Source organism: Lathamus discolor, chromosome Z (genome assembly GCF_037157495.1).
Source record: "Lathamus discolor isolate bLatDis1 chromosome Z, bLatDis1.hap1, whole genome shotgun sequence".
Lineage (NCBI taxonomy): Eukaryota > Metazoa > Chordata > Aves > Psittaciformes > Psittacidae > Lathamus > Lathamus discolor.
The window spans coordinates 15,293,391-15,365,479 of record NC_088909.1 but is presented as its reverse complement, the minus strand read 5'-3'; the positions used below and the strand labels follow the sequence as shown (position 1 = coordinate 15,365,479).

The 72,089-nt window shown below is 39.0% G+C and overlaps 2 long non-coding RNA genes across 8 annotated transcripts in view; both read left to right on the top strand.

Moving 5' to 3' along the window:
- The first annotated feature begins 19,014 nt into the window (after positions 1–19,014).
- Positions 19,015–41,376, top strand: LOC136004548 (uncharacterized). 2 transcript variants are annotated; one of them, XR_010608531.1, is made up of 3 exons: positions 19,015–19,112; positions 31,872–32,009; positions 41,295–41,376. It is a non-coding gene; the product is annotated as an uncharacterized LOC136004548 (long non-coding RNA). The 2 variants fall into 2 exon arrangements; XR_010608532.1 differs by lacking the exon at positions 19,015–19,112 and adding an exon at positions 31,531–31,603.
- Positions 41,377–57,527: 16,151 nt separating this feature from the next.
- LOC136005221 (uncharacterized) overlaps positions 57,528–72,089 on the top strand; it is a 17,475-nt gene continuing 2,913 nt past the window's right edge. The window contains exons 1-5 of one of the 6 annotated variants that reach the window (XR_010608724.1): positions 57,528–57,786; positions 58,220–58,259; positions 67,562–67,653; positions 69,581–69,764; positions 71,188–72,089. The exon at positions 71,188–72,089 is cut by the window's right edge and continues 567 nt beyond it. This is a non-coding gene — a long non-coding RNA (uncharacterized LOC136005221). Of the gene's footprint in view, positions 57,787–58,139; positions 58,260–64,841; positions 64,993–67,561; positions 67,654–69,580; positions 69,765–71,187 lie in introns of those variants that run through there. The other 5 variants (XR_010608728.1, XR_010608725.1, XR_010608726.1 and 2 more) reach the window with 5 other exon arrangements.

Genomic DNA, 72,089 nt, shown 5'->3' with positions numbered 1-72,089 from the left:
GGCTCAGTGTCCAGCTGGAGACCAGTAACGAGTGGTGTCCCTCAGGGATCGGTATTGGGACCAGTCTTGTTCAACATCTTTGTTGGTGACATGCGCAGTTTGAATGAGTGCGCCCTCAGCAAGTTTGCCGATGACACCAAGCTGTGTGGTTCAGTTGATATGCTGGAGGGAAGGAATGTCATCCAGAGGGACCTTGAGAAGCTTGTAATGTGGGCAGATGCCAACCTTATGAAGTTTAGCCATGCCAAGTGCAAGGTCCTGCACCTGGGTGGGAGCAATCCCAGGCACAGCTACAGGTTGGGCAGAGAAGAGATTGAGAGCAGCCCTGCGGAGAAGGACTTGGGGGTGTTGGTGGATGAGAAACTTAACATGAGCCGGCTTCAGTGTGCGCTTGAAGCCCAGAAAGCCAACCGTATCCTGGGCTGCATCAAGAGGCCCAGCAGGTTGAAGGAGGGATCCTGCCCCTCTACTCTGCTCTTGTGAGACCTCACCTGGAGTATTGTGTGCAGTTCTGGTGTCCTCAAAATAAAAAGGACATGGAACTGCTGGAACAAGTCCAGAGGAGAGACCTGAAGATGATCAGGGGACTGGAGCACCTCCCGTATGAAGACAGGCTGAGGAAGTTGGGGCTGTTCAGCCTGGAGAAGAGAAGGCTGTGGGGAGACCTCATAGCAGCCTTCCAGTATCTGAAGGGGGCCTATAGGGATGCTGGGGAGGCACTCTTCGCTAGGGACTGTAGCGATAGGACAAAGGGTAATGGGTTCAAACTGAAACAGGGGAAGTTTAGATTGGATATAAGGAGGAAGTTCTTTCCTGTTAGGGTGGTGAGGCACTGGAATCGGTTGCCCAGGTAGGTTGTGAATGCTCCATCCCTGGTGGTGTTTAAAGCCAGGTTGGACAGAGCCTTGAGTGAGATGTTTTAGTGTGAGGTGTCCCTGCCCATGGCAGGGGGGTTGGAACTAGATGATCTTGAGGTCCTTTCCAACCCTAACTATTCTATTATTCTATTTGAATAAAAAAGATCAAGAAAGTGGAACTTAAAAAAGACTCACTGTCCCCCTTCCCATCATTCCAAAAGAATGAACAGAGAAAGGAGTTAGGCAGTCCAAGGGTCTTGCTGTTTATGACCTAGATGTGGAGGATGCCTGAACATGCAGCACTGCATGACCCAAGATCTAGTGTATGCCTAGCTCCTTGCAACATTCTTCCTTTCCAAACTGTTATTGTCCTGGATCATTCATGCCTTTTCTTTATAACTTTTGATTCAACTCCCCTCAGTGAAGACAGAGTTAACTCTTACTCTAAATTTTTCTAAATAGATTTTTGAAGACTTAGGATTTTTGAGATAGCTAGAATAGTCCATCTGACTTCTCTACTCTTTATTCTCTGTGGTGCTTCTTCAAGTCTCTCATGCTTAAGAGAAGAAATATCTTTACTGAGGGCTTTTTTTAATGACAGAAGTTGTTAAGTACAGTATGTGTATGTTCTTTAATTTTTTTATTGCCTGGTTATAAATCTAGACTGAATGGTGAATAAAGCCCCTCAGAAGTTTGTATGGCTCTGTAAATTAAAATTGAAATTTATTTCAAGGCATGGAGACTGCAATAATGGACATCAGTTTCATGTTTGAAAAGAGTTTACATCTGTTAGTAAATTTAAATGATGAGTTAAATGGTTTTTAAATGATAGAGTTTGAGGACATATCCTTTACATAATTACTTATATGCTTTTTATAGCTTCAGGATTTATGTTGGTAATCACGTTTCTACCTGATAGTCTGCATGCTGTAATCCTACCTTCCTGATGGCTTTCACCTTGTTGAAGGGGGCATTCATTTGATCTCCCTTTAATTGGTAAAGATAATGTTAGTAACTCCAGTAACTGAACTAGTTTGAATGATAGCTAACATCTATAAGCAATGGGTGTTTTGTAGAAACAACTTACTGACTTTCAATTTCTATTTGGAAAGTAGTAGTTTTAATAAAATACTAAGCAATAATTGTGCTAGATTTCATAATATATAATTTTTAGACTTAATAATAGTTCCTTAAACAATAGGGCATTATTTCCTAATATGAAAGTATAGTACCTAATTAAATGACACTAGATGGACACAACATCTTTTTTCCTTACACCCATTAAAATCCTTGTATAATGCAAATATATGAATGATGTTTGTGTTGTATGGATGCAAATGACCCAGCTCACTCTTTGAAAGTGTTGTATGGCCCTAGAAAATTCTGCAGCCAACCCAATCACTGTTTCTGCGTATTGTCTTATTCCAAGAAGCACACAACCACTTGGCTTTAGGTATATAAAGCTGTTTTTATTTTTACGTGGTCGCCTGAGTGAGCCCCATGCTCAGAAGTGTGGATTGCTCTTCACCTAGCCTGACTGCAAGATATGATAATTGGACTTCAGGGAGCGATGCTGAGAGAGGTGCAGAGTATCCTCCTAGCCTTGCTGGATTTTTTTCTTAGCAGTGGGCAGGCAGTGCTGCTTTTCATGGCTGAGTGACAGTCTTGTTAGAAAGTCTTAAAGGAGCCACAAAAGTGAGCTCTTCCAGCTAATAGCTTTGAAAAGCAGTTCAGATAATGGGTATTATACACAATTTCCAAGTCTGGGTTTTTTTTTCCTCCCTAAACCAAGAAGGGTGCAATATATTTTAAGAATCAGAGAAACCTTTTATTTCTTAGGGTAGCTCCCATTCAATGTTTGAAATAGCAAGATGGGCTCTCACAGGTGACCCCTGGCAATCCAAGCTGCCCTTCTGTTGGTGCCTAGTCCCTTCAGAGTAGGGTGCCAGATCAGCATGTGTACCCATGCCTCTGGCACCTTTCTTAGCAGCTTGGTGCATTACTGAATCAGCATGATCACTGAATTGTGACTGAATCAGTGTGGCATACGGCAGCACCACCTTTCACACTCCTGGAAGATATTTGAATTTTCCAGAAATTTGTATATTTATCTGCTCTGACACAAATACACTTTTAATATCTATCTCAGCCTTTATAAAAGGTTTCTTCTTTCAGGTACCAAATGTGTATCTTGCTTGCTACTCTAAATTATGCTTTCTGTTTGATTGTTGTGTGTTTTGTGCTGTACAAAGCATGGTTCTTTATTACTTTTACATTCAGTCTTTGTCCCATGTTTGATGGGACAAATGTACTTATTGTATATATATGTATATAATATGTATATTTACAATTATATGCATGTCACTAGTGGCATATTAAAAAGATGGGGGGAAAGTGGACTGACTATCCTCTAATCAACCCTGGTCAGTTATTTAAATATTTTCCATTAAGGTGAGCTGATTCTGGGCAAATTTGCTCTACATTTTTTTCCTTCCAAGTAGCCCTGCTGTTAGGTTTGGAAAGTCCTACACTGTAAAGTTGGCACCCTGGAAAAATAAAGACAAAAACCACAAGAAGAAGTTCAAAAGAAATACAGACTAAGAATGAAGTTTTCAAGCTACGTTCCAAGGCAAGGACTTTTCATCTTTATAGCTTTGAATTGTGAATCAAGGCAGTAAAAGTTACTACTAGGTTAAAGTTTAAATGGCATAGAAAAGGTAGAAAAAAAGATTAAACATATTCTGTCTGGACAGTGGAACAAAGACTTTGAATCCTTATCTATGCACCTGTCTATTGAGTATCTAAGTTCCAGGAGTCCCACAGAGGACATGCAATGAGCACTCTTATTGTTCGTATTAAGAACTGAAGTAATTGAAAGGAAAAGTAAGGTAAGGAGAATCAGAAATCAGATGTGACTGCCTGTATGGTTAAAAAATAATTTAAAGGGAAAGTGACTATCAAGCAGTTCATATTATGGAAATCTGACCATTGAAGGTAGAATAAAAAAATTCTATTATTCTTTGAAAGAATTTTTCCTCTCTAAGTAAGACTTAAATATCATTTGAAAACCAGTAATTTTCACAAAGTGCCTTACTAGCCACTAGTAAAGGAGCAATTCAAATGCATGAGTTTTTATTCTTTGAATTTATTTCTGATGGTGGTATCTGAGCCATAGGGAATTTTTATTTTGTTTTTATTTTTCCTGTAGAGGTGTCTGCTTTGTAAGTTTTTTTTTAAGTTTGAAAATTGTACAGGTCTAAGTAAGCATGATAAAATTACCTGCTCTGTTTACTTTGGTTTCCTGTCCATCTAATTCAAAACTGATGTGACATACTTATGTGGCTGAGAGGGTAACAATAATTAATAATAATAATAATAATAATAATAATAATAATAATAATAATAGTTTGAAGTTCTGAGTTAGTAAATTGTTATACTTCCCCAAACCTGGCCTTTGGGGTTTTTTGAGCTGTCCTTTCAGCTCATTAAATTGGTAACTCTGCAGTGTATTATATGGAAGATGGGTTACTAGCTTATACATGTTAAAGAAATATACAAAATTTTCTTAATTAGATAAAGGATGAAATCAGATTTGCTTTAAATTGTAGTTCATGCAGATTCTCAATTAGCACTATAGCTTCCCTTTCATTATGTTGTTTAATATGGTGGGGGAAGGAGTAGTAATTACTTTCTCATGAAAAAAAACCCAACCAAAACTTACCAAAGAGAGAGGAAAATGCTCTTAAAAAATAGATTTGTATGCAAAGCTTATGTGTAATACAGATAGTTATGCTCAGCAGAAGATCAGCAGCTTGCAAAATTAGCTATTGTCATGGCACTTGCTGTGATTTATGAGATATCCAGGAATATATTTTCAAAGATTGATATGAGTATCACAGGTTGTACCATTTTCAGATGGTAATATTTTATTCATGTTAAATATCTCCACTGCACAAGGCAAGTTTGCATCCAGCTTTCATATGTCTATCACAGAGGTATTTCCTTTTTGATTTGAGACCCATTCTGAAGCTGAATTCTGGCTTTACCATCCATATTACTTACTGAAGTTCTCAAACTGAATCCAAAGGAATTTGCAGCATCACTTCTCTGGGACTAGTGAGTATAGTGGATGTTTGCTGCAACATTAGGACAGGTTTTTAAACTCAAGGTAGGTTTTATTAGTCAAGCAGAAGAGGTCTTTACTGTCTACGCTGACATTATTTGCATGTCTGACCCAAAGTGCTGTCTGTCCATGCAATGGACACTTCTTACTCCAGCATGCTGATGCTTTGCTTTGCTTCACACTCTGGACAAGCTATTCTCACGTACTTGCTTCATTTCCTGTACTTAACAGTAGTGTCTTACCATTAGTTTTTGGGTTTATCTTCAAGTACCTTATCAATTCATTGTTCTTTACACTTCTACATAATGATCTGATGCGGAGTGCAAACATTCCAATTTGCCTCTTGTTAGAATAAAACCTTGTTACGTGTTTAGGAATTTAAACATGAATCACTATTGATGAGATGATTGCATGAAGAAATGTTGTACAGCAGGTGTACTGGATTTGCTGCACATACTCAGACCAACTGGACAAAAATGTATCTGAGCATGTCTGGCATTTCCTGGGATTTCTTGGATACCTGGAAAACTTGGCTGGATCTAGATACACGACAAATTCCAGTTACATGATAGCCTGTTTTATGAGGTCAACACTCTTCTGACAATCTACTTTCCCAGCCAAGCAATTAGTCTGTTTCATTTTAGACCTCTGTGCAAAACTGAATAGGTGGACAAAACACACGTTTTCAAAAGCAGCACATAACGTCTCTGTGTGGTATGCTTTGACACTTACTGGGTAGCATCCCATCTGTAGGTTGTTCATATGAGATTGGTTGGTTATTTTTTCCTTGAGTGTGAACTATTATTCAGTGTGATAGACATTAGCACTTATACAAGCGTGTCAGGTTAGTTACCCCATTGTAAAGCTTGTATATTCATGCTCTACAGTTTATTAGTCAGTGGATTGCAGGTCAGCATCAGTGCACTGACAGTGCACATGGCATTACAAATTCCTCCAGATCAGCTGTGAGCACACAGCAAGTTACCATCTCACAAGGGGTAGACTTATGTGCGACGAGCCTTTTGCTTGGTATCCAGGTTGTGTTTCATCTTATCTGCTCACTTGCACTGTGTGCTGTAAGGTGCCAGTCCAGTTGCATAATGGTAGGCAGCTCACTTAAGATGTCACCTTTTGAAAAAACTATCATACTTATTCATCTTGCTCTGTCAGAATCCTCATTAGACCGAGAAATGTGTTCAAAAGCCACATACTCTTTCTTACAGTTGCTGCAGCTTGGTCAGTGGAGTCATGCTGGTGTTCAGCTGCTGGAAGTGGGTTTGTTTGGGGTTATGGTGGTTTGCAGGGAGCTGAGAAAGCACCTGGGGCCCCAGGGTAGTAATACCATAAGAACATCAAGGGACAATTAACGATCTGGAAGCATTAATAGTGAGAAGAAGATAAGAAGAAGCTGTTGCAAAAAGCTGTAGGCTGTCTGACAGATGCACAGGCTGAAGATTGCAGTTACATGATCCTTGTGAAGTTTTCCTCTTAAAAATTCTTAAAATGATATTGATCTACTGAAGTGACTTGATGCCAGTTCAGTGTTTTGCATCATGTTACTACAGTGATTTTTATGTGGCGCTGAATATCCTAAAATGTGCAATAAAAGCTTTTTAGAATTAATTTCTGTCTGAATTGCTCTCTTAAAGTAATTCAAATGTATGTTTTTGTATAACATCATGTATAAACCTACATCGCGGTAAATGTTTTTAATGTGGTACAAGAATCACAGCACTCTGTTACGTTAGATGTTTATTTGTAATCATAATATTACAACCTCTTGGTTTTCCATTCTAGTAAGATGCATAACATGATTACAGAGAAATCAAACAAAAATGTATTTTTATAGGGTATTTTTAAGTAAGCTATACAAGCCTGTGACAGAAATGTGGATTTCCATTAAAAACAAGCTTCAGAAGAAGCAAAACTGTTATATGAAAATTATTGATATAAGAGAATTCTGTATAAGTATTCATTTTTGTTTGGAGAGGGTTTTTTTAGGATCAAAATATCTCCTATGATCTTTTTGTCTCAAGATTTCAACATAGGGCTATTTATAAACAATGCAGCTGAATTGATAAATTTCACTGTTAATGTATTTTGCATAAATAGTATATAGAAACTAAAGATGAAGTCTGAATAGGTATTTTACCCATCCAGTTGAAATTTCTTTCCTGTATTATATCCTACATGCTTTTCTCCTATAACCTTGCCAGATTTTTAAAGATGAACATAGTACTCTGAGATGTCCCTTAGGATAAATGTCCTGTACAAAGCATTTAGATGATGTTCAAGACAAAATTGAAATATAGTCTGCTTATAAACAGTGCCAACAATAGTGTTTGGAGCCAGTGTGTAGCTAGAGTGCTGACTTTGGATGATATGTGAAACTAAACTCTTCAACATGTGTAATAACTATAGATTTGAGGCCTCCTCACAGTCCTGGCTTGTTAGTCAGCTTGTGAAATTATATTCTTATCAAAATTCTTTATGAAATTCAGTTGGGATAAAATACTAATCTCTTATTGTCCTAAACATTTCATGTTACTAAAAAGCTGCTGTGTTTCAGCTCCTAAGGACTTGCATTGCATTAGGTTATTAGATTATTATGTTGTGTGCTAGCCAATATTTTCAGATGAAAAACATTTGTTTGTGTCTTCTGCGTTGCTTCATCCAGTCTGAAATTATGAACTCTACAGTATTTTGAAACTTGAGACTTGATGTTGGGTTGCATGAGAATGTCTTTTAAACAGAGGTGGATGATATGTTAGCCATAATTAAGCAAGTAAGTGGAGGTTACACTTGTTTGTGGTATATAGTATGCCACCTCCTGCTTTAAGAAAGAGTGTGTATGCCTTGTCTTTTTAGCCTGAATTTCTTTCACAAAGTAAATTGGAGCTAGCAGATTAGGTTGTTGTCCTCTAGTGACTTTAATATGTCTCCTGAGCAGAGTAGTTTTGCCCTATGTACCATAATGAACATAGTGATAATTAACCACTGGAACATCTTGCCCCAGTAGGTTCTCAGTCACTTGAAGTCTTGATTTAAGCAGTCTAATTTTCTTGAGAGATATGTTCTAAGATCTAAGATCCAGAGATCTCAATGGAGGTGTTACTGAGTGAAAGTTTACATCCTTTTTCATCCAAGACCTCAGAATAAATAGTCATGCTGCTCTTTTTTAGCTTTAAAAAACACATGTATAGCTGTATCAAGATACCGTCACATAGACTAATCTGTTGCATTCAGATATCATGGCAGTGACGTGGGTTTTTTTTAAATGGTGCTGTAAAACAAATTCTTTGCAAGTTAGCAATCAGAAGCTCCATCAGGCTCGTCAGTTGTCTTGCAGTACTCCTGTTTCCAGTGGTCTCCTTACTTCCTTTAAAATTGTCCCTGCCTCTTTTTTCACAATGATGAGCTTTTCTGCAGATAAAAAATTTCTCTCTTGCTTCTTTATAGCATAGCTTAGACTCGGTAAAAAACGTTCCATTATTTATTAGTCTTTATTTGCCATCTTGTCGAGAGCTGCATTTTTATGACTTGGCAAGCCATTTCCTGATTCTGAATAATATTGCTGTTCTAGAGGCATAGTGTGTAGGATCAGCTTCATACATGGTCAGATGTGCCATCTTTCTAAATCTTCTTCTTTTACATGTGCAGAGGATTCTGGCGTGACGTATTCTGTGTAGCTGCATCATCAAAACAGAGCAGGTACCTGTGGCCTCTTCTAGAGATACTGCTATGGGTAGAAATACTGGCACAGCATATGGTCTTGTTCCAGATACATAGAGAAGCAGGTGTAGGTAAAGCTTTCAGCTCTCATAACAAGAAATTTATCACTGAAAGTGCCGTTTATTTATATCACCAATTAACATCATATCTATGTACAAAATTCACTCCATAATACATGGTTAGAATTTAGTAGTCTGCAAAATAACTGGTGACAGGAGCATACCTGAGTGGATTTATTGAGGTTAAATTGTGCCATGGAAGTGAAGGGTTATTTGAAAACAAATAAAATTATATTACAGGAAAGGAAGAGTTGCAGGAAATTAATTGCCCATATAAAGTAGAGATTTGTAATTTGTTTGTGGGGAACCCCATGTAAAACAGGGTTGTGGGGTTTTGTTGTGGGGATTTAGCATCTGTTTTAGGGCATGTACACAAAATTTGAGGTTGCTGGTCTTTTCCTTTTATGATGCAAGTGAAGAATACTGTGCTCTGTCCTATTATTGTGCTTGAATTGGAATCGATGCCACCATGGAAGCACTGTGGTTCTTTTTTGCATTCAGTGCCTGTGCAGTTCTGAAGCAGCCTGCAGTCTCTCTATTGTAGTTTGCTAGTGCAACACTTGGGGCCCAATTTTGAATGGCTTATGCATTAAAGAGACATATTCATTATTTTTTTTTTAGTGTTTAGTGTTGTTCTATGAGGCTATCTGTAAATTTTGTTGAGTTTAGTATTACATTTTTAAAGAAAACACTTTTAATCTCATAGCTGATACCTATGTCCTGCGCTTGCACCTGATCAGGTCTTGTAGAATGTGTGTGCCTCTATGTGGTTCACAAAACAAATTACATACTGTCATGTCTGTCTCTTGTTTTCTGGAATTTGACTAAGGCTTACAACTTCAAAGGTGAGGCTGGGCTTCACTTTAGTGTTCTGAGAGGGCAACTAAACTATTGTGGCTGGTGTTGCAGTGGAAGACTTGTGAAGCTCATCCTTTGTTTTAATCTTCAAGTACCTCAGGAGTCATCCATAAAGGATATCCCAGTGGGGGAGTGGAAGTCTTGTGGACAGCTGGTGGAGGGGGCAGAGTAAAAATTCTGGAAAAATCTGAAGATATCCTTTCAGGATTTCCACTTTTGTTCCCTTTAGCTAAAACAAGTCTTTGAAAATGGTGCCGTGGAAGTGGGTAAATGAAAGAGAACTATATGGGGCTAAGAAACGGTGATGTTCTTTGGGGAGTTCAAGGCATTTATATAGTTTGAGAAAGAGAGTGGGGAGCTCAGCATTTGATAAAATCTACTGGAGCCATCTAATTTGTTGGCAATAAAAAAGGAAAAATGGAAAAAATTTAGGTTATTCCCTTGTTTAATTTGCTAGATTGGCACTAATTCTACAGTTCACTTACTGTACTAGTTAATTTCAATATCCACTCTGCATTCTTGATTTCAACAGGAGACAAGGTGGATGCTGAGGGCAAAAGGGTGCTGGATTGGAGGGGGTTTGAGTGCAGCTTCACAGCAAATTTTTCATACTCTTTTCACAGCTGTACCTGAATACAACTCATGTAATTCATTTTTTTTCCCATGAGGTTTTTAATTGTGGAATTGTTTTGCCACTCTAGTGAAGCTTCACAGAAGTAATTTTTCTGACAAATTTTATAAAACTAAGTGGAGATCCTCAAACAGAAAAGCTAAACTTACAGGCACCAACACGAATAATAGAAAGTCTTTTCTGACAGGTTCTAATTTCAAAGTTACTGCTTGCTGCAAGGTTACTCAAATTTACAGCAGGGCAGAAAGCAAGTGCTCTAGAGATACTGTCAGTCTGTAGCCCCCGTTTTTCATTCACGCACTTTTCATCTTGCACTTTGCAAGATGAAATACTGTTTTGCTTTAAAATCTTTCCCTTACTCCATAGCCAGCTTTTTAAGGAGGAATCACAAACCAACTCCCATTTCTGGTGTTGACTTATTTTAAAAGGCATTGATTAAACTCTCAAAACAGTTGCACGAGACACATTTCCTGCTGAAATATTAACGGAAGCTTCTGTTTCTGAAATGCTGTCAGGATGAGCCCCCTAAAAATGCACCATATATGTCTCTGTGCAAGCAAACAATGTGCAGAGGAGTGTTTCAATATTTTGAATAGTCTTTTGAGCAAAAACTAGTTCAGTTAAGTACCTCAGCTCTCTTCTGTGGGAACGTTTGTTTTACACAATAGAATTCCCTCTTACAGTTGTCTCTTTTCAGAGAGGTTCATTTAATATTTGTCCATGGTACCACCAACTGCAGTGCTCGTTGAATGGTCAAGAAGGAAAAGGGCCTGTTCTAAGCAGATTACAATCTAAGGACAGACAGCTAGACAGATAATATAAATGAGAATGTATAACAAATGCAGAAGAAGAAAGGGTTTGGTGGTGTGAGGGGGAGGAGAGACACTTCAGCATGTTGAAATCATATTTTAGTCACTCTGAGGAGTAACAACAGGTTGCATTATGGCAGGTCTTTTATTTAATGCTGGTGGATTTTTTTAGTTATGTGACTGCTATAAAATGTATTTATATGTTTGTGCATCAGAAACTGCATATTTTCTATATAATATGTTCGTTGTCTTTCATATTGAAAGAAGGTGGGTTTATTTCAAAACTCTAAATCTCACACCAGTCTAAAACCTGCACAAATGGCATTTATAGCAGTGACTTGCTTGACAAGGGTTCTTTGTGAAGGTGCAAATGTGCAGCAGTCTCCCTGCTGTACAGTTAAACTTCCTGTGCATAAATCATTTTGGTAGATTGGGCCAGTGGAGGATTGCTTATAGTGCATTGTGTGTGATTTAATATTATGCTATATGCAATGCTGGAACTTAATTCCAAATCCCCCAAATGGTGTAATGCGTATGAAAGATTGAGTCCAGCCTGTGTTTTGCCACCCAGAAGGTTAGCAATAGGAATATTAAAGTGCTTACGACTACTTAAACAATTAAAAAAATTCGTTTTTTTTTTTTTTTTTTAATTCTTTTCAATATTGGCACTGTAAGTTGAGTGAACTGCTGACCAGGACCAGACTTCACTGCTGTTGTGGGGAAGCGGGTGGGCTGGTGTCAGTGCTTCCCTTTTCATTTAGTCTCTTTCCAGGAAAGTGGTTGTAGACTTGTAGTAAACCAATTTATAAAGGACATGTGTTACCCATACAGAGAACAGAAGTAACAAGAAAAAATCAATGAAGATTTTGTTAAATTAAAATTCAGCAAAATTATGCACTTGACATTGAGTAATTTAGTTGGTGTTTTTTTTTTTTTTTCAAATATTTTTTAAATCAAAAGATTCATTCAAAGGAGAGCTGGCATTCAAAAATATTTATATTCTTAAGGAATCAGGCTGGAACTGCGTAATTTCTCTCAGATTGAACCAATTTTGTGGTCTTAACTGAAACTGGTACTGAAGTTGCTGAAAGATTTTCCTTTTTCTATCCTCTCAGCACATGAGGTGATTTTTCTGGGATGTACCAAAACAGATGAATTTTAGTTGTCTGGGACATCAGACTTTATACATCTTTAATTACAAGAAATGAGCTCTGTGGTTTCAGTGTATCATCTGAGTCTGCATGAGAATTAGATCAAAATGTTAAAAATGCAACATTTTGGACTGTTGCTGATGTAAATTTTTTGTAGTTACGCATGCTTCAAAAATTGCTGTGTGATTTACAGTAGTCATAAATGGTTTCAAAGAGGCTTATAAACAAATTTATAATCCTTTCAACTAGTGATAAGAAGGTGAATTGACTGTCAGCTTTAGTAAGGCAGACTTATTCCTCTTAATAATGGCCTTGCTCCTGAGTTGGCTGAGTGCAGGGGCATCTGATTTCTCTGCTGCTTTTCCAGATGAGCAGCAACCCGCCCCTGGGAGAAGAGGGTGCTGCTGACGATGTATGGAAGCATTGAGCAGGATGTGTTGGCAACACTGTTGGGGAGTCTTGACAAGAGGCAGCGAAACTTCATGTCCTGTGCCGAGGATCCCTCGGACCAAGATTTTCATCAGCTGATGGACTTGGTTCTTTTTGTTTTATTTTTTTTTCCCCCTGCTTTTTCTTAGGGCTCCCATTTCTTCAAACTAATTGAATTAGAAACCATAACTTTGATGATTTGTAGTGCTTTTTTTCCATTTACATTGTGAGCTAGAGAGCCTTAGAATAGAGGTTAATCTCATTCAGGGAATGTTTCCAGAGATAACTGGCACAGGCTGGTAAATGTCCTCTCCCCTCCAGCATACACCATGTCACCTTTTTTCTTGAAGACAGGAAAATGTCAAATGGATCATAGAGAAAAAACAAGGCCTTACCTTTCATCTCCTGTCAGGTTACAGTACAGAGTTGCTTCCCAGTGAATTTCTGTACTGCTTAGTCCTGTGATAGAGGTGTTGGAGGAGACCATGTCAGCTGACTGTTTGGCAAATGTGAAAGAACTCTCATAGGAAGGTGAGGCTTTGTGCCCAAGAACTTTTACTTTACTGTTCTTGACACAAGCATTTAACCTTTAGGAAATAAACATTGATGGCAAGATTTGTTCATTTTTAGTCAGACTGAATAAATTTTTTTCACTTGCACACCTTTTAGCCTCTATTTTCTTGGTGAGATTTAGTGGACTAATGACGCAAAAGAAAAAATAAGTTTCTAAAATAGATACTCATATCTTTTATTTTATATTTTTTCTCCCCTCCACCCCCTCTTTTTTTCTTTTATTTCTTTTCCTCTTTGCTCAGTTTCCGTAAGTTTTGTTTTTTTTTTTTCTGTTCAGGAAAAAAGTTACAAGAATGGACTTCTATTATTATTTTCCTAAATTTTATAACTGACTCGCTGCTCTGTTTAATGCGCTTTTCAACATATCAGCAAATCACCTTTTGACAATAGTAGGCACAAGTCATTATTTCAAGTCTTCCTCTTTTTAAACATATCAAAATAAAACACCTGAAATGTTTCACTCTTTCAGCCAGGTGGAAAATGTTGCACATTTTTATTCTAATTAAGCTGTTTAATACCCTAAGGATGGTATAGAGAAATGTGGAACTTGAGAAATAAGGTTAAGCTGCACATACTCAGGAAAACTGCCTCTTTTAAAGAGCACTTCTAAGAATCAAGCACAATGATTCAGCAAAAGCTCTCTGTTCTGTGCCTGTGTGTGTGTGAATTTGCACTTGATTATTAGATTTTTGTTATTGTGAAATAATATATAACATGTTTTCAGCAAGACTTTTATATTGGTGATATTTACAGTGATCTTACAGGCTTTATGAAATAGTCCTTCTTTAGCATATCAGATTTCTGTAGCACACGGCAGATGCTATATGAGGTATGCTGGAGGAAGAGGGCAGAAATCTTTGACTTAGTGCAGCAGTGTAGTCTGAGAGTTTTCATTAAGAAAATGCTTGTTTTAAACTGTGCACTGTACTCTTAAGGATGGCTTTGTGTGTAGCGATGTATTTTGGGATATACATTTTAAGGACAGCATTTGATTATCATACCCTCCTTTAGTCACCTTTTTTCCTCCCTCCCAGCTCAGGTGTCGTGGATCTGTGATGTGCCAGCAGCATACCCTGCTGCATTGCATGGAGACTTAGGTTAAAGCAGAGCTGCATCTGATCCTATATGAGCTATTTTCTTGCATTAATGTGGCTTCTTTTTCCTTTTATAAATGGTTTAGTAGGACTTCTAATGTCTATTTCATCCATTTATTGTAAGTATTTATCACAAATGTGATGAAATCCTGGGCAGGTATGTATCACAAGAAACTGAAAACTTCTATGGAAAAGTAAAGCAAGCTTTGAACTGCAGCAATGTATAAAACATGCATACAAATATGTTATTTATACTGTCTGTACTGTTGTAAACAAGTAGTGAGGAGTGCCTTGCTCTGTAATTCTACAGCCTAAACAGCCAGTTAACTCTGCAGAGCTTTTTAGTTCCTAAACTGCAACTGAGAACCTGTAATACAAACAGAGATATTCCCAAGGGACTGTACGTATTTCAGTTGAAAGGTGTCCTGTGAAAGAAGCAGCTGTTCTCCTCTAATGAAGGCCCCTGGCTTTTGCCATTGTGATCTTAATATATCTAGCCAAATTGGCCATGGAAGCGCATAGTTAGGTACAGACTCAGTAGAAATCCTTCCTCTGTGCCACACTAGGCCTCCTGGGATCTGGGCAGCTGACCCTGCACTGTGGGAATATTATGCTGTTCATGAACTTCGGTATGAATTTAATTCAGAAAGGGAAACGTGGCCTATAAAGTTATGAGAAAGTTTTGGGCTAGCTGCAGTTCACAGAAGTTATAATTGGGAGAGTACAGCTGTGAGGAGAGTACAAGTGGATTTTCTGAATCATGCTAGGGCTATGAATCTGTAAAATCCTCATCAGGACCACCATGCAATGTTTAGGTAATTCTTAAACACCTCTAACAGATGCTCTTCAGGTTTGGGTTTAGGTATTTTTTTTTTTTGTTGTAGGGTTTTTTTTTTTTTTTTTTTTTGTTATAGTTTTGTTTTTTGTTTGTTTGGTTGGTTTGTCTTTTTTTATAGTATGCCACACAGTATTTGGGAGGTCATAGTTCATTTACTGAAAGCCAGGTCAGTCCTGATTCCTGTAATCTCACCTGATGAGTGGCAGGCTCATCTTTTCACAGACCTATAGACCATTGAATTCTTTTCTAACAAGAAAAATAATGTGTGTCCTGGACAGCATACACTCTCAGCTTGCAGTTTGTTTAGTACAATCAAAACTGGGTTAGATTTCATTCTTCCTTCCTTAAAACAGACCTTTATTCAGGTGCTTGAAATCAAGCTAATCTAAGGATAGTATGGTAAATTCCAGCACAAGCTAACAATTTAAACAAATTAAAAAAAAAAAAAAATCACAAAAATCACTAGGTCAAATTGAGAAAGAAAGAATTTTCAATAAGTTGAATTCAATCGTATTTGAAGCCCACATGACGCTTCAGCTGTGTTGCTTCTAAGAAGTTCTGAAACCTGCACCCCTCCCTATAAAATAAGCAGGTTTATTTTTTTTTTTTCTTGTTAGAAAACACGTGTGCATCTTTGTTTCATTTTTTCTTCCTTGTAAATGGACATTTTGTAAACTTCAACCTGAGGGTACGGCACCTCCCCAAAAGGACTGTGTGAAGGTTAGTCGTAATGAGTAAAATATGCAAATTCAAATTAAAAATATTTTCTTAATCGAGGATGCATAAATTATTCCCAGTGGGCACCTAAGTGACAATAAATTTCACATGCCTGAGAATTAACATGCCCCACTTATATAGCTTTGCTGTTCCATTTTAAAAAAATGCATTATTCATTTAAGTGGCTTCCACTGTATTTAGTTTCTGAAAAAGAGATCCAACTATTATTTGAAGGCCTACATATATAAGCAACCTATGGAAAAATTGTGTGTGCTTACGTACAAAACTTGCCTATAAAAGCAGAAAAATAAAATCATCCAGAAAATGTAGACCAGTTCAGCTAATCGCTGTGATTGGCTGCAACAATGTCAGCATTTCTGATACCTAATTTTATGATTCTATGATTCTATTCTATGATTCTATGATTCTATGATTCTAATTTTATAGTATTCAGAAGCCTTCTGTTTATGTCTGAATTTTTTGAGTTGTGGCTGTGTCCCTGCTTAACCCACATCGTTTCCAGGCAATATGGTGCACTAGCATATTTTTTCCTGACTTCCTTTCAGGATTGTTTGACTGTCCTCTGACCTGCTTTGTGGCTGCTTCTGCAGGCAGTGCTTCTCTGTCCACCCCATGCAGGGTGTGAGAGCGTAAGAAAGAAGCTAAAGCTGAAATGTGAATTTTCAGGGGGGACCAAGGAGTGTTTGAGCTGGGAACAGGCAGAAGGGAGTGAAGATCTGTGGGGATGGTGTGTTGAGGTCTTGGCTGCCCCCACATAGCTGTCTTTCTATAATCTTTAACAATCAGTATGTTCACATGAGCAGCAGTTACTTAAAAGTGGGGGCTAGTTTGTCTGCACACATTTTCCTTCTTAACTAAGCAGGTTTGAATGTGCAAGGGTTTCTGCAAGCTCTTACTGAATGTACACTGAGCACTTTGTATCTAATATTTTGGGTTTTTTTAAGCCCTTGGAGATGTTTGTAATCCTAAGCATGCCATACATGCTCAGGTTCTCTCCATGTAAACCATTTACAGTGGGATTTCAAAAGTGCTCAGCCTAACCTTGCTTCCTTAGAAATCAATTGTTAAGGTCCTCATGACTTCAGTGGGAGTAGTTACGCCAACACAGAGTGCTTTGAAAATGCCTCCCAAAACTGTAAATGAGAATATACATTTGAGAATGTTACAACCTAATTTTTACACTGAGCTTGTGATAGTAGCAACTTGAGTGCCCTAGATTTAGTGCCGTATCTACTTGATTATGTCACTTCACCACCTTGTCTGAATTTGGCACTGTAATTCATATTTACAAGGGATTTATTCTTTTTTATCTCTTTGGTCCTTGTGTGTTTGCTGTAGTGGTCATATCAGGTCCAGGCCTGCACTTGTACCCACACAGACATTTAAGAAGCTCTTTATCCTGGCTATTTCAGTATGCTTAAGAGTGACGGTTTTTATTTCTGCACCCCCAGCTGTAAATGATTGTGGACTAAATGGAGGTATTATTTGGATTTCCATGTGGTGGGGTTTTTTTCAGGAGGCTTGTGAGGTTTTTGTGTTTGAAACATCTGAATAAATATTTAAGTGGTCCTTTATAAGTCTTGGCATCTTGCTCGATTATGACCCTAATGTTACAAACACTAAACTGTGACAGATTTTAAAAAACATTTAAATGACTGAGTCTGGAGGTAACAGCTTTATTACTGCATGATAACTTGACCCATATTTCCTAACATGATTTCCCTACTGTAACTTGTTCATGTAAGTCTAATGATATCAGTTGACCTTGACAGCTAGACCTAAAAGCTTGCGGTTATCCTGGGCATTTTTAGGATCTTTCAGGTTTTTCTTATTTAGTTTTTTCAGTATTTTCCAGAAATAGCTTTTAAATAAAGGATACCAAAAATTCTACCAAGAAAGTATAACTAATCCTAGTAACAAGAATTTTTGCAATTCTTTGGAATCTTGGGATTGAGTATATTTTACATATAGTTGCACATGGATACTTCTCTCTAGCATAAATACTTAATACCTGTGTGGCTGAGAAATAGTGCTACTTACACAGCCACATGAAAAAAATAATTATCAAATACTTTTGTCAATTACGATTATTCTTATCCGCCAGCTCTGCCTTTAAATGATCCATTTTTTTTTTTTTTTATCTTTTCAAGTGCCATACTAGTAAATATTTTTCCACTTTCCTCAAGTGGAATTTCCAACTTTGGCTGGCTGCATAGGGTCAATTTTAGTGGTAATGTTGAGTTTAAAGTCAGTTATTTTAAAATTCACTCGGTTAAAAACATGAGGCTTCTGCATTATAATGTAAAGGGGACACTACCAGTTTTCCAGTGGGCATGTAGCTTTAAACTCTGAGATCACATCTTAAAATTTGCTTAGAGCCCTTTAAGAGCAAACCTGAAAACCACCTCATTACTATGCATAGAAAAACTACTTTAATCACTTTGAGACTTCTAAAATGTATTTGTTAAAATCTTTCTCTCATTCTGAGGCTGATATCATTTGACTAAGGGCACTGAGGGAGCCTGACTTGAGAGGTATTGGGACATGAAAATATTGGAAATTCTTATAAGCAGTGTTTAAAATAGCTTTTCTGTAAATGATTTGGTTCACACAGAAAATGTGATCTTCTGGTGCTGTGGTTTGGCAAGCACTCTTGATGAATATGAAATTCACAGGTGATTTCACCTTATATGAGTAACATGACCATATTTAATTTGTTGTAACAACTTTTCTAGCATCATGAATTCTTCTCTTCTTGTGTTTGCCAATAGTATAGGCAAGAGAGAGATGGAGCTGCTGAAGAGAGTCCAGCAAAGGGACATAAATATCTTTAAGGGATTGGAGCATCTCTTCTGTTCAGCCTGAAGAAGGGAAGGCTTGGGAATCTTATCAATGTACCTTCAAAAACCTCAAGCAAGGGTGCAAAGAAATCAGAATGAGGATCTTTTTGCTCGTCCCCAGTCACGGGACAAGAGGCAATGTCCTGCTTTTGCTCTTTGTTCTGTACTCATCAGCAGAAAGCTTAGGTCCAGAGTCTTTTGTCCTTGTTATACAGGCTTAAACAGTCCTTCATGCAGGATCTCCAACGCTCTTTAACCTTCTCCTGCACCTATTGTGAATCTTGCATCAGGATTCCTGGGCTCCAGTGGCAGAAATCCACTGCTGGCTTTGCTTGGCTGAATGGGATGAGCTGGATGGAGTTCAGTCTCTGCTTCCCAAGGTTTGTATCTGCTTTCCACTATCCCAGCCTCATTCCTGGGAAGAGCTAAACTACACAGGCTGTGTGCATTCCGTGGCAATCTGTTTCAAGACCTTTCCTATGAAACCAAGCTCTCCTGAACATAAGGAGAACCTTCACAAATTCCTTAGTATGGACAAACTCATTAGAGCAAAGGTGTGACGTTGGGGTGAATATAAATACCTATATTTGTGCCAGTTGTTGTAAGCATCGTTGAAGGATATAATACATTGTTTTGGGGTTTCGTATATTTTTTTTTCTTGTTGAGCTTATTAAAAAACAAACAAAAAAACAAGTAGGGATTTTTTCTTGTAATACTTTTTGGGTTTTGTTCAGTCTTGATGTTTTGTTTACTTACATTTTGTCATGATATTAGAGGTATTTCAAGTAAGAAAGAGGCCCTGTAATTGGTATTGAGAAGGCAGGACGGAGCCCTGTGTTACATGTATCAGTAAGTTGTTGTCTAGGAAATCTGGTTTTATACTATTTGTTAGGAGGCAATGATGACTGTGCAAATTTTGAATGCCTTGATTTTCTGCTACTGAGAAGCAATAACAGTCACAAAGAATAAAGTTAATTCATGAAATCAGTTTTAAAATGCTGTTTTTGTTGGAGATAGAGTTTGAAACTAAAGATAGGTGATGTAAAAGACAATTCTTCTTCCACTGGAATACTCTATACTTTCAACATTTAAGAAATAGCCTGAAAGAGGAAGAAGTATTTTGCTTATCAGAGACTCTAATAATTCTTTTATGTAACACTTGTTCAGTCAGATAAATTGATTTCTAGATTTTGGGCTGGAAGCTAATAAAGATATCTTTCAAATATTAGAATTAGCATAGAAGACTTGGAAAAAAAATCATGATGAGAAATTCTCTAAGCTGAATGCCAACTGAAATTGGCAATTGTATCTAGCTGGAACACTGGTATGATATATCTGATGCTAAGATATTTATTTTCCCTTAGCTTCCTGGCAAAGTGATTTGGATGTTCTTGATTTTTTTAATAGTAAAAAAAAAAAAAAAAAAAAAAATCTATTAGTTTACCTCATAGAGTGAAACAAGCAATAACTGGGATAAAAGAAACCGGTGGTTGGTAAATATTTGCTGTTGTTTGACTAGAAAAGCATACAGAGGTTTTGGGTATTTTATGGGGTATAGGGGGGTGCAGGTATTTCTGTGGGGCTTGCTGGGGGGTTTTTTTTGAGTGGTTTTTTTTGTGTGTTTGTGTTTGTTTTGAAAGCAAGTATTTAACATAATTAAATATCCTTTATTTTCAGGTGCATTTAATAACCGGCACAGAATTCTGTGGGTATTGAGAAGGGTTACCGATAGGCTGGATATTAAGCTTTTGAAATGTTAATACAGTTCTTGAAAATATTTTTATAGATGTTAATATTGAAACAGCATTGGAAAATAAGGGAATATTTCAACATAACTAGCTCTTGTAGTTTGATCACCTGATCCGGTATTTTTGAATCCTTGCCCTTGCTGGGCTGGAATATGAAATTAAGCATTCAGATCTGGAAACCCCAGTCCCTGGAGAGTTTTGCTCTTTTGGAAAAGGCAACTCTGTCAGCATAAAGGCATTTCTGGAAGGCATTTCAATGAAGATACGAAACTGTAGAGGGCACATAGAAAGAGGGAGAGCAGGGAAGAGATAAGGAAAAGAATGGGTGAAAAAATGTTAGAAAAACACTGGGCCAACCCCATTATTTTGCGTTAACTTGGGACAAGTAACCCTACGGTGTGAAGCCTTATTAAAAAAAAAACCACCAAAAAACACCCCCAAGCCAATAAAAAATGATTAATGTATTACTATTAAAATGAAGATGACATCTGCTGACTTGCACTGGTTTTGTGTGCAAACCTGTTTTTAATCATTCTGTTTCTGTGTGATTCTAGTAGTTTGAGAAAGCTTTAATATAGACTAGAAATATCTTCTACTTGAAATTGATTAAATTGCGTTTCACTGCTTTTGTGTGGTCTTGTGGAATGTATTTTTGCATTTAGAATTGGTTATTTTTATCTGTTACATAGTATAAGTTGTTGATGTAACTTCAGTGTGTGCTGGATTAGCTTCTACTGTTAACATTCCTTTTTATTTCCAGTCGCTGGAATTATTGCAGCTGATTTTGCCCCAGGCACAGTTCCCTGGGGAGTTGGTACCTGGGGTTCTGTTGATATCCCTGTCACTGGCAAGGTAAGGAGAGGTTGACTTGCATGCACTATGAGTAGCAGGCTAGAAATAAATCATTTTAATACGCTTTCTGAAGATAAAAAATTAGGAGGGGCAGTGGGTGTCTTGCTGATTATTTATGTGCATGCCAGTAGTGACTGGGAACCATGACCATGGTTCTTGAAATAATATTCTTTCTTACTGATGTGTTCAGAAATGAGTCTTTCTTAAACACTGAAGGAACTAACCTATTTCAAAGAGAGTATTTTCTGTATGCTAAATCAAAATTTTTTTTCCTTGGAAAAAAGCTCCCCTAAATGAATATCTGTAAAAAAAAGTCTACCATAGAAGTATGAAATTTTAGTCTTTCTTCCATTCAACAAGTTTCTTGTGTGGTACCTCAAGGCCGATTCATAAAAAACCTTGTGTGCCATGTGTTGTCTTTGTTGTCTATTGCGATGCCTGCTCTGATGATACTGGACCAATAAAATAACTTGATTTTCAGAAATGCTTATTAATTTTTTTTCATAGTAGTGTGGAAGGAGTTATACAGCTGAACGATATTTTTTGAATTAGTCATTTGACATGAGTGTCTTTCAAAAGAAGCCAGCACTGAGAGTGAACTCTTTTTAAAAAGACTCAATTTTGACACGTCTATGCTTAGTGTCTGAATAGTAGTGAAATGAATTCTTTCCTTGCAACAATGCCATATTTAGCACACTAATAAAAGAGGGGGAGGAAAGTGGATCTTTGATAAGCTAATTATTTTTGGAACTTGCATCAGAGTTTAGTAAATCAGCATGCTGCATCTGCAGTGTTAACCAAACTAATCTAAAATACTTGCCTCCCTGTGGAGGTATAGAAATGTCATAGTCCATGGAGACTTGCACTGCATTTATGCAGGTCTGCCTTTTCTGTCATAGATTCGAGAGACCTTTCTAGAGAAGAACTATATTACTTTAAACAACCTTAATATGGGGTTTAAAGAGATTAATGAATATCAGCCTTGTACTAAATAAATCTTTATCACTTGCTTTACCTACTACAGTAATTGCCTCAGTGCTGTGGAACCCATTCAGTCTGCCAGCTTGCCATTAATCTCAAATACATTTTTGACAAAAGAATCTACCTTACCTTTATTTTGTGTGTGTGTGTGTGTATATGTGAGCTCTGGCACTTAATCAGGTCATCAAAATACTATACATGAATCTGTTTAGTTGCATAAATGTTAGATGTTTGAGGAGTATTGACCTCATGTAAGAGATTTATAATTAAAAAGGGCTTCTGAATCTGTTTATTACAAATATGTACACATTCCTGTCACTAAATAAAATGTGTTCACAAATATATAAGGGCCAAGACTGCAGTATGTGATGCTTATGTAAACAAAAAGTATGGGTGTCTTGCCCATCCTCCCTGTCCCTCCTGTCTAAGTTGCAGTAGTTTGGGTCATATCGTGAATAGCTATGTGTGCATTCGTGTGTGTATTTTTACATATTACAGCTTCAAAACTGGTTTATTTTTACAGCCATTATAAAAACCCCCTCTTTTAATATGGCTATCAAGTTGTTATAATTTAGAAACAGGCTGTCATGGTATGTAATTAATGCACATATTTTACATGTTTCATAATGCAAAAAAGTTCAATTTTTGCTTAGCCACAGTGTTACAATGAAATTAATTATGTATTCTGATGTGAATTTAAACTGAAAATTGTCTGCCTTTAAGCTATTACTTTTTTAGTTGTTTACTTATTTACTTAGTATTTCTGGAGTATATTCAGACTCTTGAGAAATAATTTTCTGTTTTCTAAGCTCAACAGCTAAACATGCAAACAGAAGCTAGTTTTTTTTGGAATAATCAGTAAAGATAAATTGTATAAATGGATTAGGTTCCCGCTTAAAGGTTAGAATTTGGTATTTAGGAAGAATACAATCCTGGGTATGGGAGGAGCTTAGCGGATTTACTCAGATAGTTCATATCTGTGCGGATAATTGTGTGGCAAAAGAGAAGGTAAGAACAACATGAACAGCAAAGATTGAGGACATAGACTGGGTCAATGTGAAGTTTCACATGGGGCACAAATTAGTGGTAGAGTTTTACATAATCAGCCTTAAATTAGGTCCTGTGTTGGAATCCTTTCCAGTAGATAGGATTCAGACAAGAGCGCGATGTAACTCATTAACTTCATCAAGGGAGATGGTTAGCAGCTGACTTTAAGCTGTTTAATCTCAAAGGCTAGGGAGGAAGATGACCAAGATCTAAAATGTTTTGCCAGCCATAAAACTCCCCATGGACTGAAATATCTGCTGTAAATGATGCTGTACTAAGAAGTGAATGTTGGTCATTGAGAATGGTGTTTTTTTTTGTACTTTTTTTTTTTTTTTTTTTTTTTTTTTAAATGAAGCTATTCAACTTACGTTTTCAAAATGGAGGGCTTGGGTCCTGTGGGTGCTGGCTTTCATATTCTGAATGGTGTCCATTACTAGCAGATGCTGTTGCTGTGTGTATCATGGGGACAATGTCTCTGTGGGGTAGTGAGGAGGTAGGCACTGTCAATGGGGTTTGATGTAGCGTGACTGGGAAAAGCTCTAAGCATGCTGTGCTTACATCATGGTATATAGACTATGAACTCAAGTTCTGAAATCAGTGTAAGTAAACTCCTTGCATGGCTTAGACCTGATCTTCCTGACACCACTCTTGGAGTCAGGACACCTGGGTTCTGCATGCGTTTCTGTGTTTGACCTGTTGTACAGGCATGTTTCTGTGTATCTCTGTGCAGCAGTTCCCACAGCACATTGCTGCCTTTCTTTAAGCACATTGATGTAGATCTTGAAAGCTTTACACAGAAACATATAGTATTATTGTTGCTAAACACTAGAGGATACCCCTAACTTCTGTTCCTTTTCCATGTTACACACCAAATTTCTTAAAATCTTTAAGGAAAATAAATTTTTTTTGTAAAAGTAGTTTCAGCGAATCCATAAGCCTAGCTTATTCTGGAATTTCAAGTGACTTGAGACTGGATAATAGAGGCTGACCTGTACATTTATTTAAACTGTTTTTGATTAAGGGGTAGTTCTGTTCAACAGAAAAACCACAAGTGAGAATTTGCCCTTTACATTTAGATTATTATTTTTACGCTATGTTTCTTGACCTTTCAGTGCTGTGTTTGGTGCTTGTGGTTGCTAAGCACTTTTTAGCTCTTTCTTTAAAAATCAGTCACAAGGCATTGATGGGTTTGAGGTCTGAGACTGTGTTTGGGAGCTGGCAGAGGGCTTGGGTTTTGTGGTGGTTTTTGTTTGGTTATTTTCTTTCTTTTTTTCACGCCCTCCATCCCCATTTGCAGCAGTCCTCATGTATCTCTTGCTGCTCAGCTGCTAAGACCATGACCTAGCTGATGCTCTAATACTTCTTCCTTTTTCTCCTTTGACCCACTGTTTTCAGAGTTTCCTTGGAGTCCTGCATGTGAACCACATGGACTGCAGGTTGATGCCTCTAAGTGTAGCTGCTGGTTCTGACCTTGCTCTGCAGCTGACCTTGCAAGGTTTGCTTTCACAGTAATGTTTGTATTTTATTCACTTTCAGACTTGAAGACTGTGATGCTAGGAAAGTGTTTATCCTGGGAGCTTTTGTTCAGGTGTTATTAATAACTGCAATAAACAAATGGATTTACAGCAAAGCAGAAATGCTATATGCATATACAATATATACCTCCTCTGATCTGCAAATCTACTCTTCAACATGATTCCAGAATTATAGCTATTTATTTCAACAGTTTCTCCCAAATATTCACAGCACATTGCAGGACAGAAACTTTTCTGCACAGAAGGGGCTCTTTTTTTATAGACTGTTTTCAATTTCTAACATATGAATGTCTGTAAGATAACTAAGAATAGCTAAAGGAGTTTGGCCAAAACTTTTGAACTCTTTACCAAAGGGTTAGTGTGATTTGGTACCTAATTAATAATGTGTTTAGTTCTGAGCTTCCTCTGAAACCTTCTGCAGAAGAGTCTATCAGTCGCACTTGACTTGTAAAGCTGATGCAGAACAGAGACAAGGGCAGAAAATTCTCTAGCTTTACTGAATGAAGACGTTAGAAATAATAGGGTGGAAAATAATTATCTTTCCAGAGTTCAGCCCAAGAAAAAAATTATTGGGAAGAATGCTGGATACAGAAGCTGGGATGAAAATGGCAGTCAAACCAGAGGCATGATGGAAAACCCTACATTGAGCCTTGCACACTACCAGCATTTAATTGTGCTATTTTGGGAGAGATTTTTCAGTCTTTCAACTCCAAAATATCTATAAACTCTTTCAGGTGTCCTACCGCTCTTCAGTCTTTGTCTGCCTGTTTTTTTCTTGCTTGTTTTCAGAAAGGTGATGAGCGTTTGTTTAGCTAGCAGCTGACACACTACAGAGACTTTGCTAGACCTGCTGGTGTAGGTCACAAGTTCCAGGAGGCATCAAAGGCTGAGCTCCCTAATTTAGGGTCCCAGGATGAGCTAGACCAGAGGAGTCTGCAGTAAACTGAAAATTTTCCAAAGGCTCTGTTCCGAGTGAGAAGGCCAAGTTGTGTTGCAAGTCAGGGCCACTTCAAGATCTACACCAACATAAAATCTTCTCTACGTGTGTCCTGGGTTCAGCAGTAGCAGTTATTTTTCTCCTTCTTAGTAGCTGGTGCAGTGCTGTGTTTTGATTTTTTGGCCTGGGAACAGTGTTGATAAGGCTGATGTTTTCAGTTGCTGCTCAAATATTTGGTCTGGCCAAGGACTTTCTGAGCCTCATGCTCTGCCAGGGAGGAGGGAAAGCTGGGAGGAAGCAGAGACAGGACACCTGACCCAAACTGACCAAAGAGGTATTCCATACCACAGCACGTCATGCCCAGGATGTAACTGAGGGTTACCCGGAAGGGCTAGTGCACTGCGGGGTTGGACGAGGTATCAGGCGGTGCTCGGCTGGGGGGAGTGGGGCGAGTTGTTGGTCGGCTGGTGTTGAGGTGTTGTATTCTTTCCTCTTGTTATTTCCTTTATCATTATTATTATTGGTGGTAGCAGCAGTGGTTTGTGTTATACCTTAGTTACTAAACTGTTCTTATCTCAACCCGTGGGAGTTGTATTCTTTTTGATTCTCCTCTCCATCCCTCCAGGAGCAGGGGGAGGGCAAGAAGCGGGGTGGGAGGAGTGAGTGAACGAGGTTTGTGGTTGGGTTTAAACCACGACAACGTGAGTAATTGACATTGACAGGCTTTTAAGGCTTCAAAACTTTTCTCTCTGAGAAGGAAGGACGATCAAAATAATTCTGACCAGCCTTTCTTAAGAACACTTGCAGATTGAACAGGTGTTATTTTTTCTCCTTTGCCATCTATGCATGGTTACTATTACTTTAGTTAATGATGCAGATCTAGTAATTAAGAAGCCATTTCTGGATTTTTAGGAATTTCATATCTGTCTTCACAGTTTTATGACAGGCTCAGAAATACTGGGCACTGACACTTCTCTGCATAGCTTCTGTTTTTTGGGGTGTACCAGTAGTCACTTCTTGGATGCTAAGAGAATTTATGCTAGCTACCTGAAAACTTAGATGGTGTTGCTCTATGTAACAGTTCTCACTTACCTTGCTTCTAAACTATGGTTTATAACTGCTCAAGCTGGATGTTTTCTGTAGATGCATTTACTATTCAAAGTCTAGTTTTCTAGGATTCCAGTGACTGCTGATCATTATCTGCCCGTTCATGTTTCTTCAAGAAGTTTCTCCTTTTTCTGAAGGATGTTCTATGGTTCTAATAGTTACATCAACAAAATTTTCCTTTTGATAATTGTATTTTTATCTTATACAGTGTCTGTTATCTGGTTTTGTTGGTGTAGGGTGAGCAGTACTATGACAGCAGAACTAATAGCCCTCCCACACAGAGACTAAGCTGGTTAAAGGTACATGCTTACAAGTGGTTACCATCAGTGTCCCTGTCCTTTGGTGCTTCAGGGTAATTGTTAGGTTATTGTGTCCCATTCACCCTTGTACATCCCTATATGATTTGAGGGTTTTTTATTACTACATAGACTGGTTTCCAAATATAAAATGTTCTAGTAGCCTACTAGTAAGCAGGTAAAATTTACTTAAACGGTAAATGTGCTTTGGTTAAACTCTTCAATGGTTTTAGGAAAACCTTTTGAGGAATGCTTTGCTCTTGCATACCAAGTGACAAAATTTCCTAATACAAAATCTCCGCAATACAAGATCTTGTTCTATTACTTTATAACCTCAAAACATTACAGTACCAGAGAGGGGCGTTCATTCAGAGAGGTACTGTTTTGTCATTTTTGAAGTTCAAATGCTTTTTTTTTTTTTTTTCTGTGTGTGTGTGTGTATCACACAATGCTGATCAGATTTTGTGAAAAACCTGAAAATGACCATATGTGTTGAGTAAATAATGTTATTTTGTGTACTTGAAATGCTGCTTTTTTTGAGCCCTATGTGTCTGATAACAGCAACAATGCTTTCCTTATAGCGTAATGGGACCAAAATACAGGCAACTTTGCTGCAGCTTGACAAAGACACTACAGCAAAATCTTGAAGTCAGGCTTTCTTGTGAATAATTAAAGGAGCAAGTTTAGCATTAACTAAATAACATACCTATATGTAAGGAAGCAATGCAGAGAAGTGTACAGTAGGAGGATGTAATTTCTGTGTTCCTGGGCTTTTTCAATTCTCCTACACAGAAACACATGTATTAGGACTAGGATGAATGGATGAATTTTTTTATTTCTTTTTTCTTTCTATTTCAGTTAAGGCATTGCTTCCACCTATAGCTTTCTTCCAAAACTTGAATTACATCACTTTCAACTTTAATAAAATTAAAGTGCTAGGAGAAGCCTTTGGGACAGGGAATTTTCATGTGTATTTTCTACTGAATGACATTCTCCAGCTGGCCCTGTACCCTGTCTAATATTTTGCACAGCTTTGGAATTTTGGTTCTGCATGCTTTATTTGCCATGGATATTTGAATCACTGAGAGTATTTTGAGAGAGACTCTATTGAGAATAAAATTTTATTAACTCACTGAGGCTATAATATTTTTATGCAATAATTGGTCACTTCTGACAGCTTTTCTGTAATATTATAAATCAGGTTCAAGCTAAAATATGGAGTTTATAGTCCTTGTTTTTTCTAAATGATAACGATAGTACTCATCAAGTTGCTCTTTACTAGGGAGTCTCAGTCCCTTATACACTATTGAATGGAATGAGAGGGATGGAAATCTGCAGAAGAAACTGACCCAGACTTGTCAATGATGTGTGGGTGCTGCTTATGGCAGCCCAGTGCAAAATTCTTTCTGGATCTGGGAGCTTACATCGCTTGATCAGCTCAGAAAGTATGGGCTTGTCCTTGGGGCAGACCCTCTCTGCAATGCCATTCCTGTGCAAGTAATACCAAGTGACTGTTTCTGTTGTTGTACAAACGTGTATAGTATGTGCTTTGTAAGAGAGGTAAAGATGATTCTAGGGAAAAAAAACTGGCTGATGACATTTTAAAAGTTTCTTGCTCTGAAAGAATATTTGGTAGGGTTGGTTTTTTTTTTCTACTTCCATTTAAAATAAATCAGCCTACTTTGATGAATGGCAGGTTTTCATCTTTCCTAAAGGGGAAGAAAGTAGCAAAATAACAGCTTTGATTCACACTTCTCTTGACAGATATTGCAATATATTCCATAAGTTACAATGTCATCTTCATACCAGGATTATTTTCTTTCTTCCAGTAGTCTTGGAATCTTTTTTAATTACTATTTCCTGAGCTGTATGTAGCATCTAATGAAAATATGTAGAAGTCTTCCAACTTGCTTTAATGTCCTGACCTCAGAAACACTCACCTTAGGAAGGCTGACCTCAGCAACACTGACCCCACACCAGAGATGATGAATTGTCATTAAAGCATAAATCTCGGTGTTTTGGGTTTTTGTTTGTTTGTTTATTTATTTGGTTGGTTGGGTTTTTTTTTTTAGTTGGTTGTGTTTTTCATTCCACAAGATGATGTTTTATCTTTTGTCTGCTTAAGGTTCTGGCAATTTGCTGTAGGCAGACACACTGTGGTGCTCCTTGAGCACCATAGCTGAAGCAGACTATGAAGACATCAGTACAGATATGAACATCCAGTTGCTGGACAATAGGGCTTATAAGCTACCAAATGTTTTTTCATCAGCCTGTGGTTTTGCTTTCAGAGTCTAAAAGAGCTGAAAACAAATTTTGTTTGTGGAAAAGCTCAGTACCTGCTTATTAGCTCTGTGAGAGTGGTTTTCACACAAGTTTATAGCTTATTTTATATAAACTTCAAAAGGCTTTATAAAAATGAGATGTTTAACTACTTGAAAAAAAAAATAAAGTGGAAAGATTGGAATAACTTGGAGAAGATATTTTTTTCCAATTTTTTTCTGGAAAATTTGATAACTGAAGTTGCTTCTGGAGATCTGTCCCAGATCAGATTTTCTGCGTTTAAGGCCGCATGCAGTATGGGTTTTCCACCTCTGCGTGTGTGTGTACACACACCAGATTTTATCAAGGGCAACAAGAAGGAGCATATCTTTGAAGAGCTTAGTATGACGTTTTCTTGAGTCACTGGTATGAGATGCTTTAGTGTTTCTTTCTGTTCAAATTATGCTCAATCCATATTATGCTGCAAGTATACTTCTCTTGAACTTTGCTCTCCTAACTGCAGCTGGTTCAAGTGCCTTTCTAATGCTTGCTTTTCTAATGTATTTTTTTCATGACTAAGTGCCTTTCTGTAATGAACTCCTTTCTTCCATGCTCTGACACATAAAAGTAACCTGGTTTTAAAGTGTGATATTTAATTATGTTTTGCCAATTTTAATATAAAAACTCAAATGGCATTATGACTGGCTTTTTGAGAAAACCTTTGGATGATCTGTGAAGTTTTAGTCTTAGGTTACCTTTTTTATCCAAGAAGAAGTAAGTGATTTCAAGTAGTATAATGATTTTTATTTAGTTAGTTAGTTATAAAGTAAACCACTTGGCATGATACTCTGCAGAATAAGGAAACATTCTGACACATAAAAGTAGAAAGTAACTGTCGTGATTTAATGGACAACAGAAAAGGTTTTTTCTTTTGAGCTCTTTATTTTTCTTTTTAGTAAAAGGAAAATGATACTGCTTTGTTTTTTATACCTAACGCGCCCTTCCTTATTAAATTATTGTTTTTCACCTTGCCATATTATTTTGGTTAAAGAGAAATGGGGGGAAGTTGGCTGGGAGGGGCCAGTTGCTGTTCAGGGATGGGATGAGCATCAGTCAGTGGGGGGTGAGCAACTGTATTGTGTATCACTTGTTTTGGGTATTTTATTCCTTTCTGTTATCTCCCTTTTCATTGCTATTAGTACTATTATTGTATTTTACTTCAATTACTAAACTGTTCTTATCTCAACCCACAGGTTTTACCTTTTTCCCATTGTCCTCCCCCATCCCACTGACAGTGAGGGGAGAGAAGTGAGCAAGTGGGTGCGTGGTACTTGGTTGCTGGTTGGGGTTAATCCATGACAATGCTGATTTAATCATGGTTGCCATATATTTTATCGCAATTTAATTGTGTTATTTAAGAAAACAAGTTTTTTAATTATAATAATCACAAGTTGTTTTCTTTCATTATATTTGCTTCATTGCAAGTGTCAATGGCTGGTCCATGACAGACTTTTTCACAAGTTATTGTTTATTAAGTGGTTCTGAGTTGAGGCAGTTGCCTCTAAATGAAATTCCTTCGTAGCAGTAATAGTATGTAGTATGTACATGGGAAGAGAGCTTAAATCAGACCCAAAACACAAACCGTGAGCTCTGTAACATTTTGTATCACTTTTACAGTCACTTACAAGATTTATCTTATGCAGAGCATTAAAGCATATCAGATGTATTGCTGGTTTCCACAGAGAGTTAGATGTGTTCTGTACCTGTGCAGCATGTCATCTTGCTTTTGGCATTTTTAAAACAGTTTGATTGCAGCTGGAGTGTGGTGGTGGTGTTTTCCATTGATGTTAATTGCAGGCATAAGAGATGGCTGTTGGGAAATATAGCCCAAATATATCTGTTGTTATTAGATTTTTGTTACGTGTTTGAGCTATTGATACGCAGAACTGAGGCGTTTCGCTTGGCACAATCTCTGTGTGTGTGTGACTGTAACTTTGACCCCTTTTGCTGTTTTATTGAGATTGTAGCTGGGTGTAGAAGGACATGCAAGCCAAGGAAAATTGTGTGCTGCTGTACTTCAACTAGCTGCAGTCCTCAGAATTTCCTCTGGTCAGGATGTAGGCTCTTCTAGTTTTGCTGTTAATTGGCTGATCATTATCAGTTTCAGCCTCATTTCCAGCAACTGTTTGTTCTCGGTTAACTGCTCTCCATCTAAGCTTCTTTGAATTATACTTCTAGAATACTTCCTTCTTATTGCAGTCTTTCAAATGCGAAGTACAATAGATGACATGTTCAGTGAACATGTTCATTTAGGAGGTGTTTGTTTTGGCTGTTGGAAAAAAATCGATTACTGTTTTTTCTTTTTTTTCTCCAACAGGTTTTTAACAGGCCATTTAGGATCATATTGATCCAACAGCTATAAGGCATCACTTCATTGAGGCCAATGGAGATAATTCTTCAATCGCCATAATTCCACTTGTCTGAATGCTACAAAAATTACCTTCTAAATCACCTGGTAAGCCTGGGAATTTTCTTATTAGCTTCTTTACTATTATTTTTTTGTAAGGATAGGTCAGGAGGGCTGAGTGACCATTGCTGTTGGTAACAGACACGGGTGGCCTGGTTTTCAACTCTCAACTTGTCATATTTCCAGCGCTGAGTCCAGACTTTGACCTGGGACAGGTGGAACATGGACTAAATGATCACAGACAGCTTAATGTTTTGCTAGGCCTACACAGCAGTCTGTATGTACCTTTCTTCATTTCTATTTCCAAACCCAGATTTTGGAGCACAAAGTTCTTTCAGGAATTAACCAGATTTTTGCTCCTCTTAATGCTTCAGGAGTTGTATTTCAGGTGCATAACTGGTCAGATGTCTCTCTCACACAAGTTCCTCTTTATCTTGATGTCGGTAATGGTTGGAGTAGGAGTTGGGGGTAGGAGGATGCTTTAGCCAGCATCACAGTAAAAGCTCTCCCCTCTCTGTAGTCTCTTGGGAATGGGCCTGTGCTTGGCTTGTTGCCACACTAGTTCAAGTGGGATATTATAACTCTGTCTGCAATCTGGACTCATGGCTTTAAGGTTTGTTTGGGTTTATTTTGAAAGACTTGGATGCAGCTGTCTCAGATTTCCTCTCGAATGTTCATTTGGCCTTGCTTGTAATGAGCTGAATTTCATATTGCCTGTACTGTACAGTCTGCTCGCTACACAGAATCTTAACAGCTTTAATAATTCCCCTAACCATCCAATTATACTAATAATAAAGGCTTAATTACATATCCAGTTAATCATCAGATTTGTTCACTGAATGGCTTTAATTGGTAGATAGAGCTGTTGCACTATTCCGGTTTGAAAGCTGTCTCCCCTTTTTGCTCACAGCTATATCCACCCAATTGTTTTTATGACTGGGACTTGACCAGCATTTATTAAGACAATAAAAAGGCTCAGGAGTAAAGGAAAAATCACCCAGTCCTGTGGCAACATCATTCTATCTCTGGGTGCTTGTGTTCAAGCCAGAACCTCTCTTTTTACTTCTCTGTACTGCCTAAATTGAAGGAACTCCAAATAGCAAATGGCTGCTATACAGGTTTCCAAAAATGAAGCTGTTCTGTATTCTGCCCAGGTAATTCCCTCAAAATGACTGTTAAAGACTCTGGGACCTGGAAGCCCCTTGGCTTTGTAGGATTCAATAATGCACCACCTAAGCCATTTTGAAATAGATACTTCAGTAGCCCTGAGTCTTTTCTTATTATGGAAACATATAAATTGGCTCATCCTGTAAAACCCTTCAGTTTTAAAAATGTAAAACCTAATTGCCTTATGGACATTCAAAGAATGGAGGCACTTCTCTGGGGAGATTTTGCACTGAACCAAAAGATGACAGAACTACTTACTGATTAAAAAGAAGAGTTAACCTCTTGATGCCAGTTGTCAGGATTTCCCCTACATATATTTCTGCCTGGATTAATTGCTACTATATTTCTACACCACACAGCTCTTACTTCATTTTCTTAAGGGTTGAATGGGGTAACTGGTTACAGAAACCTCATTGTCCCAGTCATGTTCCCTTCATGCTTTCAAATTGAATGCTCGTACAATTGCAAAATAATTTCTTTCCTTTAACAAGCCTTCCAGTATCCTGAGTTCAGAAGACTCGTGTTCAATATTGAGCTTTAGTTGAGAATATTGACCTTCACTGTATTTTATGAAGGTATCATTTAAAATTACCCTAGGTGGGGGAGCCTTCTAGTATGTCAAGAATAATTTTTCTGCCTTTGCATAAATAATCTGTTATCAGAGGAGAAGAAATGGGTATATTTTTAGCAGGATTTACACCCTGGGGAACTAAACGACACATAAAAAGTGAACTTTCAAAGTCTTGGTCTATAGAAAAAGGAGCAGTGTGTGACAGCAAAAAAAGTGAATTTCTGTGAATTAGTACAACTCATTATTCATGCCACACACACTTGCTGCCGTACATTCCATATACTGTAGCTGGAATATAAAATAAACCCCAGCAGCTGCCTCCCTGGCCTCAGTGGCAGCCACTCTGATTGGATGCCACCTGCAGCATGGCAGTGAGCATCAAGGAGCTGCGAGCTGGGGAACATGCAGAGCGACCGTTCCTTAAAGCGCGTGTCACAAGTTACCTTTAAATATATTTAAGTGGCTTAGGTTTAACAGGCACCTCAGTTCCCCCTTGCAGCTCTTTCAAGGGGGAGAGAGGTGTACATAGAGATCAATGGCACTTTGACAAACTGCGTTTCCATAGCTGGATCCTTTTTTAAAAAAATAAAAAATAAAAGGTTTCAGAAAATACACAGATGCTGAACCTCCAGTATGAGAAATGATACTACTTCAGCATTCTTACCTTTAGAGTCCTGGATTTTGATGCAGGAGCTGCAGATTTGTTTAGTAGTCATATTGCACATAAAGGTTTAACAATATCAGTGGTAGTACAGTGTATAACCTTTCAATTAACTTCTCTTTAGATAATTAATGTAGTTACTCATAATGTGTGTGTGTTGGACGGCCGCACGCGAAGAGTTGTAGTCAATGGACCAATGTCCAGCTGGAGACCAGTAACGAGTGGTGTCCCTCAGGGTTGGGTGTTGGGACAGCTCCTTTTCAACCTCTTTGTCGATGGCATAGACAGTGGGATTGAGTGCGCCCTCAGCAAGTTTGCTGATGACACCAAGCTGTGTGGTCCGGTTGATGAGCTGGAGGGAAGGGATGCCATCCAGAGGGACCTTGACACGCTTGTGAGGTGGGCTGATGCCAACCTCATGAAGTTCAACCATGACAAGTGCAAGGTCCTACACCTGGGTCGGAGCAATCCCAGGCACAGCTACAGACTGGGCAAAGAAGAGATTCAGAGCAGCCCTGCAGAGAAGGACTTGGGGGTGCTGGTCGATGAGAAAATGAACATGAGCCGGCTTCAGTGTGCGCTCGCAGCCCAGAAAGCCAACCGTGTCCTGGGCTGCATCAAAAGGAGCGTGACCAGCAGGTTGAAGGAGGTGATCCTGCCCCTCTACTCTGCTCTTGTGAGACCTCACTTGGAGTGTTGTGTGCAGTTCTGGTGTCCTCAGCATAAAAAGGACATGGAACTGTTGGAACAAGTCCAGAGGAGGGCCATGAGGATGATCAGGGGACTGGAGCACCTCCCGTATGAAGACAGGCTGAGAAAGTTGAGGCTGTTCAGCCTGGAGAAGAGGAGGCTGCATGGAGACCTCATAGCAGCCTTCCAGTATTTGTGGAGACTATAGGGATGTGGGGATCGACTATTCAGTAAGGACTGTAGTGACAGGACAAGGGGTAATGGCTTAAAACTTAAGCAGGGGAAGTTTAGATTGGATATAAAGAGGAAGTTCTTTCCTGTTAGGGTGGTGAGGCACTGGAATGGGTTGCCCAGGGAGGCTGTGAATGCTCCATCCCTGGCAGTGTTCAAGGCTGTGTTGGACAGAGTCTTGGGTGGGATCATTTAGTGTGAGGTGTCCCTGCCCATGGTAGAGGGGTTGGAACTACATGATCTTAAGGTCCTGGAAAAATCAAGGTCTTGCTGATCAAGACTTGAGGTGCTGTATAATGTCCTCATGGAGCAATACATTGATATCCCAACAGCATCTAGGAGACTCCAAAACTAACAGCAGTACCACCTCATCTCACATCCTTGTTCATCCTTTTCCCCAGAACTGGAAGGGAAATATTGGCATAGCCTGTCCTTTTGCAAAGGAAACGGAAAAGACTTCTGAAGAGAGTTCACCCATGCCTTTGGTGCTTTCAAGGGCCAGTGAAGCCTTTTGGGAATGCTACGTTTGGTGGCCCCCTTTGCCTGCACTATTTATTCTCCACGTTGGCTGCTAAGACACCTCTCCAGCAAGGTGCCTGAGCAGAGTTATATGTGTAAGCCTGTGGCTCTAGAGGCATGTAGAGAGAGCAAGCAGTGCTGGGTTGGACAGTCTACATGTGAGGGAGGTGCAGAGTAGGCAGGTAACACTGCCCTGATGTACACCATGATGTACACCATTACTGTACACCATTACTATACACCATGGAAAGAACTTCTTCTAGAGCAGGTTTTGACTTCACAGATACAAACAGCTTTCAAAAAGAGCCAGAGATGCCTACACCCATCCATTGCCCTTGAAACCTTGTTAACACCTTGCTCACAAAGGTTAATAGTATTGTGATGTACAGTGGCTCAGGTCCCAGGAGATGCTCAAATGTTCGTTGCTTTCATACAGTAACAGCATGTAACTTTGTGTTTTCCATTTTCTTGCTTGCAACAGCTGTAGGCTGTGGGTTTTTTCCTTCCACACATCTAAAACATCTTCCTTCACTGTGTTTTAGCTGCTTAATTGCTTCTATTTGAAGGGACGACAGATTTAAGGCTATTCCTGTTAGTATGCTTGCTTACTCTGAGTGCTGCAGGCCATAATGACATAAACCTCTGAGTCATTAAAAATTTTTCTTTAGACATAACCCTAGTTTAACTCTTCAAAAGTTGAAAGGGGTCAGTATATAAAATGAGTAAAACCAAAGTGGAACTTTTTCTCATTACATTTGAATGTGAATTTTTCAGAGGGAACTAAGGACAGTTTGCAGTAATGGAAAGAGTTACAGCCCTCCAATGTTTTTCCTGTAAATGAAAAGAAATAGAGGTAATCCATGGCAAGGGGTATTTTTCTGATAATCTTCCATTACTCTCTTAAAAAGTGTCATTACCTGTAACTGTAGTATGCCTTTTATTGAGAAGAGGACATAAGTAAGGAGAGTTTCATTATTAGGAAGTTGTTTCTAGGACTATTGCTTTTCTCCACCACTCTGTGTTGCTACCACTATCCTTGGACTCTGTTAGAGGTAACACAGTGCCCTTTTATTGCCTTGGTGAAGCCCAGTGCTGCCTTCTGAACTGTGGGACCCTCATCATCTATTTTCAGACAAAATGATTTTGTTTGCTTAAATATTTTAATGCTTTTTAAGGAACTTAGCAGTTCTCTGGTTATTTGTGTCTGCCATACCCTGTTCACTGTAATCAGGTTGAGATTCCTCATCTTGTCACTGCCATTATGCAGTGTAACAGGTTACTTACAACCATATCAGGAATCTTCCTGGTTTACGATGGTTCATTAAGTACACGCAATTAAGCATCTGTTCAAACTAAAATGTTAAACTTTATGGCATTTGGGTTGACAATCAAGTGTGTTCAGTACAAATGCCATATTTCAGTACTTGTCTTTTCAGTATTTCATTATGTTATCTTGAAATTAGTTTTATAGCCTTTTTTCCTGACCCTTTCAGATTCCACCCTGAGAGCAGTGCTGCAGCTTCTTCTTGCTTCTCCAAAAAACGTTCACAATTCTTGCCTAGCCTGTCTCTGTGACGTGTCAGTTCTTGCCTCCCCTGTAAATTATATAATCCTTGAGACCTTTCCCTTTTCACACTTTGAATCAGACATTATTTCCTTCTCCATGTTTATTCAGGTCCATTTGAAACTGTTAAGTGTTTGATTTTATTTTTTTCACCCACAAGAGCAGTAACTAGTTCTTGGAAAGCTCATAGACCTGCAAACTGTACTCTTGCTATGTGAAGTTGTCTTATGATCCTAGTACAGTGATTCTTCCTTTTCTCAGTGTGCATCCCTCTGCCTTTCTACTGCTCGTCATGGTCTTGTCAAGCATTCAAATGTAAGCTCTTCAGGAAGGGCTTTATGTTTTAGTATGTTTCTTTGTAGCTGCTGGTGCACTGTAAGAATAAATGAATGTTCAAGGTCAGTCTACTAAAGTTTATTTGATGTGCCAAAACTCTTCTACTGCACTTTGGATCCAGAAGTGTTGAGAGCCTTTTAACAAACAATGGGCATGTGAGCGATCCAGGACTTTTGCCATTGGTTAGAGTTTGTAGTAAGGATTAACAGCCTAGTTCAGCTTACTTCAGGGCAAAGTTGTGGCCATATATGAGGAAGTTCTGCAGGAGGGAAACAACTCCCGGATGCAGAAGAAGGAACCAATCAGCTGTCTTTGCATTATGTGTAGAAACCAATCATTGTAAAGCTTAAGCGCATGACCAAGCTTGGAAGCTATAAAAGGCAGTGCTCTGAAGTGCATAAACGTCAGTTTCTGATTACATTAATCAGTGTGCTGTCCGTTGATCTTCCGCACAGAAGAATGAACAAAATCAAAGATTTATACCTACCAGACTTAAATGCCAAGCTATGAATGTAAAACTATCACAACAGTAGCCTAACCTTTTTTTGGTGCTCACCTTATCAAAGGCCTGTTACAGCAGAGATGACCCATTTGAGCCATGACCCGTATGCTGAAGGACACAGATGGGGCTAAGAATGGCTGTCTGATTTGGCCTCTCAAGGAATTATACAGGAACTCTAGGCCATGTTTCTCATTTAAATCATACTTTTCATCACCCCGGAGCTTTGAGAAGAAACAGAATATTTGTGAGTCAGTGTTAGCGCAAACTTTACCCTACAAAATTATATATTGGCCATGTAGTAGAAGAACCTAGAAGATTCGGGAAGCTGGTGTTGGTACATATAAACATCTAAAAAGCAAGTACAACCCAAGAGGTCTGAAGCTTCTGAATATCTTCCAACACTGTATGTGATGATGTTTGTTATTTTTTTATGTAAACCCGCAGCACTTCATTCCTCTTGTTCCTTACATGTGCATAAGTATCTTTGTCCCCTACTTCAGCCTGCTGGCACTCCTGGCTAAGAAGGAGGTAACTCATTTCCTTTCTTCTCTTTTCTTTCACATTAGCAGGCCTTAGTTCCTTTCTTTGTGGTTTGATTGCCCCTTATTTTGGCTTTTGACTCCCTCTACCCAGCGGTAGCTGCAGCCCAGGAGTGGGACTGGGTTGATGTCTGTGGCAGACTGTGCCTGCTTAGCTGACTGCCTCCTCTCTGTGGTGGCTATGGGCCACTCTGCTCTTGCGCCTGCCTCCCCTGTGGGGCTGCACAGCCAGGCATGCAGCCAGGGCCAGGGCACTGGGTTTGAGCAGCTGCCCAGGAAAAGTGGTTGATCTCTTTTCTAGTTCAGCAGTCAGAAAAGTCTTTCCAGCATCGAGCAGGAAATATATATCTGAAAATGTAAGACAATTCTAACAACATTTTGCAAAAGGCAGAACTTAAGAGGCATCATCATGAAGTTGCTTTCTACAGTGTTTATGTTTTCCTAACTTCACTGTTTCAGACATTTTCATCTTGGAAATATGTTAGTGTGAAATAAAATTCAAAATACCGGGGAAAAATCCACTAGAAGAAAATACAGCAGAAGCAGGCTAATAATTTTTTTTTAAGTGCCTACTTATTTGGAATCTTAACTTTTCCATCTCCGTAACACATGATGTGATCTGCAATCTGTGTGTTTCTCTTGTGTCTTTTTTTAGGATTGAGATGTTTTCTGTTCAGGCACCCATTTAGAGAGATGAACTAGCATCACAGTAGTTGTCATTTTAGGGCTGGCTTTTGTCACTGTATATTGGTGATGCTATATGAATATCTCTTTTCTGCACATAGATTTTATCTAAAATCTGATGAGCCTGGAGAATTAATCAATTGCTATCTGAAATTTTACTGTCTGAAAAGATACTCTCTTGATTATGTTTGTTGAAAATTATTGATGGAGTGCTCCAGTAGTAGACACCATGTAAATCAGGTGGGTGTTGCCAAACCATGTAGTCGGAGGTGCTCTGTGTTGGAGATACAGCTCTTAATGCGGGACTTGGATTAGCCTGTGCAGGAGCCAGGTCTGATAAGCCCCCTGGAGTCTTCAAAGGTGAAGTCACTGAATTTTAAAAATACATTATCTATGGCTCTAAAGTGTCAATAATAACATAGATTTACCTTCATTTTAATTTCAGTTTTTTATTCTCACCACTGTGGCTAAGCATCTGATGAAGCTGAAGTTGTTCTCTCCCATTTTGCAATTATTACCTCCTTTATTTGTCTGCCGTTATGGCATCTCTCTATTGAATAGGCATTTGGGGGTCCCTGCTGCTGTACATAAGCATAGTACATTTCTGATTGGCATCACCAAGACAGTACCCAGTGCTGCTTATGTGGGCTGATAGAATGGGCTACAGCCCTTCCTCACTCACAAAATCTGTCCTGAGAAATTTTAATAGCTAAAATGGAAGCTCAGTTATTTTCTATGGGAATTACTACTCATGTATAGCTGGGAAGAGGGGAGAAAATAATGTAGCAAGGAAAGCCTTCAGAAAGAGAGAAAGTAGGTGATAAAAATAGGGCATTTCCCTGACTGAATTTCCAGGCTGTACAGCAAGAGGTTTCACTCCTCCTTTTTCTGACCTTAAAAAAAAAAGGGGGGGGGGGGGGGTTGGGGGTGGTGGAGGGATGTTGGTGTAACAAAACAGTATTGGAGGTTTCTGAATAGATTTGAAATACAGCTCAAAAGACTTGTATTTTATTTTGCTGTTATTGATTATACTAGAAATGGATGCAGCACATTTTAAGGCATTCTGTAATTCTAAGGCATGTAATGAGATAGTCCCCATCACAGATCCCATGAACCTGGGAACTGGTTAGAAACCTGGCACTGTAATTCTTGAGTGATACATTCACTCTTCTTGCCACTAGCAACTTGATCTAAACTGGGCATACAGTGTAGTAATAGTTCTGAGATTAATGTAGTTAGTAAAAATAATACAAAAAATCCATGACTGGTTGTATTGGTAAATTAAAAATATGGATTTTTTAAATGAGATGAAAGTGTGCAAATATGCTGGGAAAATGAATGTGCATCAAGTAGAAATGTGCGTGAGTGTCCAACATAAATTGTGTATGTAATATAAAATTGTGTAATGTCTAGTGATTTCAGCTATAAGTGAGCCCCATCTGGTGGTGATTTAAAGAAACAACTAAAGTTGTTACTGCAGGGAAAAGATTAACAAAAAAATCTGAATGTCTTTAAAAAAAAAATTCGATTTAACTATATCAACTATATATATAAATCTAAGTGAACTATAACCTCTACACTTTTTAAAAATACTCAGCTCAACAGTGCAGACTTATAGCTATATCTTAATAAAAAATTCAAAAGCATTTTTTGAAGGTTTGCAGATAGTTTTTTGTCTTTTGTTGGGATAGAATTTTAATGCAAATGTTTGTTTGCGGTCTACTAACTTATTCAAATTTCTGATTCAAATAAATGTCAACCATTTCTTCAACTTAGAAAAACAATACTGGACTGGATTTGTTTGTGGACTCAATCACTTCCTGTAAATACTTAATTATCACAAGCTCCTGTGGTTTTTTTGTACAACAGAGTAGCAGTGCAGCAGCTAATGAGGACAAGAAGACCAATTGGAAGGGTAGCACTGATAGTGCATGTGCATGAAATTCAAGGTAGGCATCTCCATCGTATTTCTCCTCTGGAACTGCTCTAGTTTGATTTGCCTTCAAGTCTAGTAGCAATCATTAAAGAGTTAAGGATTGTCACAACAGTGTCTGTTTTGGTGTGACTCCAGGGGAAGACTCTGCCATTAGGGCGGTAAACATTCTGGGTTTCACCTTTGCATAGAGTCCTCATTACAGCAAAAACTAGGTGATATGCATTTCCTAGGAGCTATGTCACATGGCTGCAACGGGTTGAAGCCTCGAATGGAACCTCTCTAGCAGCATGATAACTGGGTTTGGAGAAGACATCCAAACTAATCAGTTTCAGTTCTTTATGATTTTGCAGGAAGGAGTTCAATTCTCATTTATTTCCCAAAATATGCATATTTATACACCCTTCCTCAAGTTTAACCATTTATAGTTCTATATAGATTTGTAGGGCCCATATTGGCATCCACCTAATGTAAAACTGATTTATTATGTGTTTTTATAAATGCAGTTTCTAAGTTTGTTACACTTACAAATGCTCAAGTATTTGGCGAGTTGTCACATGAGTCAGGGAGTGCGTGCACTTTGCTGATGTGCTCAATATGGGAGTGAAAAGCAGGGGCTGCTGGGGACCTGTGGCACCAGCAAGAAACCTGGCTGGCCATTTCTGCCTTTCTACATGCTGTTAGCCTGTTCTCTCTCTTTTGTTAATGTTGCACTCATGCTTTCACTTGTTCCAATACAGCATCATCTCTGTGGCTGAATGTTTCAGGTTTTGTTTCTTTCTTTTGCATTTGCCCCTGACATTTTAGGGAGAATTAAAGGGAAAGAGGTGAGGCTGAATTCCTTTAGCAAGAAGAAAATGGATGTTGTGTACTTGCGAGTTCTGTATATGTAGTTTGAGAAGTTAGCACCACATACGGTACTAATCACTAGTGTGCCAACTTCGCTTTTACTGGTCTTCCATTATGGTTCTGCTAGTCCTTGCTAAATCACTTTGTTCTAGTTTTTGTTAATGAACTGTATAGTTTCCAGCTTTACCTCTTAATTGTCACACGAATTTGAGGACCTCTTTCAGTACGTGCTGTTCTTCTGAATAATTTAGAAAGGATTCTCTGTTTGACGACATCTTAGAAGACTGAGAAATTGAGTTATGGCTAAGCTAACCATGCATTTTGCATCCCCACTTGAACTAATATTTAGACCATTTTATGCTATCTAGTGCTGTGAATTTGCTGTGAATCTCCATAGAGGAGCTATTTCATGAAGCTCTGTGTATGGGGATTTTATGAGATCTTTTCCCTTCAGCCCTATCTTCCTGTGCTGTACAAATTGTGTAAACTTAACCCTTTTCCCGCTTTGCTGGAGGGCTGGGAAAGCTATGATTTTGATTCTGACTAGGCTGAGTGAAAGCATTTCACACTGCAGTACTTGGCATTTCTCATGGAAGCTAATTTCATGCCAGTATTTACTGTTCCCTTTTGACCTGTTTCAACTGTGATACCTTAAAAAACATGCTTTTTAAATTGTTGTGGTGGGTCGACCCACCAAAGCCGCTCTATCACTTCCATCCTCAGCTGGACAGGGGAGAGAAAATATACTGAAAGGCTGGCGGGTCAAGATAAGGGCAGGGAGAGATCACTCGCCAATTACTGTCACAGACAAAACAGGCTTGACTAGGGGAAATTAGTTTAATTTATTACCAAACAAATCAGAGTAGGATAATGAAAAATAAACCAAAATCTTAAAAACAGCTTCCCCCCACCCCTCTGTTCTTCCCAGGCTTCAATTTACTCCCAGATTCTCTATCTTCTTCCACCCAGAAGCACAAGGAATGGGGAACAGGCCTTGTGGTCAGCTCATCACACGTTGTCTCTGCTGTTCCTTCCTCCTCAGGATGAGGATTCCCCACACTCTTCCCCTGCTCCAGTGTGGCTTCCCTCCCAGGGGAGACAGTCCTCAATGAACTTCTCCAGTGTGAGTCCTTCCCACAGGCTGCAGTTCTTCACAAACCGCTCCAACATGGGTCCCTTCCACAGGGTGCAGTCCTTCAGGAGCAGACTGCTTCAGTGTGAGTCCCTGGTGGGGTGAAAATTTTTCATCAAAACCATATTATGTGGGAAAATGCAAGTTCTGTTAATGTTGAAAATTTCCACAAAACTATGCATTTTTAAAGGTAAAGGGGTTTTTGGGGGGAGGTATAAAGAAGTTCCACATTTCAATAGCTTATTTCTTACATGCATACTATAACATAATATATATAAAGTAGAGTATACTATAATTTAATATATGTTCTATAAATACATATTACATTATAGTATGCAGTATATATATATCTCCCCTCTTCTTTGATCAAGTGTTAAAACTACTTGTTGTACACAGGAAGCTCTCTGATCTAGAAGTGTACAAGAGACAGTAGCTTCCTTTAAGGATAAAAAATAGAGACAAATATGAAACAACATTTCAGACCACAAAGTGTGCTTTCACCATTACTGTCAGTAGTAATAAAATTATTCTAAAGCAGAAACGTTTAAAAAAATTCACTTTTGCAACAAACTTTATTATTTCACACACACATATCTACTTGTATATATGGATAAGACGAACCCTGAAAGTGCATGTAATCCAGAAATTGTGGTGGTGGTTTACTTGATGTATTATTTTTAATTTAATTTCTTATTCTTTCCTTTGGTCAATTAATTTGTTTCCTTGGATATGTATTGCTTGGATATGTATAGGGGTAATCTACTGTTGGTACAAACATTGCATTAGCAGCAGGGCAGACCTGAATTAGTAATCATGTCCTTCATTTTTGGTTTTTACTGATGGTGGTTTTTTTTCCTTCCTCCTTTTTCTTTACCCTAAAGAACCTGCTGTTGTTTATTGCAATGTATGTATTAAAATGACACACTTGGGCTCCAACTGGACGGAGAGAGCTCCATCACTGCATTTAAACTCGAGAAAGTAAGCAGCATCCAGGTGATATAGTTAGTAGTTCTGCTTCAAAATCTGCAAATTAGCAAATGTCTTGCCTCTTAAAGGCATATTTCTATTAGGAGAACAGAAATATAGCCACAGTGTTCCTGAATAAATTAAGTATCTATCCAAGGTACTGGAATGGGGAATGTTTGGTTTTGATACTGCTTGAAACGGATTTTCTTATGCCTTGATTCTGATTTGACATTTTTCAAACTCATGTTACTGCATGACCTTTAATAAATTGACACCTGAGTGATACCTAAGGTGGGGGGAAGAGAAAGACATCAGGTCTCATTCTCATCCCAGTGGCCTAGGATCGCTCTACCTCACCCACAGAAAACCATGGGGGCTTGAAAGAGCCAAGATTTCAACCAAAAGAAACAGCCATTCTAGTGAGATGCCTAATGAACAAAATAACTAGCAAAGTTGGAATGGATGCTTTTGTCTGTATGTGGTGGTATCAGATGAGAAAGCAGGATGTCTATTTTGGAAGCAGCTAGCCTGCAATATGTATAAATCAATAGGAATTTTAATTCTTCTGTAACACTGATAAAAAACCAATGCAAGTTTGTGGAACTTATTTAATTTTATTTGCCCTGCATGCCAACGGTGCTGGAAATAGATCACTGTCAAATATTGTGAAATAGCAATCAGAATTAAATCTCTGTGGCTATTAATTTTCCCCGTTAACTTTGCTGCTTCTTAAATGAAAGTGTATTCTGAAATTTTTTTAACAAAGCACCTATTTAGGTCTACATGTCTGGACATCTTTGATCTTCTATGTGTTTTTGACAATATTGCCCACTCTGACTGGCCAGAATGAACCTGAGCTGGTTACAAGTCAGAAGGCTGGGATGTGCCATGAATTAAAATGGAAAACCAGAACACAAGTTGTGATGATTTAAGAATCATTTCAGTGTGACTTTTGGGAGGAACGGGTGCTACTTTTCCAGGTGCCAAATTCTGAGGAGCCAAGAGGCTTTTATAGTTTGGAGATTCAAAGTCTAAGCTTTAATTTGAGCATTGATCTTACGGTATATGAGAGTGTAGTTTCTTGAAAAGGATTTTTTAATTGCATTTCAGCAATGATAAAAAGGCAGCAAATTTGCCAAGTCATATATGAGGAACCACCAACCAGCCATTGGGTAGGTGGTGCAATTGGGTGGCCTGTTTGATATTTGCACAGCAATATCTACAGCTTGACTATATGAAAGGGGTGAACAAGAAAATAAAATGTCAATAAACTAAAATACTGAGTTTCATTCTGAACAAATTTCTAAACTTACATTATGGGATCTGTCACCTATCAGCTAATCAGAGTGAAACTGGGAGGTATTATCACAGCAAAAACATGGCACAGTACAGCACAGGTGGCTGAGTCAGTTCAGTTGCTTTTAGAGGTCCCTTTTATGGTTTGATATTGCTGGCTCAGCTGTATCTCCGACCAATCTGTTCAGAGACAGAAATGAGCTTAAAAGCAGAGGAGTTTCTCTAACAGCAAGCAGCTGGTCTGCAATCTGTATTCATGGTGTAAACAGGAACTAGCCTTACAAGAAGTATTTCTTATTTTGGCAACATCGTATCTGAATCTAAATGAACACTGCCCTTTTTCAATAATTGTTATAGTTTGAAAACCTGTTGAAATTTAAGTTTGCTTTGCAAGAATATTGTTTTCCAAATATGTCTTTCATTAGATTCTCATCCTGATCAAAGAAATTGTTACAGAACCCTGTAATAATGGACCGAGATGTGATCTCTCCTAAAACAACAAAGTAATCAAACACGAGTTGCTTTCAAGGCTCAAAAGAGATGGGATTTCATTTAATATTCTGTTGTCATAATTTCAGATAATTAAAAGCTGATCTAATGACAGTAAATGCTAGTTGAGAGAATTCAAGCTCTATAGTGCTATACTGGGTTTTGAGAGAGAAGTGTGTGTGTTGAGTTTGCATACTGTCATGTGAAGACAAAAGTCTACCTGAGCTCCCAACTCCTTACACAAAGCCAACGGTGTTCATGTGGCTCTGCGATAGCTTCAGATATCTGCATACCCAAAAATGCTACAAAATATCTTGCAAAAGGTTTGAAATTTTGTTTGTATTTTTAAGGAAATCCAAATATTTAAAGGAGCACATATGCTTACTTCTTTTTCTCCCACCAGCGTTCTCTAGAGATCCATTCTAACCTAAATTATTCAATGATTCAAAGAAGATTTTTAAAGTTTTTATTGAAAACATGGGCATGCTTCTGCTATTGGAGATGGATTTGTCAGAACAATAGGACATCAATTACTCTTATTGCCTGAAATAAAAATTGGTTTCCTCTGCAGCAATCCCCAAATATACAGTCAAGATACTGCTGTGTCATGGGTTTTAAGTTCCTTCACTGACCTAAGTACTGTTATAACATGCTAAAGAATTAACAGGCACCTGCTCCAGTAGTGCTGAATTTGCTCCCAAATTTCAAGTTACCAGCTGTAAAATTAACTGCATGGTGTGCATCATGTGGTTTGATATTGGTCTTAAAGACTTCTATAGATTTATAATATCAAGCAGTAGAAATATTTAGTATTACTTCTGATAGTTGTAACAATTTCTCATTACCATTTATCATCATTTTGTAATGCAGTGGCTGAATGGAAGCAACCCCATATAGCTGTTTGCCATTAAAAGATCATTTGCCAGCAGCATCACATAGTGCTGTGTAGGTTGGTTCCCAGGCTAACTTCGGAAGCTAAATAGAGTAGCTCATGTGACATTGTATGCTCACTGCTGGGAGCTGGCGAGTTGTTAATGACATACATTATACCTTTTTTTTTTCACTATAAATCTTGGAGATGTTCTCCTCTTACAGAAAGAATAGTTTAACCTGCAGCTCAGTAATTCTTCAGGTCTGGTTGGAGCCAGGGTCTTTGGTTAAATTTGTCTTCATTGCAAGTACTTTCAGAGATAATCTTGCAGCTTTCATCAATTGGCGATGCAAGAACAGGTTCATGCCTAAGAAGCTAAGGAGACCACAGCTTTTCTCCCATTTCTGGTAACTTTTGCAAGGAAGGAAACATTGCTGTAGTTTCTTGGTTGGGTAAGCTACTGTTATCCGTGTTAAAGTTATTTTATCCTACTACCCATCCTGGAAGTGCTGGTCATTTGGGACACAATGTGAGAGTTGCTTTCTGAGCCATTGGAATTGGTAGTGGAAATGGTAGAGGAGTTTTTCTGTTGCAGGGGGTAAAATCACTGGAGTAACTTTGTTGTGCGTGTGTGTGTGTAGAATATAGAATCTTAATATGCTTCTCTCGGTACTGTGTTTTCTTCTACTTTTATACTGTTTAAATCACTTGAAATTTGTGACTATTTATTTAGTCTCATAATCCCCTTGAGTGTAATTGAGTATCCCCATTTCACAGATAAGGTACTAATTGATTTCCTTGCATTATGCAGGGAATCTGGCAGAACAGAGAGTTGAATGCATGTCTCCAGAGCCTAAGATTCCCTCAGTACTTAGTGGGCCATATTCTTTTTCTGTGTATCCCCTTTTCCCCCCATTTTGTTCCTTTTCCTTTTTTTTCCCCCACTATTGAGCAATGTGCCCTGCACTGTAGAGGGTAAACACAGATAGCCTCTGAGTATAGATGTCAGTTTAGAAATGTGTCTTAAATAAAAATCCAATCTGGACACAGAGAGGATACCACTCCAAGGAGAAGGATGGGTAGTAATGGATGTCAAAGGACACTGACATAGTTCTGCATCAGCTTGCACCACTTGATAGGCTCTGAATCCCTGCTGTTAGCATGCAGGATTGCATAATAATAAACCAAAGACCTCTAATAATGTCTCAATGTTTTTCACCTTGAAATGCTTGCTTATTTTCTCACTATATTTTTTTTTCCAGAGGAACTACTTCCAGAGCAATTACATATTCAATGATGGGTATTTGAAAAAATGAAACTGCCCTTTGTTAAGAGCTACTACTGACTTATATGTTGTTCTATGTGCATTGAAAAGCTCTAGGATTTGCTAAGTATAAATGTTGATAGTGGTCACTGGTGCTGTGTTCTGATAGATACCAAAACTAGAGATTTTTTACATTGCTTCACAATATATAAAGCAAAAGTTACTTTACTTACTACCTTTTAAAGTAAAAAAGAATTTATATGAAAACAGTTGCAATTACAGAAGCAATTAATGAAAATTGTTATTACAAATTAAACTGTCAAAGGTGCCATGTATGCTTTGCTTGACATGGTCTTTCTAAGTTGGACTATGTAATTTTTTAAGGCTGTAATATTTCCTAATATTTTATTACAAATCATTATTTTAGTTTTATAAAACATGCATGCTTTTTTTCCTAAGAGGCCAAAATGGCTACAGGTCTTTCAAATTAAATACTATATAAAATTATATAATCTTAAAAATGCATCTTGTTTACCCAGAAGTGATTCCAGTCTCTTTACAACATACAAATAAGTCAGCTAACTTTTTTCAGTGTGTATTTACAAAGCTGCCTATCCTTTCAAGTCAATATGTGATATGGTAGCTTGCACAAGTATATACTTTAGTACATTTAAGCTGTGACTTGCAGCATGCAAATATGAGCTGGGAAGCCCTCACTGGAGCTGATGCTGCTATGTATGTTCAATTATAAATGTAGAAAACAGCTTTTAAAACCCTCAAACAAATCTGTCTTAACAGCAGCTCAGATGTTTTTTATAACAGTATTTACCTGGGGGACACAGCGGCGCAAACTCCACCTTTTAAAGCTAATAGATCTCTGCACAGTAACTCAATTCTGACTCTTTTTTTGAACTAGGAGGTGATTATGTTTAACAAGGCAATGAGTTTCTCACAGTTTACCATTCCAGCATAGTCTGCCTGTGGAGTTTTCACATGTATGTCAGAGCCATACTGAGAGGCCCGTTTTTCCAGAAGTGCCAAGCACCGTATATTTGAAGTGTCCAGCTGTAACTAAGTTGTATGTCTTCATAAAAGCTTTGGTGTTTTTAACATAAATCCTCCACTAACAGGCATGGTAGCTTTTGGGCTGATGCATTCAAGATGCAAGTTCCCGGCAAGTTTCCGAGCATAAAGTACAAATTCAGGAGTTGTCAAATTAGCAAATGTAGAGGAGCTTGAAAAGGCAGCTTGATACAAAGCCAAAGCGTTTCCTGACCTCTTTCCACTGTTGATTTAGAGACACATGGCTTACCAGGTTACAGGTGGGCAATCTGGTTCTGTACAAAATGATGATGTGTTGCCTGCAACTTAGTTTCCTGCCACTGAGCTAATGGTAGATGGGAATTCTGATGCAGGAGAAATGGTGTTTTCTGAATAAAACAGAGAAGTTCTTTTTAAATAAAATAAAATAAATATTGCTAGTGTCTACAGCACACGCATCAAATCCCTTTCCTTGAAATTCTTCCCTGTAATTGCAGCAAGGACAGCACAAACAGATTGAACAGAGGAGGTGTGAAGTGTTTGGGCTCTTGTTTTGTTCTGTGTGTGTCATGTTAGGCCTCTCATGAAACTGAAAGGGTCTTCCTACAAAGTGGAAAAGGTTGATTTCTTCCTGTCCAGCGGAGAGGAGTTGGTTTGTTGGAAAGCCCTTAATGTACAATAACTGCAGTGACATCTTTGTGGGTCACTGGAGTAAGAGGCATTTTTACTTACTCTTCTTATTTGAACCCTCTGCATAGTACTTGAAACTGCTGCTATGATTATTTTTTGCTGTGTTTTGCTTATGTTCTCTTGGATTGCTTGCTTGTTCTGCCACCAGCCATGTCAGTCAAGCCACTTCAGAAACTTCAGGTTATTGCCACATTCTCTATAGTCCTTCCCCATTTTCAGTGCTTAGGCCTCTGCTGGATGCAGATGACTCTCTCCATGTACAGGATTTGCTGTCTTTGTTGCTATGGGGCTTGTGAATTGACACCATCACAATTTCAGGTGGACTGGAGGATAAGAAAATAGCCAGAGAACTTGAAACTGGGATTTGGTTATAAACTAGCACAAAAGATGAAAATGTTGGGATAATCTTTTCTCAGGACAAAGAAAGGCTTTCCTTAAAAAATAGAAGAGTCACGTTTTTTACAGTTCCTGCACATAGATGTGTCCTGGAAGTAGGTAAGCCACATGAGGATTCATTCTCTTTAACTGGTACAATGCTCTGAATTTTGATCTCCACTGAACCAAATGGATAAATGGAAGTCAAATCACCATGTGTGCTATCTAATATGTGGTTTGAGCTTTATTCACCCTTTGCATAATGTGCAAAACCAGCCTTTGTAACAGTGCTCTAAGAAGGAGCAAAAATCCCAGTGTAGTGAAGTGCAGCTGTGGAGAAACGCAGCACTAGTTCTCTACTCACTAAAGTGGTGCTGGGTTAATGAACGCCTTCACTCTAAAATCATTCCATCTTAATCCTGTGCTTGCAAGACCTGTGAGTCAGCACGTAGACGGTGATAGCCCACATTACGTATGGCTCTTTGTCCATGCTGTTGTTCAACTCAGTCCCGCAAAGGGGGGGCTTTGGCAGATTACAACTGACTTGGATGCATCAAGTGCAGAGTGTGCGTGTGTGTGGGCAATATGCCCTCCTGGAGTTGGTGGAAGGAGAGCAATTCCCCCTCCCTGCAGTGGATTCATCTGGCACAGCGGAGGCTAGAGTGAAGAACTGTTCCCTGGAACCCACCCTGCGCTCCTGCTTCCTTAGCTCCAGGCCATTGCTCCTTGTCCTGCTATCTTCTGAGACCAGAGAATTCCCTTCCTTCATTTATATTATTACCTTGAAGGTATTTATAGACTGTGATTGAGGCCCCCTGAGTCTTCTCTCTTTGAGACTATGTAAGTTTAGCTCCCACAGTCTCTCCTCACACATCTTACCCTCTAATTCCTCTATTGCCACTTTGTATTTCCTCTAATATTTTAAACACTTTTCCTAAACTCCAAGCACCTGAGCCAGCTGTAGTGTATCACTAAGCAGGGCAATGCTATTAGTGCCTACTTAATATTCACTTTCCCTGTAATTCATCCAAGACCAATGCTAGCTTGTGCCCTTGCATGAAGTATTGTATGCTCCCATTTTGTCGACTGCTATCAAATACTAAATCTTTTCTTCTGCCTTTGTGTGTAACTTATACTGCAGTGCTAGTGATGTTTGTAATTCATTTATAGTTGTAATTCATGCTTGATGCTCTAATACATTTTTTTCTTATTAGCCTCAATTTAGTTTTTATACAATTCTGTGTTGGTTTGGGGTTTGGGTTTGTTTTTTTGTTTTGTTTTGTTTTGTTTTGTTTTGTTTTGTTTTTGTTGTTGTTGTTTTGTTAGTTGTTTTTTTTTAAATTTGATCTTAGTCTTTAGTGGTTTAGGCTATCTTGTGCTGGTCTAAATATGGATAATATGTAGGGTCCACTATATCCATAGACATTGAAAGATGACTATGTAGTAACAAATATATGTTAAACACATGATAAAAGTGAGAACTACATTTATCATAAATAGCTTCATATGGTGTAAAAAAATGCAAACACTTCCATGCCATTAAGAATTCACCTGTCTAGCCATTGCTTTGCCCACAGATTTGAAAAGTCGAGGAGCTGATATTACTATTACAAGTTATACTCAAATGGTTGAAGATAGAGGAGTGAATCATTTGGATTCTCTAATCTGCTAGCTCCTTTATGGCAGAAACTGAATATTCAATGTAAAAACCCGATTTTCCATGATGCTGATAGGTCTTAGAGTCTTTATTCCAGCAGGATATTAAAAAAATCTCCTACTGATATTAAGAAATATCATACTGATGCTGAATACAGTCAGCAGTGTGGATCAGGTGCTGTAGGAGAATGGACCTTGTAAGAGGAATGATGGTGAGCAGTGGGTTAGGAGATCTTTTCTTGATATTTGGCAGGTCTCCTAAAGGGATCTGCTGCATTTCCTGTTGTCCTCATAGACAAATGTGTCAAGTGCATGGGACAGAGCGGTGTCTCTTGTGCCGTATTTATAGATAAGCACCAGGAATTCTAGTTAATTCCTGATAATAGAAAAGAAAAAGAAAAAATTTACCAGGCTGACATGAGGCAATTGAAGTGGCGGTAGCTTAGGCATACAAGTGAGCTTGTGATAACAGTAGCTGTCGTGGATGTTTTATTACCCTGAATGGGGAAAAGGTGTCCTATTGACATATTGAAAAAAAACCTCAGGATCTTCAGAAATTTCAGGACTGAAATTGCATGAAAACTAGTAAGAAAAAAAAAAATGGTTCAAAGTACCCAGGGCCATCTCTTTGGTAACTGAATATCCTGAGAAAGGACATCAAGCTGCATATTCAAAAGATTAGTCACTTGGTCTGTCTCTGGTGAGCCAGGAGGCAGGGCAAGAGCATTTAGGGTGCTCCTCTTTCAAAATGCAAGAATGTAGAAATTTGGTAATTATCAAATCAATTTTTTGATGAGCAGATGTTTCATTTCTGTCATTTAAACTTATTAGATACCTGTATGTGAAAAGGAGCAACATTCCCTGGGGTGGAGGAAATCCTTCATCTGGCTGTTACAGACCATCTCCAAACACAACGAATGTGTGATTTATGATAACATCTTGGTCACGTCACCCGTCTGTTGGTCTTTTGTACTTAGATGTTAATCAGTCGGTATAGTACTAATTTAAATCACTAGATTAAAAAATGTGCTTTCACTAAATGCTTTTTTTCACCTTAGTATTTGTCAGCATGAGATCATTATCTCATGGCGAGATTCTGTTCCATTGACATTATCTGTTAATTATATTAAAATGAAAGACAGAAGAAAACCTAATATTTTGTTGTTCAGGAATAATTTCTAAACCTGTCATTCAGATTTAAATGACTGTGTCAATAAAACAGAGGGAGGATGCTATTCAGATTCAGTGTAATTGCTGTAGTAAGGAAAATGGGTGATGTCTCTTATGTTCGACAGATGGTCACTAGTTGTTTCACCAGAACCTGTCTGAGACCAGACATAACGGCTTGGCCTCTTGGTTCACTCAAGTGACACCTTCCCTTGCTTACCACTACCAACACAAGTCATGGTTACATGCAGCTTCGTTTTTGGGGATTTAGTTGTTGTTGTTGTTTTGTTTTAAAGGCTAACCAGTTTTCAGCAGATCCTACAATTGCAAACTAAATGCTTAAGATTGTAATTCGAAGGAATTTAAATATCAAAAGAGAATAAAAAAGGAAAATAAATATAGAATTAATTTCACCCATACCAAACAGTGATATTATTTACTTAGACAAATTACAGGCCTCTCTTGTAGTTCTAACTGCAGGACAGTTGGGATGAAATTGATGTTTCTTTTATTACTCTGCTTAAATCCTGATCACTGCTGGCAGTGTCTTACTGGCAGACAACCTTTTATTTGTTGTTGAGTGCAAACAGAAAGGAATTTGAATTCACTCCTCAGAAAAAACAAATGTTACAAGGGTGCACTTGAATTAGGGGTAGGGGGAAATACACTTTCTAAGAACTGGTCATGGTTTCATAATTAGGAGAGAATTGAGTTTTGCATGTAAATTAGGGTTGACCAGCATCTTTTTTAAGTGTAAGTGTTTTCATGATTTCAAAATGTTCACTTTAAACTAAAGACTTAATACAGTTTACAGATTAAAAATTAATTAAGCACATGTCTTTCCAAACATTTAACTCCAGAAGTCAAATGATTTTTTTCCCCTCACACCCTTAGCCTTAGCTATAAAGATAGAATCCTCTAATCTGCCCTGTTAAAATAATATTTATAAGTTGTGCAGGGAACACAGAACATAACTTTAAATTGTTCTCAATAAGTGAAGCTTTCATCTTCTATGGATGTTTAATTAATAATAGATTTTCCTCAGATAATTTTATGTAAAAGTGATTTCTTCCACAATGTCTGCCATCTCCTTCCGGTCTGGTCTGAAAAAAGGAGTTAGGATAAAAAAGGTTTTTTTTCATTATTTTTTTTTTATTTTCTTAACAGAAGCCATTACTCAAAACAGCCACCAACTCTGTTCTGACATTAATGGCTTCAAATTGGTCATCCCACACTAAGAGACACAGTGAATATTGTCTGTGAATCAAAACAGTTCATTTCCATGCTGGTAAAGGATGTTTATTTGTAAGTTTAAGGTTAATTCTGCAGTTTGGGCATTTACAGCACTAGGGGTTCTTACAGTTATTTCCAGCACCCCCATAATGGTTTTACTCTAATGGTGATTCACCTTCTCATTAACTGGAAATGTGTCCTTAACGTTTAGTGTAGGCAGCAGTAACTACAAATCCTGTCTAGTAGGCAAATGTCAAGGAGTTCTCAGGCAGGTCTGGGGTGTGTGGAGGAGGAATTTGGTCTGTGTGGGGCTTGGGGAGGGAGGGAGGGAAGACTGGTCCTTAGCAGCTATTTGCTGTAGTTATACATCATTTTGGGTATTCAGAGTTTTTGAATGGTCAAAATGTATATAAATTGTACCAGATTTTTTTAACACTTTATATTACAGCAGCACTTAACAGCTTCCTGGTATCAGCCAAGGTAAATGTAAGTGTAAGCCATGCAATCCTTATTGGTATGTATTTTCAACTGAATAGCAGAATAAATAGGCATTTAAAAGCTGCCTACTTTATCAGTGCGTTGCTCTTTACATTGATAGAATGTGGGCAAAAACACCAGAGATTTTTCTTTTTTCTCCCACTTTCCTTTTTCCTTTTTTGTTTTTTTCCTGTTTTCCTTTTTTCTTTTTTTCCTGTTTTCCTTTTTTTCCTTTTCTTCCTTTTTTTTCCTTTTTTCTTTTTTTTCCCCTGTTTTCTTTTTTCTTCCTTTTTCCCTTTTTTCCCTTTTTCCCTTTTTTTCTCTTTTTCCCTGTTTTCCATCCCCTTCCCCTTCCTTATTTTCTTTTTTCTTTTTTTTCTTTTTTTTTTATTTTTTCCTCTTTTTTTTTCTTTTTTCCTCTTTTTCCTTTCCTTTCCTTTCCTTTCCTTTCCTTTCCTTTCCTTTCCTTTCCTTTCCTTTCCTTTCCTTTCCTTTCCTTTCCTTTCCTTTCCTTTCCTTTCCTTTCCTTTCCTTTCCTTTCCTTTCCTTTCCTTTCCTTTCCTTTCCTTTCCTTTCCTTTCCTTTCCCAGAATCACAGAATCCCAAGGGTTGGAAGGGACCTAAAAAGATCATCTAGTCCAACCCCCCTGCAAGAGCAGGGTAACCTACAGTACATCACACAGGAACTTGTCCAGGCGGGCCTTGAATATCTCCAGTGTAGGAGACTCCACAACCCCCCTGGGCAACCTGTTCCAGTGCTCTGTCACTCTTACAGTAAAGAAGTTCTTCCTGATGTTAACGTGGAACTTCCTATGTTCCAGTTTACACCCATTGCCCCTTGTCCTATCACTGGATATCACTGAAAAAAGCCTAGCTCCATCATCCTGACACCTACCCTTTACATATTTGTAAACATTGATGAGGTCACCCCTCAGTCTCCTCTTCTCCAAGCTAAAGAGACCCAGCTCCCTCAGCCTCTCCTCATAAGGGAGATGTTCCACTCCCTTAATCATCTTTGTGGCTCTGCGCTGGACTCCTTCAAGCAATTCCCTGTCCTTCTTGAACAGAGGGGCCCAGAACTGGACGCAATATTCCAGATGCGGCCTCACCAAGGCTGAGTAGAGGGGGAGGAGAACCTCTCTTGACCTACTAACCACTCCCTTTCTAATGCACCCTAAGATGCCATTTGCCTTCTTGGCCACAAGAGCACATTGCTGGCTCATGGTCATCCTCCTATCCACCAGGACCCCCAGGTCCCTTTCCCCTTCACTACTTTCCAGCAGGTCAACCCCCAACCTGTACTGGTACATGGGGTTGTTCTTCCCCAGATGCAAGACTCTACACTTGCCCTTGTTAAATTTCATCAAGTTTCTCCCCGCCCAACTCTCCAGCCTGTCCAGGTCTCGCTGAATGGCAGCACAGTCCTCTGGTGTGTCAGCCACTCCTCCCAGTTTTGTGTCATCAGCAAACTTGCTGAGGGTGCACTCAGTTCCCTCATCCAGGTCATTGATGAAAATATTAAACAGCACCGGTCCCAGCACCGACCCCTGAGGAACTCCACTAGTCACAGACCTCCAGCTAGATTCTGCGCCATTGACCACAACTCTCTGCCTTCTTCCTTTCAACCAGTTCTCGATCCACCTCCCTACTTGATCGTCAAGCCCACACTTCCTTAGCTTATCTATGAGGATGCTGTGGGAGACAGTATCAAATGCCTTACTGAAATCAAGAAAAACTACATCTACCGCTCTACCATCATCCCTCCACCTAGTCACTTCCTCATAGAAGGCTATAAGGTTGGTCATACATGACTTCCCCCTCATAAAACCATGTTGGCTGTTCTTAATGACCCCCTCATCCTTGATATGCCTAGTGATGGAGTCAAGAATAAGTTGTTCCATCATCTTTCCAGGGATGGAGGTAAGGCTGACCGGTCTATAATTACCCGGGTCCTCCTTGCCCTTTTTATAGATTGGTGTGACCTTTGCCATCCGCCAATCCTCAGGCACCTCGCCCGTTTCCCACGACTTACCAAAGATGATGGAAAGTGGCCTAGCAATGACCTCCGCCAGCTCCCTCAGCACCCGTGGGTGCATTCCATCCGGACCCATCGATTTACAGATGTCCAGTTTGCATAGCTGATCCCTAACCCAATCCTCATCTACCAAAGCAAACTCCTCCTTTGTCCTGACTCCTTCTGGGGCTATAGAAATCCGGGCCCCTTCCTTTCCTTTCCTTTCCTTTCCTTTCCTTTCCTTTCCTTTCCTTTCCTTTCCTTTCCTTTCCTTTCCTTTCCTTTCCTTTCCTTTCCTTTCCTTTCCTTTCCTTTCCTTTCCTTTCCTTTCCTTTCCTTTCCTTTCCTTTCCTTTCCTTTCCTTTCCTTTCCTTTCCTTTCCTTTCCTTTCCTTTCCTTTCCTTTCCTTTCCTTTCCTTTCCTTTCCTTTCCTTTCCTTTCCTTTCCTTTTTCTCAATGAGAAGCTTTGTTTTAAGTGATGACCTATGTATTGCCATGCTGTACTTGTGAAAACTGCATTTTCTTATTATAGTCTGTCCTTACAAGCATATGCAGGCCAACATTTTTTTTCCTTAAATGATGGTGAAGTTCGACATTTTTTTGTTTGTTTGTTTGTTTGTTTGCTAGGAATAATGTCATTTTTCTTTCCTTCTGCTTTATCAGGTTGTCATTCAAGCTCTTACCAGCGTCAAGGACACTGTTAATCACAGAATCATAGAATCATAGAATAGTTTGGGTTGGAATGGACCTTAAGATCATCTAGTTCCAACCCCCCTGCCATCGGCAGGGACACCTCACACTAAACCATGTCACTCAAGGCTCTGTCCAACCCGGCCTTGAACACCGCCAGGGATTGAGGATTCACAACTTCCTTGGGCAACGCATTCCAGTGCCTCACCACCCTTACAGTAAAGAACTTCTTCCTTATATCCAATCTAAAATTAAATGTTAAGAGAAGTGTCACAAGCCTTAGTAAGTTAACATTCTGCAATTAATTGTGACAGTCTATGTATGTTTGTGAGAGAAATTAAGGTTTGTCTATTTTTTAGTTAATTGAAGCTATAACCAGTGACATTTCTATGATTAAGGCAATTCTAAATGTGTTACTGGTAATTAAATCTCTTCTTCCATTAGATTTTATGTATGTGAAATTAGATCCCCCCCCCTTTTTTTTCTTTCTTTCCCTCCTGTTTAGATGTTGAAAATATAATGTACCCATTTTTTTCCACTCTGTACTTGAAATGATTCACTGATACTGAAGACTTTCCATGTCTTAGTCCCTTTACTGTCCATCCGGCCTGTAACACCACTGACTACAGTCTTCTAACTTGTGTCATCCAGATTTCATAAAGAAGAGGAGAGAAGGATGCTAATTGCAAAGGTAATTGGACTGCTGTGGCAAACAGATCCTGATGGTGGTGAATGGCAACTGAATGGTAGTGGTGCTACCTGATGTAGACATTGTTATCCTAAGTTTAACATAAATAGCACTACATGAATATTGCTACTGGTCCATAGTTATAGAATTCAGAAGAAAAACCTGGCTTTTACTGTGTCGTGCCTCAGAGTGATGTCTTGGCAACCAGGGAGAAAGTATTTTAACTGAGCAGTTATACCGTAGCAGAGCAAGGCCAGCTTGTGCCAGCTGGGTGGTTGTTCAAGTGATCAAAACAGAGGCATTAAATTGAGGGCAATTGTAAAAGTGTTATTGTAGAAAAGCATTTTGAACAGGGCAATGATGCAAGCAGCTGAATTTCTGTTTCTGTGCTTCATAATGGTTCCCAGTGTGTGTTTTCCGCATTGAAAACTTGAGGGGCTATAAGAGCCTTCAATGTATGTACTGGATTATAAAACTTTTTTCAAAGGAAGCTAATATTACTAACATGTTTTCTACTTTGCATCCTTTCTGGAAATCTATCATTTATATACTTCATTGTTTATAAATCTCACTTATTGTTTATATGATTAAATAAATATATTATCTCCTTATCTGCAACTGAATCACCACAAAACAGCATTTTGACAGAAGAATTTCTTCACTACCATGGGGTGCATAGCAGGTTTGCTTTGCTACCTGTGGTTTGGTGTTTAGAAAACAGCATATAGCTGCTGGCCACTATAAAAGTGTTACTTTCTGCATTTTACAGTCCTGTTATCAGAGAGGTTTAAAAAATTGCACAAATGAGCAGTTACATACATGTTCAGGATGATTTATATTTAATCTCTGCATATTCAGTGGACTACAAATGGCAAGGTTTGGAGATGTCTTTTGCAAATATAATTGGGACCAAAGGTACAGCTGAAGCAATTTTTGTGTCAGACCTGAGTCCCCATTGACCAGAGGAGAAAAATCAGTGGAACTTCAGGTGCAGAAGAGCTGTAGGAAGGTATTGCATCCTTGTGAAAGTAGAATTTGTGGCTTCTTTCATATCCAGTGATGCTCTTCTCTATGTTTGCATGTATTCCTTGTTAGAACTTTAATTTACTTCAATTACATCATCTTCAAGTACTGCCATCACTACTTATGTAAGTAACCTCCAAAAGGATACATTAAGGGGCAAAAGAGATAGGGAGATGCATGGGAAGTAAGAGCAATTCTGAGGCAGACTGCCACAAGGAGGTGCAAGAAGCCTCTCAGCGGATCCTTTCATCCCTGAATGCTGTCCTGCAGCCCTGAATTCAGAGCTGCACACTCACCATGATGTGCAGTTTTGAGGAGAGGTTGGCTACTAGAGGTTATAAGGAGAAGGGATGCATATTAGTGGAGTTCACATGTGGTAGTTTTTTAGTGGAGAGGAACAAATCATAGAATCGTAGAATGGTTTCTGTTGGAAGGGACCTTAAATTTTACCTAGTTCCAACCACCTGCCACAGGTAGGGACACCTTCTACTAGACTAAGTTGCTTCAAGGCCCATCCAGGCTGGCCTTGAGCATTGCCAGGGATGGGGCAGCTACACCTTCTCTGAGCAACCTGTTCCAGTATCTCACCACTCTTATAGTGAAGAATTTCTTCCTAATATCTAACTTAAATCTACCTCTGTCAGTTTAAAGCCATACCCCCTGTCCTATCACTACATGCACTTATAAAAAAATCCCTCTCCAGATTTCTTCTAGGGCCCCTTTAGGTACTGGAAGCTGCTCTAAGGTCTCCCTGGGGCCTTCTCCAGGTTGAACAATCGCAACTCTCTCAGCCTGTCGCCATAGCAGAGGTACTCCAGCCTTCTGAGCATCACTCAACAGCTTCACTCCAACAGCTCCTCATCATTCTTATGCTGAGCCCCCCAGAGCTGAATGCAGTACTCCAGGTGGGGTCCCAGATGTGATGCTGATTGCAAGAATGCATTAAATTAAACCAATACATCTTGTGACAGTAGAAAAATCATTCACCTACAACCATCTCTCAGAAGGTAGAATGTCAGAAATAAAATACTAGCACAAAAGTCTGGATTCACTAATCTGGGGCTCCAAGAGACTTCAGGTCATCTAATAGCTTGATGAAACAGAGTAGCTCAAAGGAAAATGCTTCCACTGGGATGTGGATATCAATAGCAACGGGCCTTTCCCAGAGCTACTGGAAGAGCAATGAACTAACGTTTGTGGGACACAATGTACTGAGAGCAGCTTTATGAGGGAGACTTGTGGCTTTTTATGATTATAGGAAATGCTAGATATCAGACTCAACAGATTAAATAATGCATTTGCTATTAAATGAGAACTTAACCACAGTGTTAGAGGAAGGCAGCACTTTTACAATATTACATGGCATAGACTCTTCTGAACACTTCACAAAAAAGACCTAGGAGTGAATCTATGAAGTTCTGATTTAGATAACTTTTCAGTACAAGAGGGAATGAAGCCTGAGAAAACATACTATAAACAAGCTTCAGTAGAAATATTTTTCTCCATGTTTGTCTTCTGATTTAAAGTAAAACCTTCATAAAAGCCATGTATGGGATAAAACAAAAATGCAGGTTCCGATGTCATTGTCAGTTTGCTGCCAAAAATACAAATCAAAGATGTTGCACCTTAATTTTCCCCACTTAATTTATAATTATAGTCTGCTTGAGTCCTGTGCATCTGCTGGGCATTCCACGTGTAACTTCTGGAGGAAAATAATCTTTTGCTTTCAAGCAGTCACTGAAGAGGAGTCCAGTGTGTTGCACCCAGAGGATACACATGGCCAAGATGCTTCCTATAGCTGCCGGTTGCTCAGTAGATCTGGGAGTCACTAGCCTGTGTTCAACCTGACTTCCCACCAGAGCTGAGCTGGGTGGAGGAGAGGGAGCCCACAATCTCCTCCTCTCCCCCCAGGCTTATGATTCTGGAGCTCCTTTAGAGGGAGAAGGATGGAGACAGGTAGTGTTAGACTGAGCTGGCTGTTATATGTGTCAGCAGAAACCTGTACATCTTGGTAGAAGAATGGATTTCACATCTTCAGGAGATGAGGTTGGAAGAGAGAGGTGGGCTAGAGGGACTTGTGCCTTTCTTAAGGAGGAGAGAGAGTGGGAGTGCAGAGGGACTTCGTTGGGAATTGGGCAGGTGGCGCAGGCATCTTTCTGGGCACTGGTGGTGGAAGAGGAAAAGAAAGTGTAGTCTCGATGAGCCTGGGGATCATGGCCTCATATCCCAGGCACAGGGCAGCTTGGTTCTTGCCTCGTATGTCTTTTAACCACCGTCACTGGGATTTGATTTTCTTCAGGTCAGTGTCCTAGCAGGAGGAGGAAAGCAGCTTAGAGATTTGAGAAAGCTGGCAACCTTCCTTGGAGCACTATGTGTCTGCCCGGGCTCTCCACCTGTCTGTGGAGTTTTACTGCTGCCAGTGATAAATACAAACTATATTATTTTGTTTCTCATCCTTTAGGAGGGGAAATTAATTTTTGCCTATGGCGCTGGAGAGCTTTGAACAGTCCATGACATACAACTGTCTCAGTCATTAAATGGAAACAAAAGTGTTTTCTCTCCTAAATGATGCCCCTAGAGGTCTGTATGTGTCTGACAATACAGTTAAAGCTGAATGGCCACCAGTGAAAACTGACTTTCAGGAACTGTAAGTAACACAATGGCTTTAGTCTTGCCACAAGTTTTATGTGGGGCCTCAGACATTTGGACACATACAAGAGCATTTTGATGTCCAGATTAATGTATCAATATTTGACCTACTCCCCTGCCTTTGTCCTTGAACTTTCTCTCCCGCTTCATTTTTTTAAAGAAAGAAGCAGCAGCAGCTGAAATACTGGTTCTGTAGTTAACATACTTGGCTACAAATATGACAGTAGCCCATAATTTAATTTAGGAAAATTAGGAGGCTATTTCTGACCTAACAACATTAGAAATTTAAGTCTGTTTGTCACCTGCAAACACAGTCCTCAGACAGCACCAGTGCAAACTTCTTCGTATTGGCACCTAGTGTGATACTAATGTTGGCTGGGAATAAGATAATTCATTTTGTGGACCCTACTTCGGAGCAAAAATTGCCTATCTTGCTTAATCGTGTGCGCTGGTTAGGAGGATGTGGTACAGCTAGGGACACTGCTGAAGCTGCTACACCTACGATCCCAGGGTAGAGATTCAGGTTGCTTTAGGCTGAAGTATTGATACAGTTCTAGCAGAAAATGAGAGCAAACTCAGCATTTTTTCCACCCTCCTGTAGATGGAGTTTCTTGCAATTGAAATTTAGAGTTGTCAAATCTTCAAGAGTGATGTTAGTCTGTACTGCCAAGCCAGTATGGAAAATTGATACACTGCGTTGTAATAGCCTTATGATAACATGTCCCAAGTTGTGATTTGCTCATTTAAAAAAAAAATCAAGAAGACAGTTGGTTTATCAATATGTTTTTATGTCACTGACTTGGAATTATTTATCTAGAAATTGGTGTACATTATTACTTATACTTTCTAAATTCTGATTCAAAGAGCCACATTTTCACCAAGAATTCAATACAGCCATTGAGTCTTGCACTTGTAATTACTGGCATGTATAATAAGCAAGTATCATATTGTTGCACAATATACTTTATTGATAGAAATGTGGATGCATTTTCTGATTTTCAGATGGAATTCAGTTATCTTTAAAAAATATTATCAATGGAAGTATTTGAAACTGCCTTCTTCTCCATGTACTGACACTGTGCACTGCGAATGCACCGCCCTGACAGTGTTCAAGGCCATGTTGGACAGGACTTTAAGCAAACTGCTCAAGTGGAAGTTGTCCCTGGGCATGGCAGCAGGTTGAAACTGGATGATCTTAGAGATCCTTTCCAAGCCAAACCATTCCATGATTCTATGACTCCAACTGCTGGCAAAAAATTCATAGAATCATAGAATAGCTAGGGTTGGAAAGGACCTTAAGATCATCCAGTTCCAACTGCCCTGCCATGGGCAGGGACATCTCACACTAAACCATGTCACTCAAGGCTCTGTCCAACCCAGCCTTGAACACCGCCAGGGATGGAGCATTCACAACTTCCTTGGGAACACATCCAGTGCCTCACCACCCTTACAGTAAAGAACTTCCTTATATCCAATCTAAACGTCCCCTGGTCAAATTTTAACCCATTACCCCTTGTCCTGTCACTACAGTCCCTAGCGAAGAGTGCCTCCCCAGCACACCTATAGGCCCCCTTCAGATACTGGAAGGCTGCTATGTGGTCTCCAGGCAGCCTTCTCTTCTCCAGGCTGAAACAGCCCCAACTTTCTCAGCCTATCTTCATACGGGAGGAGCTCCAGTCCCCTGATCATCCTCGTGGCCCTCCTCTGGACTTGTTCCAGCAGTTCCATGTCCTTTTTATGTTGAGGACACCAGAACTGTGCACAATACTCCAAGTGAGGTCTCACAAGAGCAGAGTAGAGGGGCAGGATCACCTCCTTCGACCTGTTGGTCACGCTCCTTTTGATGCAGCCCAGGACACGGTTGGCTTTCTGGGCTGCGAGCGCACACTGAAGCTGGCTTATGTTAATATTGTACTCATTTCATGCTCTGTCCTGTGAAATTTTAAGCTTTAATTTACAGTTTTCAAGCCTGGAGGCTGCTGTCATTCAGGAAAATACCAACATCTGTTGAATTCCTTGTAATCTGTCAACTTGGGTGATGGTACTTTTCAGAATTTGTTCTCACTCATACTACAATTCAGCACTGTTTCAAATCCTTTATTGCATAGCCTGATTCAAATAATTTAAAACTTGTACTGTAATGATTTAACAGAAGTTTTGGGATGGGATAAATAAAAAAAAGGATTGCATCTTTCATTAGCATGGTGAAGAGTGCTGTTTCCATGGCCTTCATGTTGTGAGGATTATTTGGCTTTCTTGGAGTGTAGGTCTCCAGAATTTTTTTGAGTTTGTGTGATACGGACAAACAAAGTTTGCAACTTTTCTGTTGTAAGGCTGAGTCTCTTGTCAAGTTCAGTCTGAGATGAACTGTAGCTGGCCTTGTGTTTTTGTTTTGATAAATGAAAAAGCATTTGCCAGCTTTTTCATTGCAACTGCATAAATTACCGAAGTAGTAATTAGGCTGAGGTTGGATTCCGTTCTTGACTTATAGCATTGCCTCACAGAGGAAGCAGCAAGGGAATTATTTACCTTTTAATTGTAGTTCTCCGAAGGTGGGAGTCTCTATGGATTGATGCTCAGGGGGTCTCAGCTGTTGTGACCTTGGGTACTGAATGACTAGATTAAATGGTAAAGTTTAGAACTGGTCATAATGAGTTAGTACAAAAAGATGCCTTGAGGGGTCTATATGGCATATCATAGCCCCTAACTCCCAAATCCTTTTCAGACTAATTATAATAATTAGAACTTAAATAGGAATAAAACCCCAACTCTCAGGGGGTGCTGGGAGGATGAGTGTGGCTCTAATAGCGGACACCATGCTCGGAGAACTCAATTATAAGCAAGTAATTTCCTTCTCTACAAAAGGTAATTGGCCTCTTCCACATCTCTGTTCTTGCTGATGATGGGGGAGAATTGCGTGGAGAAGGGGCTTCACTGCCAATAGGAGCCAAGATTGCTGGATAACCTGTGGAAATGAAAACCAGTGGTGGCGTTAATATTCTCCTGGACTAAAAAGGAACACTACAAAATGCCTCATAGGATACATATGGAAGAAAACATAGAGGTACAGTAAGTGGGTGTATTGAAAGCTTTTTGTTTTCATTGTGCAAAAGCTGGATGGCTTTCATACAGACCCAGAACAGAAGTGATTCTCAAAGCTTGCTGTTGCATCTCAGTATCACACTGTTCAGACCACCCCACAAAGAAGTGTAATAATTTGGTTATTCCTCTGAGACTGCCAGTCATGACCAGTTACTTCAAATGTGGCAGGAAATGCATTATAAACAATATACCTTAGCTTTTGCATTTTTAACACACACATTTAAACTCCATTTTTATTACAGTTTTAGTTGATGAGCTTCATTATAAAGTGTCAACAAGGAAAAAACCCCAGGGGTAAATCTGTACACCCCTCTCCCCCTCCAGTTCTTCCTTCCTATACGTGCCACCCCAAGCAGCTCTCCAGCCTAGCAGACAGTACAACTCCTGGAAGATCTAACTGAGTTAAGGTTTATGGCTACAAAATGAAGAAATGCTTATATAACAGTCAAGTTTCAGAGTGGATTCTGGCTAGATTGTGTTTATGACCCTTTCTAATTCAGGAAACTTAATTTACTGGGAGTATTGATATAATCCTCTGCTGTATCCGTTGGCGACAAAACCAGCTGAACAAATCTGTGATTAAAGTTAGGACATCGTATAATGTCCTGCAGAGGGCGGGTTACTCATCAGGGTGATATCTTTGATTTGACAATGTTCTAGAGCCACTGAGATTTGCTTACAGTTGGTAGAATGCATAAAGTTTTGGAACAGTAACATGGCTTTTAGTTTTAAAACAATTTGTAACTGACTGATTTCATCTGACAGTACCCTCAGCACAGATAGCAATTGCTTAAAAATCCAGATGTTTTTATCTCAGATTCTATAATTCTTTGCAGTCGGGGGAGAATTTGCTTCTCTTCCAAATGTGCATCTTCATATAATACCTGACTATCTTCACAGTCTGTGTTGGTTTCTGCTCTGAGAGTACTGAAACTCCTGATCCCCAGATCTCTACATTTTGAGGGACTCTAAAATGAGGCAGCAGTCCTTTTCTTCCAGCTGCCCCCAAATCACAAAGTTAGTGTTCAGGTCTCTTTCTAGCCTCAGTGGCATGGAAGGAGGTATCTGAAAGTGCAGTTACCCCAGAAACTCCTTGGCTGGAAAACAAAACTCATTGTTCTCAGCTTCCCAGTAACAGGTAGAGCAGTGCACAAGGCTGTGCAACAGACTTCTTGTTGCTTCTTGCATCAAATATTGGCAAACTTTTAACTAATAGATCTCAAAATGGTGTTTTTTAACCTCACTGGCATTCAACATCTGTAAAAGCTGTGGTTGCCATAGTAGCAAGTTGTTGCCTGAGTGACAATGTTCTCATGATGTCATCAGAAAGCAGCCTGTTCCCAGGAATGCCTTGAACTCCGTATATAAAAGTGCTGCCCTCAGTGTAGTTCAGTGTGGAAACAACTAGAAATGCATGTTTTCATATTGTTATGAAATACCCCTTTTCTATGTGTTGGCACATCTTGACATCCACAGTGATATTTTCAAAGAAAACAGCAGAATTACTTTGAACTCATTGAAAAAGAGCTATTATGTAAAATGGGTATCTGACAGTGTTTGTTACATTAGCCAGAATCATTACATGCCTGCCTGCTATAGACTGGCTGTTGTTTAACTGCAATGTTTAATTCTATATTGCAAGGTTCATAAAAGTTTATCACTCCACTACTGACAGAACAAGTTTAAAGCTTAATGATGGTTTATTCTTCTCTGTTTTCAGTACTTGACAAAGAGTGCCCTTTTCCTTGACAGACATTTCTATATAGAAATAATGGGCACTTTATGAATTCTACCCTTTTATTAGCAAGGTTTCATATGTTACAAGGAACAGCTTAGAGATGGATGGTCTGAAACGGCATACACTAGTGTGAGACTGGTAGCAGTGGAGTTGCTATAATGTGTTCCTGGGTTTCTGCATGTCCTTGTCTTTTTACTGAGAAATTTTTGAATAGAAAGACCACCAGTCTTCCTGCTTTTTGCAGTGTGTTGCCCATACACACAGGAATCTGTACATGGCCAGCACGCATACACAGCGTGAACAAGCATCTCACCTGCAACATGAGTGCTGGCTGAGACTGTTGTTTTCTGACCAGCTTTACCAGTGCTGGCTGTGATAATGGAGCACAGTTATTTGTCATGACATAAAACATCTGCTCTAGTGTTAATCTGGCAGGTCAGTCTGCTTGAGTACAGGTTAGAGATCTTGAGGTGTTCAGCCCTCTGTGCTTAGGCTGGGGAGCAAATCATGATCCAAGAAATTCCTGGTCTTGGAAACTGCTAAAAAGGTGTCACACGATCAGGGCCTCTCCGGTCTGCCCTTGTTTCATTTCATTCCTTTCCATCAAATGGCCAAGTCATCCTCTCATATCTTGTTTGGTTTGGTTTGCAACCAGATTGACAGCATCAACAGAAGACGCCATGCCTACTACTAGCGTTGCTGTGTGTTGTCCTTCCTCTAATGTTGCTTTTTCCTATCACCTTTTAAGCAGAATGTGCTAAAATATGTTACAATCTTTTCTTTTTCTCCACAGGATATGTTGGAGTTAATTTTAAAATATACTTAAAAAGGAGTTTTTTGAGACCAGCAGGGACTGAGATATGTAGATGGACAAATATAGTGTTGGTAAGGGAATGTTGCACTGTGTATTTCTCTCTTTTTGTCAAATGAAATGTTTTGTAGAATCTGTTGTATTTATTATGAGTTTCTCTGGCCCTTATAAAAAAAAAAAAAAAAGAAAAGGCCAACTAATGAAATTGTGTGCTGATATTAAAAAAAAAAAAAAAAAATCTTCTAGATTCTTTTTTCTTCCAGAAAAATTTAATTGGCCTGATCTGCTTTTTAATAGCAGCATTTATTACCTATTAAGGCAAATAAGTTTAATTCCCATTTACTTTTATTCCCTTGGAAGAGTAGGTCATTTATATTTCAATTCATGTAGGGCACTCTGGACTTGAGCTGTCTTGCAGCAGAGAGAGCTGGAGAATGGAGCAACAACTGTATTATTGAAGAGCTCCATAGCCACAGACTGGGAAAAGCATGATCGGATGTGATTTTAGAACAGATGCCCAAGCAGAGTTGGCAGTTAATTAAAAGCACTATGTACTTAATGATTAACTAATCACAGCATGATGGCATTCAACGGAGATGCAAGAAACTTCTCTGCTGGATTCAACAGAGAAACTCCTAATGTCTGCCTTCAGGGTACCGTACTTACAGACGTTTGCTTTTGCATTACCAGCAGAGACAACACGAGCAGTTAGTCTAGCAAATTTCATTAAGCATTGCTTAGTTAAAACTTTAAAAACAGAAAAGATGAGGTTAGTCAATACTGTATCAACTATACACATTGCAGTTTGTCTTTAGCAATAGTATTCCACAGCCATATTGTCAAACTAATGATTGCAGAGCACTACAAACACTTAATCATTCTCCATGAAGAAGCTATATTGAGTATTATTTCCATTCTACCAATGAGTAAATAAGGGACAGAGAGTATATATGACATACATGATGTGTCTGTAAATAGCAGCCAGGAAAGTTCTGGATTTTCACCAACGTATTATATTTCTTCTCTTTGCAACAGAATTACAGATTCATGCTTACAGTACAACCTGTTCATTTCAAGGTTAACTTCTTAATCTTTTTCTCCAGTATCATTTCTTTTTAATCTTACCCTCAAGTATTCATTTCTTTTGCACAGGAACCCACTGTCTTTTTGCCTAAATTTATGTACAGCACCTAGGACCATAAGATCCTGTTGTGCAACAACCCAATTAAATAATTGCAATATTGCATTTCTGCATTTCAAAGGTTGTGTTCATAGAAAATCTAGTTATGTGCAAAAATGTGATGCAGAAAGTTCAGGCATTTTCAACCCAATTAGAAAGCAAATTTCTGGGAAATCTCTGGGGTGATTGCTTACTTGTCACAATTCTGCTTCATGGTGTGGATGCAATCCAGATAATTAGAGCTAGAAGGAGAATGAGAGCGGATTAAAAAAAAAAAAATTACAGTTTGAACTCAGTGATGATACTGAAGAGAATGTTTAAAAATTATTGTTAGAGACTGCCAAGGATAATTGCTTCAGTATGAACATGTTTGGCAAAATGAAAAGACTACTTTTTCCAGCAGTGAAATACTTGGCCGTAAGGATGTCTGGGTCCTGCTCCTAACTCATGTAGGCTGCAAGTGCAGGGTACTAAGCCTTGATCTTCTCTCTTCTCTGATTCACAGGTAGCAGTATCCAATGTGGGAAGAAGTGCTTGGCGTAATTAGACACATACATTATACACATGAGATTCTTGGCTGGATCAGGCTATCACATCTGACAACAAGGCAAACTGGGGCTTATTCTCTTGATACAGTTTAAAAATGGTTTTATTCCTTGCAGTTAGGTCTAATTCATTAAAAAAAAAAAAAAGGCATTTATTACCTCCATTGTCCCTATTGGGGTGGCCAGCTTGTCTGTACATCCTGAGCTTCAATGTGAAATTAGCTTTTCTTAAAGCAGAGGTTTCAGAAGCATAAATAACCAGCTTTTCTTTTCCAGGAAATAGATGGAACAACAAGACTGACTGATGCCTCTGCAGTGGCAGCAGCCATTCAGCGCGTGTTACTGTCAAGCCAGGTCTGTGCCCCCTCATCACCCTGATAATCCCTTCTGCTGCCTTTGCCCAGTCTTGCTGCACCGACTGTCCACTCTCCAGCAAAAACAGCTGAGCAGTGAGCTGCAGGTGAGGCACAGAAGTTAAAGGGGTCAAGTGGAGGTCCAGTCTCTTGGGGTCTGCCTAAAGCTCTGGATCCATGTGGCACTGCTGCAGTTTTCTGGTGCTGCTGCAGACAGGAGAAACTTGTTCTGCTCTGCATGCCACCTCGTGGCTGCTGGCATGAAACTCAGCAGACCTGGGACATTGTCCCACACATTTTCTCATGCTCTCTGGGTGATGACAAGGCATCCCAAGGGTTGTTGGTCACTATCCGGAAGCCTTAACAGATGAAGCACTTCTGAAATGCCTCAGTTTTTTAGTTTCAGGTGCCTGGTTGCACTATGCAGAAGCCTGTGTGAAGTCCCTAAATTATGTTTACAGGATAGTCATTGCTACAGCGAAGTTGTTTCCAGTCCCTCAGCTCCTTCTTGAAAGAGGGGAGGCCCCAGGGCTGCAAGGCCATAGCACAGGTATGAGGCTGAAGTGTGTGAACACTGCTGGACTTCTCTTGAGGTGCGTGGTGAGTGCCTCAATCTCCAGATTGCATCACCTCTTGTCAAAAGGAGTACCAGCCTGTTTCTGTAACTTTCTAGCTTTTTTTCCCCATCCAAGTAGTTGTTTTTTCTATGAGGAAGGGCATCAATTGGTATGGACCTGTCAATGAGCTTGCCAAGAGAGGCTGTCTGTCCATTAAAGAAAGCAAAATAGTAGTTTTAGTCAATGACTGACCAAGTTAGAGGCAAGAAAGAAATCAAGTGTTAGCACAAACTGATCTGACAGCAGATCTTCTTTGTTGCTCTGAATAGAAAAAAGTAAACAAAAGTGATGCTAAATTGAATGTGCTTGTTACTTTCCATGTGCAGAAAAATATAGTGTCCTTGTTTTCAAGGTAGAAAAACAAAGAGGACTGCAACATGAGAAAAGCGTGAAGTGCTTTCCCTTCATGGTGACGTGTTGCATGAGTAACATCTTTTTGGTTGTTAGGCATATAGGATGCTCTTGAGCCCCACAGGAAAAAAACATCTTGACTTGGTCTCTGTGTGTACTCTGAGATAAACAACCAAGCACACCATGGATGAGAGACACTTCAGACTGCATCTGGGTTGTGGGGTGTTACTTCATATCATAATGTGCTTGTGCCAACATATCCAAAGTTTCCATGGTCATCAGAGGTGCTTTTTACTTTCAATTCATTTATTTATTTATTTATTTATTTTAACTGACTCATAAAACCAAGATTACTTTTAAAACGTACCTGGGTGGTTCATTGAAAAGGATGGTGTTTTAATGGAAAATTACAGTATTAATGTCCCTATTACAGTATCCTGGACATAAAGGAAGCTGACCTTTCTCACAGATTGGTATTATAAAAATGAGAACAATGGGAAAAGCTAAGGAAGGAAAACATTTCTCATTTTTCATATTTCTCTCCACACCTGTATTCTTCTAGATTGTCTGTCACTTCAGGACAAAACCCCAGGAAATAAGTGCCAAAAATCAATGCAACCAGAAAGTATCACTCTGTGGAAGGAGCCAGCCCTAGTCACTCAAGCTCCATTATGGAACTCTGATATCTGTTGGCACGGCAGTCGTGGATTATCAGAGGGGGAGCAAAGTACAACTGAACCGTAATACTGTTTTCCGATCTCAGTTGCTACTTGATGTTGTCCTTTTAAAGAACAAGCTAGCAGGAGGAGAGGATCAGAGAGAATGAGCGGTGATCCTGCTGACAATTCAGTGTTTGTGTGTGTGTCCATCTGAGGGTGAGCTCTCCTCTTTCTCCGTCCCTTTATGAGGCATAGAAGCTGGTTCATACTCTGACAGGAACATTTATGAAAAATCAATGCTTGCCAAATGGAAAAAATAGAAAAAGCCACCAAAGCCACAACAAACGGACAAGTCGAAGTCTTCAAATAATGGAGAATAAGGAAACTTGCAAAAAATATTTGAGTATTTTCTTTAAATGCCAAAGACTCAGATGAAACAATTGCTTGAATTTAAAGCTCTGAACTGGGATGCAGATAGCTGTTTTCCACCACTGCTGAAGATAGGCTACTTTAGATAATTGTTAGGATGTGAAAGATTGTTGAGATCTGAGCTTGAACCAACATACCTTACTCACTAAATTGTTTTTTCATGCTGTGGACCACCAATGTTATTTGTTGAGTGACAAAAATCATTTTTCATTCTGTTTGTCTCATTTTTATGTGATGCTGAATTTATAAAAATGTCTGTTATTTCTTATACTATAGGAAGAATTTCTAGGTGAAGCTTTGTATCAGGATTGACACATTTCTATAAAGCAAGATGATAACAATAGGTAAGGAAACTGGATACCACATTTCCTACTGA